At 34.6% G+C, this 72,089-nt stretch overlaps 2 protein-coding genes and 7 pseudogenes across 3 annotated transcripts; 7 read left to right on the forward strand and 2 right to left on the reverse strand.

Moving 5' to 3' along the window:
* The first annotated feature begins 18,162 nt into the window (after positions 1–18,162).
* Positions 18,163–19,319, forward strand: LOC149144128 (mitogen-activated protein kinase kinase 9 pseudogene; annotated as a pseudogene).
* Positions 19,320–19,625: 306 nt separating this feature from the next.
* Positions 19,626–20,312, forward strand: LOC149144129 (F-box/kelch-repeat protein At5g26960 pseudogene; annotated as a pseudogene).
* Positions 20,313–21,770: 1,458 nt separating this feature from the next.
* LOC149144130 (F-box/kelch-repeat protein At5g26960 pseudogene) lies at positions 21,771–22,358 on the forward strand (annotated as a pseudogene).
* A 12,424-nt stretch (positions 22,359–34,782) lies between these two features.
* Positions 34,783–35,898, reverse strand: LOC149144131 (uncharacterized). The gene is made up of 2 exons (XM_089449280.1): positions 35,367–35,898; positions 34,783–35,267 (listed from the first exon to the last, which is right to left on the reverse strand). Exons 1-2 carry the CDS (start codon positions 35,633–35,635, stop codon positions 34,931–34,933), a joined length of 606 nt encoding a protein of 201 aa, XP_089305406.1. The 5' UTR covers positions 35,636–35,898; the 3' UTR covers positions 34,783–34,930.
* Positions 35,899–40,165: 4,267 nt separating this feature from the next.
* LOC149144132 (uncharacterized) lies at positions 40,166–40,663 on the forward strand. The gene has a single exon (XM_089452041.1). The coding sequence runs from the start codon at positions 40,166–40,168 to the stop codon at positions 40,661–40,663; it is 498 nt and encodes a 165-aa protein (XP_089308167.1).
* Positions 40,664–40,672: 9 nt separating this feature from the next.
* Positions 40,673–41,322, forward strand: LOC149144133 (mitogen-activated protein kinase kinase 9 pseudogene; annotated as a pseudogene).
* A 288-nt stretch (positions 41,323–41,610) lies between these two features.
* LOC149144134 (F-box/kelch-repeat protein At5g26960 pseudogene) lies at positions 41,611–42,306 on the forward strand (annotated as a pseudogene).
* Positions 42,307–43,798: 1,492 nt separating this feature from the next.
* Positions 43,799–44,386, forward strand: LOC149144135 (F-box/kelch-repeat protein At5g26960 pseudogene; annotated as a pseudogene).
* Positions 44,387–68,013: 23,627 nt separating this feature from the next.
* LOC149144136 (uncharacterized) lies at positions 68,014–69,100 on the reverse strand (annotated as a pseudogene). Its single transcript, XR_016264700.1, has 2 exons — positions 68,802–69,100; positions 68,014–68,693 (listed from the first exon to the last, which is right to left on the reverse strand). The product of XR_016264700.1 is annotated as an uncharacterized LOC149144136 (transcript).
* Positions 69,101–72,089: the final 2,989 nt, after the last annotated feature.

Raw genomic sequence — 72,089 nt, forward strand, 5'->3', positions numbered from 1 at the left:
GTTTCTTTTGTTGATGGAAAAGTATTGGTTTGGGGAAATACTATAGCATTGATAAAGTTAGGGTTATTGGAGTTTTTGAAGGAAGCCTTTATAGAGTTATTACACCACCTCCTCAAGATTTGGTTCACATGGAATAAAATTCCATTGAACTATGGCATAGGAGATATGGTCATCTACATTATAAGGTCATACCTACTCTTAGTAAATTGGTTCATGACATCCCAAATATGAAGTTAGATCATGAAGGTTTGTGCAAGGGATTCTCTTTGGGAAAGCATACAAGAAATCCATTTCCAAATAGTGAAAATAGGTCTAAAGAGATACTAGACCTCATTCATTTTGATGTGTGTGGACCCATGCTTGAAAAATCACTTGGAGGTCATCTCTACTATGTAACATTCATTGATGACCATGCTAGAAAGACATGGCTCTACCTTCTAAAAACAAAAGAGGAAGTGTTTGAAAAGTTCAAGGAGTTTAGGTCCGAAGTGGAAACCCTAACTGAAAGAAAGATAAAAAAATCTAAGGTTCGACAATGGTGGGGAATAAATTTCTAAGGAATTGATTGCATATTGTAAGGAAGCATGAATTAAGAGAGATCTCATTGTTCCCTATTATACCGAACAAAATGGAGTGGCCGAAAGGAAGAATAAGTCAATTGAAGAAGGCATTTAAACAATGCTCCTTGATCAAGACCTACTAAACTTATTATGGGGAGAAGCAACAATGATAGCCGTGTACATTCAAGATAGAAGTCCTCATGGAAGTCTTAATAATACAACACCCGAAGAAGTATTCATAGGAAATAAGCCGAGTGTGGATCACCTCAGAATCTTTGTAAGTCTAGCATATATCCATGTTCCAAAAGAAAAGAAAAATAAGCTGGATTCTACAAGTGTCAAGGGAATATTCGTTGGATATTGTCTCTCTTCAAAAGCATATAGAATCTACATTGAGGAAGGGATACATATCGAAGTAAGCAGGGATGTCATATTTGATGAAAATCAAGCCTACAAGAAATCAAAGGATATTCCTATTGACTCTGATGACTAAGAAGTTCCAATATTTGAAGAAGAAGAAGGACCAAGTGAGCCTATTCTATCTATGGTTATCCCCACCACTAGGAAAAGGCTAAATTGGTTAAAATCGACATTAGAAGATGTTGAAGGACATGAATCTGTGAAAGGAACCTTCAGGGAAAGTAAAATACCAAAAATATACTTTGGTTATGCTTCATATATGATGAAGCTGATTAAAGTTGAACCATCTACATTCAAGGAAGTTGTTCATCAAGAAGTTTGGAAGAAAGCGATGTAGGAATAATATCAATCCATTATGAAGAATGGGGTTTGGGAAATCATTCCTAGGCCTAATGAAAAAATGGTTGTCACCTCCAAATGGATCTATAAGATCAAACATGTTGTCAATGGAAGTATAGACAAGTATAAAGCTAGATTCATTGCAAGGGGTTTCTCTCAAAAGGAAGGCATTGATTATGAACAAATATTTGCACCCACAGAAAGATACACTACCATTAGATCTCTTGTTTCATTGGTTGTTACAATGGGTTGGAATATTCATCAAATAGATGTGAAGACCTCATTTCTGAATGGGACAATTGATGAGGAAGTGTATATTGAAAATTTTGAAGGCTTTGAAGTTAATAGCAAGGACTTTCATGCTTGCAGACTTAAGAAGGACCTATATGGTTTGAAGCAAGCACCTAGGGCATGGTATGCAAGGATGGATGCATATATACATAGAATTGGGTTCGTAAAGAGTTCTACTAATCCAAATATATACATCAAGGTCGTAAATAATGAGCCCGTCATTATTCTACTACATGTGGATGATGTATTCATTACAAATGTGGAACAAAGAATTCAAGAATGCAAGAAGATGTTGGCAGCTGAATTTGAAATGAAAGATCTAGGACTGATGCACTATTACCTGGGTCTAGAAGTATGGCAGAAATGTGGGGAGATATACTTGGGGCAAGGAAAGTACATTATCAAGTTGTTGCAGAAATTCAGGATGATGAATTCCAAGCCAATGACTACTCCTATGATCACTAATCTCAAGAAGTTAAGGGGATCTAAATCTAGTCTCGTGGATCCTACCTCCTATCGTCAGTTGGTGGGCTCCCTAATGTATCTAGTAAATTATAGGCCATATATATGTTTTGCAGTAAACATTCTTACTCATTTTTAGTTGGAGCCTCTTCATGATCATTGGATAGCTGCCAAACACATATTAAGGTATCTTCATGGCACTATACGTCCTTGCCTAAAGTACGATAGTAAGGAAGTTAAGTTGATTGGTTATACATATTCTAGTTGGGATGGAAGTGAGACCGATGGGAGGAGCACTACTGGAGGATGTTTTAGTCTAGGAGTTTTTATGATTTCATGGATGAGTAGGAAGCAAGATCTTGTTGCTTTAAGTAGTGTTGAGGCAAAATATGTGGTTGCATGTGAAGTAGGAAAGGAGGTTGTTTGGTTAAGGAAGCTACTGATAGATTTGTTCGAGAAGTCTCTAGTTCCTATTGTGATTAATTGTGACAATCAAAGTTGTATCAAGATGTCTGGAGATCCTTTGTTTCATGTTAGAAAGAAGCATATCAACAATAAGTTCCACTTTATTAGGAACCTAGTGCAAGATGGGATCATGAAGTTGGAGTATGTCTTGACAGATGGATAGGTAGCAAACATACTAACAAAGGCTCTTCCTAACAAGAAGTTTGAGTATTTGAAAAGCATGCTTGGTTTGGTAAATATTGGTGATTATGTTGATGATAAGAGATTGGAAGATGTTTGTTGAGGCTTTGCAAGTGAAGCACTGCCTCGGAAGACATCGTGCCGACACTTTGTGTTGATGTATAGGTCCAAAAGTAGGGAGGGTGGCGTGGGCCGTAGAGCTCTAACCATGGATACACACCTAGGTCCCTCGATTGGTGGTTAGCAGGTAAGCCTGATGGTACCTAGAGAGGTTGAAAGCATGAGTCCACCTTATTCCCACTTGGATCAAGAATCCAGTCCATGGTATTGCGGTGCCTAAATTGTTGAGATACCAATGGATAGATTTCCTTGGTCAGGAATCTAGTCCATGGCATTGTGGTGCCTAAACTCTTCATTGTTCATATAGTTTGAGATCATACATTGTATATTTATATTATGAATATCTCCCTAGTTAAGAGGGAGTGTTGCAAAATGTAACTAGGTTCAATCTTCATTAATATATTTGAGTCATCATGTAATGTACTTGTCAAAATTATAAAGAAACGAATTTTTATTGTTGTATCAATGACTTATTAAAACATGGTTTTCATGCTTAGGTCATCATTATATTAGTCAAAGTCCCCATTGTTGGCTCCTAGGATTAATATTGAGTCTATAGAGTCATTGTACATTTAAAGAGACCCTTCTTGGGATTTTGAATCGCATAAAAAGGTTTAGTATTGAGTCAAATATAATTTATGTAACCTCCACACCAAGTCGGCTTAAGGACACCAATTTGACCTCACTTGGAGCCTATAAATAGAAGGAAGTTGAATTAATTTGCAGCATCTCATCTCAAGATATTTCGATATCTCTAAGGGAAGATGGAGAAGTACGAAGTAGGAAGAAGAGGCCTAAAGGAAGTGCAAGTTGGGTCAAGTTTAAGGAGAAGAACAAAATCGAAGTTTTGGAGCTACTCTCTCTCTGTTTCGTGCCCTAGTTTGGGAGATCGAACTCTTCTAAGTATTGTTGCTGCCAGCTGCTTCCTAATGTCGTAAATTGCTGCATAATCAAAGTTGTTGGGAAGGAAGTGTTGTTGCAAAGGGGTCAAAGTTCTGAAAATATGACTTGGTGTGGAGGGAAGGTTTGGTCTTGGTTGAAGAGTCTCAAAGAATACTATTGAAGGAAGATAATTTTGAATGGGTTTTCCCCTCGAGAGGGGTTTTTCATTGACATAGTGCCTACATCTTGTGTCTCTTGTTTTTTAATCTTCATACATAGTTAATATGGTAATTTCTTGATGAAATAAAGGATAATAAAGAAGTAACTGAAGCCAACATAACTCACAAGTAATTATCAAGAAAGAGGAATCAAACCCTAATCTATATAGTATTCATCTGAGAATCACCAAGAAAGCTTCAAGCCCTCTTAGTTAGCTACAATAACACTTGTCAACCCATGCATTCATTAACCATTCATTAGCTTATCAAAACATGACAAGAACCATCGATAGCATACATCATATAACCAACATATAACCAACAAATAGCCAACATAGAAACCATTTCAAATCAACCATAATATCACCATCATAATCACTACAAATATTCGTAGATCACAATAGGAAAATATCTCATATTAACATATGAAAATGCTAGCCAAGTCAGGGACTTCCACATACCACACGACCATAGATTGGACTGAACCAAATCTCTCTTTCATCCAATGACCCTCGTGCCATATTCCAAGCATGAATTTGGGATCTCATGGAATAAACCAAGATAAAAAAACAGGGCTTCTGGAGGCCAAACCACTACAAGCCTCAACCACAATGACTCCATCTCTATGGTCTAGAAATCACTAACATGAACCAGATCGGTCTCTACCCAAGCTATCCAGGCTCCTAGAACTAGTAACTCAACCCACAACCTTCTAAGGCTCCAGAGAATTTGTTCCAACGAAAGCTCGAGGAACTAGTAACTCAACCCAAACTGTTCCAGTGCTTCCAGAGAATTTGTTCCAACCCATAGCCATAGGGAACCTAAGCAACAATTAGAAAAAAGTGTGGGAAACATATAACGCCATGGATATCTAGGAAATGGAAAGGTAAGATTGAAATCGCTATAAATCTAGGAAAATCTAATGCCAATGACAGTAAACATAAACCATAAACCAATGCATGTACCATGCATTCGAATTGAGGCATGTTAAATCACACATGCACACTATTACCTGCAATCCATGGTTAATATTTTTCCTTACTTACAACTGTCCAAGCTTCCTCTTATGCTACCCTACTTTCCTTGTTTTATTGTCCAAGCACATATTCCCTCTCCTTAGTTGATCCTTATCAAAGAATGACCAGAAAAAGTTGTCAACTAATTCTTAGGTGCCTTTTTATCATTTATGCCTCTATTTTCTTCATTTTCCTTTATTTACATAAATAAAATGCCAATTATTTCATCTTTTCCTTTGCCAATTTCCATAGCCATAAATAAACCACAAGTGATTCCCACTATAATTTTTTCCCAACATTCAGCTTGGAATACATGTCCCATGACCTTGGTCTTGTTATATTTACATGGAAAATCAACCCAAGGCTATTACAAACCCCTACCCCTTAAGGAAACATCGTCCTCAGTATTTAATGATGCTTATGACCAGCAAAACATACTTCCTATGGAGCTTTGTAAGACAACTCGTTGCGGTATGTACAACATATCAATTGCTAAAAACATGACCACCATACTGCTTATGGAGGTTTATAACCTAGCTCGATGCAGTATTTACAATGACAAACACATATACTCACGCACATTTATTTCAACCAACAAATAATCATACAATCTATGGAGATTTATAAACACAACTTAATACAGTATTTACAATAGTATATACATATATACATATCCACACTTTCTTTAACCAACAAATAAAAGGATATGATGCTCGCATCAGCAACAAGGGAATCTAGAGGCTCACACCTCCACCCTCACAAGTAGGACTAGGATTCACCTCCTTCTCAAGAAGTATAGAATCCACTGTCAAAATCAAAGTTCGCATCCAATCTCTAGCGCTACAGTCCTCGAACTGCTTTTTCTCTTAGTTAACAGTTACCAGATCATTGTTCAAGGGCACACTCCCAATGTGTTTTTGATTCCAGCTGGCAATGCTAATGACCAAAAAAAAATTATTCCCCAATATTCCCTTCTTTTTTACATAGTCCCTCAGGAAATCTGGTCACCCCCTTCCATGTAGTCACACACCTTCCAAGTTCTGTTGTCATCGCCTTCTTGGGCGATCCATCCGTTGGCAATGTTTCTTCTCACCAGAAAGTCCAAAAACCAAGGCATATCCCTACCTAAAAATCATCATAGTGGTCATAGTATGCTCATGGAAATCAGTGGACACTATTGGATACCAATGTCCCACAATGGCCCTACTCCTAAAGTTCTTTACCAACATATTGTTGCATGTTCCAATTCCTTTTACTACTACTAATTCTCCAGAGTCAATCCCAACCACCCAAACCTAAGAATTTTCCATACTTTCCTATACCAAGCACATAATTTCCATTAGATTCAAAAGGAATTGAAATAAATTCAAATCATACCTCATTAGTAACTCGTCAATAAGGTACACTTGCAATTCTATTTACTTCCTATCACAACAAGTCAAACTAGATCTTTAATCAAATCATCATATATAAACATTGATCCGGATTTAAACAGGAACACAACAAATTACAAATACAACCATAAATACAAAGATGCAATAGAAATAACACTTCATTTCATTAATATCAAATACTGAAATATGCTTACAAACAGAATGGAAATAAGACTAGCTCAGGCGATGGTAGCTTATCTCTGAGAAGAGATGTCGCTGCTACATGCCTCAGAACTGTGTTACAATGAGGCACAAAGGCCTATTTATTATTGAGAAACAATGGAAAACCCTAAACATCCAAAAACCTAACCCTAGGAGATGAAGTGCCTAAATTGTGGGCCCCGTTTTGGTAAATTGGTACATCAACTTCCCCATTAGAAAGGGTGTGCGGAGAATTTGGGAAGAAATATGCGAAAGTAGCTTTGAAATATTAATATAATATAAAACTGCTACAATTTTTTCGTGTAGAGAAAGGGTGTGCAGGAAGTGTGGGAGAAAGGATGTGCAGAGAAATTGGGTGTGGGGGAGTGCGCATAAAGCTAATTTAGTATGCGGAGTCGAGGCATGGACCAAAACGACTAATTTTATGAGTGGTCATCTCGTTGATTGAGTGCTCTAACACTGTTATGCCTGAGATTTCTACTGCTCCATCCAATGATGCCAAAGCTTAGTTCAGAGGTGCAGAAAAAGATTTCATAGCACTAACACTAACATTGACACTATCATAGCTACTGCTAGTGCATTGTTCTCTTATTTCATTTTAAACTTTTAGAGATTTAGTTGTGCAGGAGAACAGATGCATAGAGTCTTGAATCTATGTGGAATGAAGGGTTGTGCGGAGGTAAGGAAGTGTGGTGAAGCACATCCACACTTGGAGAGGGATTGCACAATAATATGTGAGAACATGCAACTTATTGACTTTAATCAATTGCTTGTTTTGTTTGATGTATGCAAAGTGGTTGAATACAATAGATTCAAAGGAGATGGGCAAGTTATAGAGTGGCAAGGATTTTTAAATTTTCAAAAAACATGTAACACTTGTGAGCCAATATGCACAATTAATTAATGATAATAGCAAATTTGAAGGAGATGGGGCAAGTTGTGGAGTGAAAATAATTTCAAAGGAGGAAGTACTCGTGGAGAATTGTTCAGGAGACGTCGAGTCTGTAGCCTATTTCTGAATGAGAGTTTCGCAAGGCTATTGAAAAAATTACATTTACTATTACTTGTCAAGAGTGGAATTGTGGTGCTTTTATTCGCTATTTTAAGCAATATTAAGTGAAGTGTCCTTTTTGTGTGGAAGAACGATTGTGCAGAATAGGGAATAGAAACATTGTTCCTCAAAGTTTCACATGTCTGCATACATTTCTGTATACCTTCCTCTATGCAACCTTACATATCACAGAGTATATATATATATATATAACATAGAATTGTATAATGTAATAATAATCAAATGATAATAAATCGAGCAAAACCACACCTTTTAGCAAATTTACCATTCTCTTTAACTGTATATGTTCTACTTGTGTTCATTTTCTCGGGAGAAATTGTGTGTAGAGAAATTGTGTGCAGGGGAGTTTGTTAAAGGGAAAGGACTATATTGAGTCAATCTTTCTTCCTTTGTGCCCCACATAAGGCTAATTTAATATGTGAAGTCAAGAATCAACAAAAAATACTAATTTTGTGATATGCAGAGAAAGGAGAAAAGTTATGGGGGAAGTGCAGATGAAAGGGTGTGCAGAGAAATTGAGTGTGGGGGGAGTTTGTTAGGGATCAAAACTATATCGAGTCAATATTTTTTCCTTTTCATTGTGCATAAAGTTATTTTAGTATGCAAAGTCGAGGCATAGACAAAAAAGGCTACTGTTATAAGTGGTGATTTCGCCAATGAGTGCTTTGACACTGTTATGCCTGAGATTGCTACTGCTCTACCCAATGATGCCAAAGTTGATGAGGTTCTAGGTTCCTTATGTAAGCAAGGGGGGGTTGAATAAATGTGCAGAAATAGCTTTGAAAATATCAATTTAATATGAAATTGATACTATTTTGTTGTGCAGAAAAAGGGTGTGCAGAGAAATTGTGTGCATAGAAGGGATATGTGTGGATATAAGGGAGTGCGGAGAAGCACTTCGCACAATAAAAACTTTGACTCCACCTCCGCACTCCATATAATGAAAACATTCACTACCCATCCTGCACTTCCCGCACTTTCAGCACACCCTTTCTCCTTCCTCTGCATATCAGTCCCCCCCCCCCATACCTTAGTTTTTTAACCTCAAATACCAAGATTCATAATTACGATCGCAACAGATAATTCATTAAATACGGCATTATGCACAATTAAAACTTTGTATCTATGATAAAATCTATCTCTACATCTCCTAGTGTAATTGGATAAATGGACGAAGTTATGCGAAGATGGCTCCCATTATGGAGAATATGAAGGTGAAGATGAAAGATATGTGAAGGTGGCTTTCATTGTGTAGAATACAAATATGCGAACGTGTAAATACCAATATTTTGCGGAAATACGGGCATTCTCAAATAATGAGAAAATACGAGCCCCACAGAAAGAAGCATGGCCTTCATAAATTAATTAGTGGTAGAGGTAGGGACTATGCTATGTTTCATCTATTAATCTTGTTGGACTTGTTGCCTTTTCAAACATAATTAATTTGAAGGGTAACTAATTCCAAACAATATTTTTAAGTGTATCAATGTTGCTTGGATGAGATTTCCTACTCATATATATTGATTTACTCTTGTTGTTCCATTTCTTGTATCAAACATATGATCATTCAATCTTATATCATTCATGAATTCTATCAAATGGCTCTACCATGGTATAACAACTCCCATGCATCACTTGCTAATAGTACTTCATGCATAGTATTTTCAAATTAATGTGCTATGATTTCATGTGTGGATTTCTTATCATGAAAGTAATAAACTTTAGGTGTGATCTAATAACACTTCTTAATTGTAATAATTTTATTTTATTGTCTTGTGTACCATAAGGGACATAATTCAAACACTTATTAATTGCAATAATTTTATTATATTGTCTTGTGTACTATAAGTGACATAATTCTACTATAGGTAAGTATCTTTTGATTTAGGCTAGATCATACTACTAGTGATATAGCTGAATAACTTTCACATATTCTAACAATTTTAACACTTTCCATTATTTCCCTACACTACCATCATGTTCATAAAGAAAATCATCCCTACCTATGTTTAACTTATCAAATGTTATCCAATGAGGTCTAATCAAGAAAATATGAAGAAAAATATAAGACATTTTAGTTAGGAGTGAAAACGTAATGAAGCCACCATACTAAAAAAGCCTATCCTTAAGGGCACATGCTACAAATGCATATATAAATAAAATGACTAAGAAAAATCATCTAAAAATTCAAAAGGGTAATAAAATGGTGCCAAAGTGGTAAATTTAAGTAAACCTCCATCTCAAGCCTTACAAGACTTACAAAAAAAATGAAGATTCATAGCTCTGAAAGGCTAGTTGGACCAATGAAAAGACATTTTACATTATGAAACATGACTTTGAAGGTCAAAACATAAAGTTGTCCTTCCCTTTTCCATGAATTATTCATCATTTTACCTATCTATAACCAAGTGACCTAGGAAGTATTTTATATCTTAAGAATTGTAACATGCAACAAGGTTAAAGTTGTCCCACCACATAAATTACCAAATTTATAAAATTAACCTGTTTTAGAATGTTACTAGAAGAGAATTACTCAATGTGCATTAACTAATGACTTGTTTGGAGTTTGATGCATCATTATAGGTGGGCATCCCATGGGGGTTTCACTCAATGAACCTCTAACATATCATGTGCGTTCATGGCATATTAAACAATACCCTTAATTTGACTACATATTGGAAAATACCTCTAAAAGTCACATTATTTAACCCCCTACCAATATAAACCCAATACACCTTCCCAATTAAAAAAAACCCCTACTTTCACTAGATATTGTAGGTATCCATTTTTTATACCTGCCAATATAAAAACCCTTTACCCCTATATATCTCCCAATATATTATGTCATTTTTTCCTCAAAAAATATCCCCCAATATGAATGCACGTGATATGGGATTTGTGCATCATGCCTGGAGATCCATCATATTTCCTTGAGATTTGTGTACTTGCATTGAGATTTATGTATAGTATATTCCACTTTATATACTTACATTGAATGTGTATCACTTTTCTTGGGATCCAAGTTATTGCATTAATATGTGTAACAACACAATGGATGATGATGAGGATGCTACCTAGGAGTCAATGACCTCTGGTTTGATCGATTGCAGATTGTTCATATTAGAGTTTAAATTTTAAAATATATTCTTTTATAATGTCATGTTAGTGGTTGCAAGCACAAGTTGACTGCTTGGTCGAATGACTCACACATGGTTGATGGGGTTGTATAGAATAGATGAACTTTCATGGGAGGGGTGGGGCAACGTCCCCGAATCCACCTGCTAGCACTCCTGCCATGATTTGGGCTAGAAGGCATTTGAATGCCTTCACCTTGAAGACTATGATGTCATGAGGGTGGACCTCGGATTAGGTCGCTTACGAGGATTTACTGGGGAGCACACATTAAGGTAGATTCATTGATCCTCAAAACCATTAGTCTCACAATAGAGGGCACCATAGGAGATTAGAGTGGTCTCTGTCGACATGTTGAATTCTCCTCTTAGTCATAGATGCCTGAAGGGGAAATGACATGACACCCTTAGAACTTTGAAAGGAATTTATTGAAGGGAACGACTAACCTCGAACCCTTGGCATTAGAAAAAAGTTAGAAGGTAAATGATGGTTCATGCTCATGCAATCATAAGCGCTAAAACACACAATATAAGTAAGAGGGTATTGAGGAAATTAAATTAGAAGTTAAAGAGATTTGGGAAAGGGAGAATATGTATGGATATAAAATTTGAATCGAATAAGTAATCATACCATCCTCACAATTGGAATTTAACCTCCTAAGTATCTAAAATGACCTAATAGCAAGGGGAAATGGGGGCATAAAGTCAAAATAAAAACATTAATCCAATGACAATTCACTCTCTTTCATAAAATAGATTTATGCATGAAATTAGAGAATAATAATTTAAAATTTTGAGAAAATGAATTTCATGAGAAAACCTCCATGTGGCAAGATGCATGACAAAAAAATCTCCAACTACGATTTTAATCTGAGAAAAACTAAGGGGTAGTTGGGGGACAAAAATATAAGACCTACCTATTGACTTAAGTTAATGAATACAAAATGGGGAGTCTAAATTGGGGTTAAGGGACAATTGTGATTAAAAATAGGGAAACATGTGTGGGTGAGGGAAAATAGTCTTTTAATAAGGAATTAAGAACTAATTTCATGAGACCTTTGTTGAGAGGCTAACACATGGATAGATGAATAGTCAAAATCTTGGAACAAAGAAAATAATTATTGTTCTGAGGCTTCTGCGATTAGTCTTTTGTGTAGTGTTTTCTTCTTCTGGGATTATCACATCCATGATTATTTAAATCGACATTTCGAGCCATCCATTGTGGCTCATCATCCTGATGATAAGCCACAATGGATGGATTATGAGCCACAATGGATGGCTCAAAATGTCGATTTAAATAATCATCGATGTGATATTCCCGGAAGAAGAAAACACTACACAAAAGAAAATAATTGTTTTGAATGAAGTGCCAAGTGTCACTATTTGAATGGTTCTTATAGAGAAAAAAGGTATCAACGCCTTCGAAAATATTATAAACTTAGATACATATACTAAATGACCAAATTAGTAGATGTAAAAAATGTAAACATTTCATCTTAATGATTCATCTTGCGAACACAACAAAGAATATTTTACTATTAATGCATCTAGGCCATCCATTTAGAATTTGTCATTAAAAGGTTCATTATTGCGGCACCAACTTTCCAATAAGGATATGCCTATCAACATGGGAAGGAAAGTGTAAGAGGGGCTATTTATATCCCAAGGGGGACAATAGTCAACACCTTTGAATGGATCCTTCGAATGATGTCTAATGACCTATGGGAAGCATATGTGCTTACACAAGGATCTCAATTAGCTACTAGTTGCATATCAAAAAGATAATAGTGCTAAGTGACTCTAGCTTAATCAAATAGCATATGGTCTCCAATACCTCTCCTTTAGACATAAATTTGGCTTTCATTGTGAAAAAGGATTTGAAAATATTGTGACAAGTTTGAAGCTCTAGATTGGTTACATAATCTACATGAACATAATTCAATAGGCCTCAAATAAAAAATGGGGGAGCATATTCATCAATGGTCAAAGGTATGAACAATCAATTCCTTAATTCCAACTCAATTCACACACATTAGGATTGTCTTGACAAATAGCACAATGCATGACATAATCCTCCATGTAGCAAGGACAAGGAAGACAAAACCATCTTTCCCTTACATCATGCTCCAATTCTCATCCCATATCCCTAATGAATGCTATGTGATGGCTCTCATACTTGGATGTGGGATAATTCAACTCTCACGTAAGGTAGTAGGATATGTCACCCTCTACTTTCTAGTGGGAGCACCGTGACACCATTTAGGATAATTCCACTAGTTTATCTCCATCCTCCCTCACTCATTGCATCTTGTATGTTCCTCATTTTGTCAAGATAGGTGCGAATGAAATTTTAGATGTTCATCTCCCTTCAACATTTCCTAGAGGCACAAACTTCTTAATTCTAGCAATAGCTACCGAGATTTTTCTAGACATCATTCTATATGTGTTTAGGGATGCTTGAGGACTTTTTGTCTAGCATGTTTGTTTGCAAATACCTACCTTTGTCATACATAATCCTCCTCCATTGGTATTGAACTCATGGACTACCATGATCTTCATGAGACAATACCCTCCCTTTAATGAAATGAGGCTACCCTCAACAAATTTGAAATTTCTCTTCAATCCCATCTAGAAGCTTCCAATAAGCAAGATCACAATGTCAATTCAAAGTTGATCCCATAATGGGGATATTACTGTAACAAAAGAACCAGTCATGCATTTTGGAGTTAGTGGTATAGAAGTTAAATAAACATATAGGTACAACATCTGCATGACAGTAAAATGAGACACCTCCAATCACAGACTTAGTAGGGAAATCCTAGCCTTAGTTGCAACTATCTCTCGTTACTTAGGTTGGAAAGTAGCATCAAAATTCTCTTAGACCTTCTAGCGCCGCATTGAACATTGATGGAGACGTCACAATTATGGAAGCAACTATTTTCCTTGACTTAAACTCAAATATGTCATGTCTTTTTTAGTTTTTACAATCGTTATTAGTCTCCTCCATAGTTTAGAATTGTTTTTGTTTGACCAAATTAACAATTTTGTGCAAATTTGATAATTATTTTTTACTAAAAAAACTCAATAAACCTTTTAACTTTTCTCATCGATAACAATAACCATTTCGTATATCTCTTAATTTTAATCTTCTACTTCAACCTTTTAATCCATACAAATTTCTCTATATTAATTTTAAAAAAATACCTATCTATAAAAACATAATTTATTTATAAATATTTATTTAATTTCATTTTTCAAAAATAATATATATATATATTCTTTTCTTTATAATAAATAATTTTAATATCCTGAGTTTATTTTCCTCATAATAGAAATGTCGCTTGTCGTTGAGGAGCCTATGTTTAGGCCACTTAATGAATGAAAATATGATTCTTATTAGAAAAGGCGGTAGGGGTTATAAATACATCCCAAATATTGTGTTTCATTATGTTTAACTTCTTGATTTCCATTCAAGTGAAGGGCTCGTGCATATAAGGTAATTTGTTGAATTTATTTTATATATTTACAAAAAAAATATATATATATATATATATATTATATCTTCCTTTCTTCTCCTTCTCTATTGCAGACCGAACTTGACTTCAGTGAGTGTACAAATGATTCAAGCTCCTCTCCTTTATATAGCCTTTCTAAAGGGTCAAATTCCCTCCCTAAAGGCCGACTTGATTTGCTTCTTGGGGCGACTTCGTCTTGGGCTTATAAGTGGTTTTTTCTTAACAAAATAAATATTTTCCTTAATTACAAAGAGTCCAAATGGGACTATGACACATGACAATTAATATTGTTTATCTTAGAAAGACCTAGAAAACCTAAAAGCACAAAGAACATGCTTTTGACTCAAACTTGAGTATGAAACCCATACTCCAAAAATAAAATATAATTTCTCTTTCTTTCTTTATAAAGAATATACAATGACATGATTACAATTAGGTCATTATGAAGACCAATGGGGGCTTCACTCAATGAACCTATGACATAGCAGGTGCTTCGTGGCATACTAAACAATACCCTTAATTTGACTACATATTGGAAAATACCTCTAAAAATCATTTTATTTAACCCCCTACCAATACTAACCAAATACACCTTCCCAATTTAAAAAGGCCTTACTTTCGCTAGATATTGTAGGTATCCAATTTTTCATTAACATTTTTTATACCCTTTTAAATTTATATCTCCTTATTTTCATTAACAATGGTAAGTAGATTCTGCACTTAGAAAGAATAACCTAAATACTAGGTAGTTGAAAACTTGAAATTTTCAATAAAAATAGAGGCATATATAAGTTTGTTGATTTACAAATACATAAAAATTTGAATGGAAAATACATAGATCTAAACTCTCAATCGCATCTATATTCTATTGAATACTGAAAAAGATACACTACAACAGTTCAAAACAAAACCTCTATAACCAAAACAATGGTGCAACTTTCATCTCACTTATAGAATAAGAAGAGGAGAGAAAGAACAATGAATATTGACACATGCAGAATCTTATATGGTTGGACTTTGTCAAACTGTAGCCCTAGCCTGATCATCTAGTGCACCATAGATGCATGGTAAGAGTGCCAAGTTAGTGTTTCTCCTTCGAAATATGAACGGGAGTATGCATCCCTTCCTTGGATCTGTGTCCTCTACCTAAGATGGGAATTTCTTATGCATAAGTATTCTAATTGACTAGAGATTTGCACCCTTCTAGTAATAATAGATCATGCATGCTAAACGTAATAAAAGAAAAGCTTTGATAATAGAAAAACTCTATCCAAAACTAAAATTGCTAAATTGAAACAACATCTAAACCATAATTGACTGAAGGTGTGACATGCATGCACCCTCTTTCGAACAATAGTCTATTTCATTATCTCCTGTGGCATACATTTTCCCTCTACCAAGTAATAGTTTGTTGCACTGTCTCCTTCACTTTCATTCAACCTATTCATCAGTAATGTAAGGAAAGGGTGAAGGTATCACATATTTTGTCTTCTCTGCTACCCCATCATTAGGAGGATTACTAGCTGAGCAATAGGTAAAAGCTCTTAACACATGCATTAAACATATATCATAGAGGTATTAGTAATGTGATGCATGTTTGTTTTGGAGCAAGAGTAGAAGCGAGAAGCGGGAGTGGGGAACAACATTTTCAAAAGCTCCCGAGTCAGGAGCGGTTTTGAAAGCGAATTTTATATAATATATATTTATGTCGTAAGGCGTTTCCCTTTGAAATGAACTCTCCTCTGCTCTACTCTATCTTCTCTATGCACCATCAAATTAGGTGTTAGACGATTAAAAAGTTTCCCTCCGTTGATCTCATAACTGACTCCTTACCGTCAACTGACTCGCTCATTAATTTTTCAATTCAATGGTAGTCTATGTAAAAATCAGATAAAAAGACAGTGTTGGTATGGAATCTATAAATCAGTGGCAAAGACTAGGTCGATGCCTCTGAAAATGAAAGGTTACTTTCTAATTTCTGGCAGGATTTATGTTGCTGGAGGCTCTCTGAGAAGAGAGGTTACTGTGTAATTTCTGGAAAACTTTATGTTGTTGGAGGCTCTCTGAGGAGAGATGCTTGCAGGGAAGCCATTATTATGGAGACCCATAGCAAATATGCATAGAAATAGATATGGATTCCTGTGTGTTGCTGTGGATGGGATTTTTTATGTAATCGAAGGGCTTAAGTTTGGTAAAAGGAATGGTTTCTCATAAAAATCTTATCTCACAAACTGTCTTTAATAAAATCCTGATATTTTGGCATTTCTTATTACTACATTTGTGAAAGTAGATGAAATGAGTTTGTTTTTCATGCACATCAGCAGAGCATATAAATATATGAAAGAGGTTCAATAGTTGTTCAACATAGTAAAATCCCAATTAATCCCTTGTTCTATTGACCTGGGTGCACTGCCTATTGAGCAGATAGCATAAATAAAGGGTTTTGCATCCGCAATTATAGATATTGGTTTTGTCATTAAACACTTTTGCTTGTGTATAACTATTGTAATTGATTCTTCAAGAATTGGGGTAAACAATATATACCTCACAACAATACATTAAATGTTGTATAGGTGAGGATATATGCTTCCTATTTAACATATTATTCCTTTATTATGAAGTTCACAGTCTTGGAACTTCATTCGATTCTTGAAATAAACGATCCACTTCTCTCTTTTTGTATATATGAGATTACTGGTAATTTCTCCATAGGTTATCAAATGGATTCGAGGGATTTGCATGAGATTGTTGGCAATTTATGTACAAGTTATCAAATGGATTATTTGCAAGAGACTCAAGGAATGTTGCAAAGTCATAAAGAACACATATGTTGCAATAGGGCTTTTGTTCCCAATCTTGATGCAACAAAAACTGAAACTGACAGTCAAATTATAGCTCAAGTAGTAGAAATTAAAGTTGCAATAGGGCTTCTGTTCCCAATCTTGATGCAACAAAAACTGAAACTGACAGTCAAATTATAGCTCAAGTAGCAGAAATTAAAGAATCTGTGTTGGCAGTACAACAATAGTTGGATGAGGCACGAGCCAAATGGAGGCAGCTTTGGAATTTAGAAATTAATCTTCGCAGAGTTGATCAGGAAATGGCCTCGGATCCAAGAACCTAAGCAAATTTTTCCAGAGCAGGGTTAAAAGAGAAAGAAGAGTAAGAATCTGTACATTAGTTCAATAAATAAATAAAATCTGTGACTTAGGAAGATGAATTAGTTAGTACAATTTTGGAGGATGTTGCTAGTCATTATACACAAGGTTGATTTAAAGGTATCTATCAAGATATTGTACATAGCATTTTATATGTATTTTTATGTTTTACTAGAACTATATTGTGATATAATCTCCGCTTTAGCATTTAGCTACAACATCTTCTAACATAGTTACTCAATTATATATATATGAATATGAGATTGGTGGAAAATTTGGTCACTGGACATAATATATGAATTGAAATGGAATTATATCTCAATATACAGAAGCTTCTGCAATTTGTAATTACAAATGTTACTCTGTCTTCTAATTTGAATTTGTCATAGATTTTAGCTTCTGATAATGCATACTTCAATCTATCTATTGGACAACAAACAAAATTTTTCTTTCAAATAATTTCCTAAAATTTACAGGTCAAATTGTCTCAGTGTTAAATCTCATGTATTGCTATAAACTTGAAAACGGTTCCATGATAAGTACCTCAAAAACTTCCATATATAAAATGATTAACCTGAAAAATATTGTGAAGTTTTCTCTTCCAACTGATGAAACTTTCAGTGTACCCAAGTACTCGAGTTCAAAATATCTAAGGTTTATACCTCCAACTTAATTTGAGATTTACATCGTGGAGAATAAGTTACGTTCAATCTTGCTAAATGATCACAATATCCATCCATGGCTTTCCCTCATAATCCCAATGGCAAGGCTATCAGCATCGATCTTGGAACCACTTACAGTTGTGTGGGTGTTTGGGATGGTTATCATGACAGAGTGGATATCATTCCCAATGATCAGGGCAATCGGATTACTCCTTCCATGGTTGCCTTCACAGAAAATGAACGCCTCATCGGAGAGCCTGCCAAGAATCAAGTCGCTTTCAACCCTGCGAACACTGTTTTTGATGCCAAGAGGTTGATTGGCAGGCGTTTCTCTGATTCCTCTGTCCAAGCTGATAAGAGCCTTTGGCCCTTTTCTATTGTTTGCGAATCCAATGATAAGCCCTTGATCCAAGTAACTTTTAAGGGAGAAGAGAAAACCTTTGTGGCTGAGGAAATCTCTTCAATGGTAATGAAAGAAATCGCCCAAGCATACCTGGGTTGTCAAGTGAATAAAGTTGTCATTACCGTTCCTGCTTATTATAACAATTCACAGAGGCAAGCCACTAAGTACCGAAAGCAAATAATGAGGGAAATGGAGATACTCCAAACGGATAATTCTCCACAAATCGTGTATTGTTATGGCATATTTGATCGAGAAGGAGAGATATCTTTTGCGTTGGAGTACATGGACGGTGGTACCCTTGCGCAGGTTCTTCAAGCCCATAATAATATTCGAGAACATTATTTGGCTGATGTTACCAGGCAAGTGCTCAAGGGCTTGCATTACCTGCACCAGAACAAAATTGTTCACCGTGATATAAAGCCCTCCAATTTGCTGATCAACAAGAGAAGAGAAGTCAAAATTGCCGATTTTGGTGTCAGCACTGTGTTGGCTCACACTTTGGCCCAGTGCAATTCCTTCGTGGGCACTTGTGCTTATATGAGTTCTGAAAGGTTTGATCCTTATGGGTACAGTGGAAAGTATGATGGATGCTCTGCAGATATATGGAGTTTTGGATTATCTTTGCTAGAATGTGCACTTGGAAGGTTCCCTTATTTGTCTCCGGGACAGACGCCTGATTGGCCTACATTAATGGTGGCCATCTGTTTGGGTGACCCTCCATCACGCCACTTGATGTATCACCAGAGTTTTAGAGTTTTATCAGATATTGCCTTCAAAAGGATGCGTTACTTCACCATACTACACATCGGCTTCTTTCGCATCCTTTTTGAAGAAGTACGGACAAAAATCTTGTGACCTGTCTCCCCTCATGCAGTCTTTATACCTGTAGAATTTTGAATTCCTTTCTGTGTTTTGAATATTGTACAGGTACTTTAGGGCATTCATTGAATTGTAATGAATTCACACTCTCTTGGTCTCTAGAACTCTATTTTGTAAATTATTTTGCAATGCAACTGTAGTATTCTTTAGAGCACTTTTTCATCATGTTCATTTTGTTTTTCTAGTGGTAAATTCAAATGTATTCCTTGGAAATCCAATCATTTTCCCTTTCAAGTACTCCAATTATGCCTATGAAAATGAAAGGTTACTGTGTAGTTTTTGGCAGGATTTATATCGTTGGAGGTTCTATGAGGAGAGATTCTTGCAGGGAAGCCATTGTTCATGTAAAGGAATGTGTTCCTTACCTTGATTTATGGAGACCCATTGCAAATATGCCTAGAAAGAGATATGGTTGTCTGGGTGTTGTTGTGGATGGGATTTTTTATGTAATCGGAGGGCTTAAGTTTGGTAAGAAGAATGGTTTCTCATTATAGCCTTATGATTATGTGAGCTCTATGGATTCCTATGAATCCAAGACTAATACTTGGCTCAAGACCAAGGGCCTGCCAATGGGGGGTTGTGTGATTGCTTGTGCAATGATGGGATCATATATTTATATGTTGTCAAGTCATGTAGTTGAATTGTCTTTCTGGGGATATGATACCAGGAATGATTTATGGAGTCGGATTAAGCCTCCTCCTATTCCATCACCTTTAAGGATGGAGAATGTGCTAAAATTCTCTTTTGTTACAATGGGTACATGTGTTTATGTTTTACAAGTTGGAGGTTGCAATGACGATTTGCTTATGAGAAGCGGGAGGTGTGCTAGAGGCTTGGAAGAAGGGCTGGTGTTGATCTATGATACTAAGTTGCATGAATGGGATAGAGGACCTGATTTTCCTCTTGTTAAGAATGGTGTTGTCTGTGCTACGGTGGAGTGTTAGTTCATTCCATAAATCAGGGTTCATATTAACCATGGCACCTAATGCTTTCTCTTCAATGCCAAGCTAAATATGTTGATTTCTTGTATATTACCAGTTTGGAACTGTAATAGGATTCTCAGACATGAGCTCTATGAAGGATTCCCATTCCCTTCTCTGGGTTTATTATGGATAATCTGAGTAATTTTCTCAATGAATCTGTAAGGAAATCTCTTCTGTGGCCTTTCAATCTGATTTCACAAGGTTGGTTTTGTTTTTTCTTAGAACTAGTTCATAGGATAAGGACTTCCATCAAGCCTAAATGTTTCCACTATATTTTCATGGAATTTTGATTGATAAGCCTCCATGGTCGTGGATCTGATACACTTTCCATCGTTGCTTCTTCCATTGCATTGTATTTTTGTTCTTACAATTGCAACTTTTTATTAGTTGATGTATGCAGAGGATGGATTGGCTTGCATTCTTGTTCTTGAGTGTCCAATAATAGATAAGATTTATTTCAAAGGCAAATTTGTTTGGACCATGGAATCGCCATTTGTATGTCTGTCCTTCATTATCTAGGCATAAATGGCATTTGTTTAAATTTACACCATGAATTCACAATTGTTGTCACTACTCAACTCAATTAGTTCACAGTCTTTAATATCTGCTCTTATTTTTTCAAACTTTGTAACTCTCAGGATGTTATATTCAAGTTGTTTTGATGGCTTAGTTGTTGCTATAGGGCAGCCATGCAAACAATTCAAGTGCAAATGATTTTCCTGATCATCAAAGGAATTTAATACATGTCCTACAAATTGTGTTCAACCATTCAATGATTTTCTTACTAACTTGATAAATATTGAATCATCAAAAAGAAAAATCTTGTTTGATAAAATGTCCTTAATAAAATCCTGATATTTTGGCATTTCTTATTACTACATTCGTGAAAGTAGATGAAATGAGTTTGATTTTCATGCACATCAACAGAGCATATAAATATATGAAAGAGGTTAAGTAGTTGTTCAACATAGTAAAATCCAAATTAATGCCTTGTTCTATTGACCCGGGTGCACTTCCTATTGAGCAGACAGCACAGATAAAGGGTTTTGCATCAACAGTTACAACTTTTGGTTTTGTCATTAAACACTTTTTCTAGGCAGGGACTAATATATAGTTGTTTGCTTAATGTATTAAGTTATGATATGTTAGTTTTCTTTTGTTCTTCCAAGAAGCTCTGTGTATCATTGCAGTTAACTTTCCTAGATATAATGAAACTCTGGTGTCTTTTCTTAGAAATAGTTGTAATATTTTTTTGGACTTACTAAGTGGTAACATGAAACATTATGTTGTCAATAATCCAATGTAGCCAGATGGAGTTCAGTCAAGCAGAGAAGTACACTTATAGCCTTAATCGATGTGAAAATCAGATAAAACGACAGTATTGGTATGAATCTATAAATAAATTCCAAAGAACGGGCGATGCCTCTAAAAACGAAAGGTTATTGTGTAATTTTTGGCAAGATTTACGTTATTGGAGGCTCTCTAAGGAGAGATAATTGCAGGGAATCCATTTTTCATGTAGAGGAATATGTTCCTGACCTCGATTTATGGAGACTGATTGCAAATATGCCTAGAAAGAGATACAGCTTCCTGGGTGCTGTCGTGGATGGGATTTTTTATGTAATCGAAGGGCTTAAGTTTGGTAAAAAGAATGGTTTCTCATTACAACCTTATGCTTATGCGGGCTATATGGATTCCTATGACCCCAAGACTAATACTTGGCTCAAGACCAAGGCCCTGCCAATGGGGGGTTGTCTAATTGCTTGTGCATTGATGGGATCATATATTTATATGTTGTCGAGTCATGCAGTTGAATTTTCTTTCTGGAGATATGATACCAAGAATGATTCATGGAGTCAGATTAAGCCTCCTCTTATTCCATCTCCTTTAAGGATGGAAAATGTGCTAAAATTATCATGTGTTACAATGGGTACATGGATGACAGCTGGAAGAGGTACACTCCACTGTGAAATGCTAGCAAGCAAAGTGGTCGACATTGGATTGTAACTTTGGGTAAATATTTCATCAAAAGACAAAATGTAAGTAACCTTGTTTCTAACAAGATTATTTATTTAAGATTCTCTATTTTTAATTCAGTTATAGACTTACAAGGCATTAGATAATTTATTTAAGATTCTCTATTTTTAATTCAGTTATAAACTTACAAGGCATTAGTTTTCTGTATAGGATTGAACCTGCATATCAAGAATTGGAAGGTAAAGACATACCAAAGGTTGAGAAATATTGTGTTAGAGCAGTTGTCGGAAGGTAAAGACATACCAAAGGTTAGAAAGATGGTGTTAGAGCAGTTGTCATAGCTAGAGAATATTTTGGCATTAATTCCCCTGTACACACCCGAACTCCAACAATGTTCTTCGATTTCACAACGAAGCCAGAAGTTGTTCTTCATCAACTTGTTCTAGAGGGTTGGAATGCATTTGTCCATGTTTCAGAAGGCAGGGAGATTTTTGGAGATCTTATAATAAAACACCCTCCAATCATAGTCGAAGGTGGACCCTCTTTACCCTTCCTTTTGATGTGGCATGCTTTTTGTTCTCAACCACCTAATTATTTCAAGTTACTTATTGGGAGAGGGGCTTGATTGAGTATTCCAGGAAGGGACTAGAGCCAGGGAGAAGGCTATTCGTAGTTAACAATTAGGTGTTGAATTAGGTGCCATGAATATGGTTTAGTTAACAATTTTGTGATACACAGAGGTGGTCTACAAATTCATGGGAGACTAGGTTCTTTTGGGTACCATTATATAGGATGAACATACAGAGTTTATCTTTGAAGTGTCAATGATGGATAAATAGCATAGCATGAGGGAGAATAATGAGTTATGAGCAATAGTGAGGGATCTGGAGCTGTAGGATTGGAAATAGAGAGGACTTCAGGCTCATGGTAAGGCACAAAATACCAAGGTGGATCGAGAGAAGTAAACTGCTGCTCATCGGTGAATAAGGATTTAGAGGTAGTTTGGCATTGTAACACCTTACAATCGGTAGTAGTTTGTAAGGGATTTGGAAGAGAGTGGTCTCTCAACTCTGTTTCTCTAGGGCTTTCCCTTTCTTTTGTGTGTTCCATCTGGACTACTTGTTGCAGGGCATTTCTTGAGGATTTCATGGTGAAGGGTCTCTTGTCCTGGTTTCTATCCTCTGTTGAGGATGCACAAGGTGTCTGTAGCCTTCTCCTTATTTCTCTTGAACCGTGGCTCTCATTCTGGAATTGTCTTTTTCAACATGGTTTGGTTGGTAGAGTTTGGGGCTCTGAGCATAGACATGGAAAATAGAGAGGTATTGGAATTCAATAGGACTCTAAGGAGACACAAGGAATATATTCCGTCTAACAGGACTTCATTGTTATCTTTGTCTCTCAACATGCATCTATAGTGAGTTTTCGGACAGTCTAAATTCACAGAAGAAGTTGAGCAAGGACAAGCAAAGGCAAATCCAATCACCTTAAGAGCAAGTGGTAAAAGAATGTGATCTTTTGATCAAGTGAGATGACTCAATATTGAAAAAGAGGCAATCTGTATCAAATATTTGATACATCTTTTTGATCAAATATTTTCTATTGGAACTTGAAAAAGAATCTTTGAATACTGAGAGGCAATCTGTGTTGGAAAGGTTATAGAATCTATAAATTTAGCATAATGTAAGTGATTTCTCTTTATCTTCTAGCTTTGAATGTCTTTTTGTTTTCTAATTTTTATACCACGATTCTTATCAAGTCTATGCCTTACGGCATTTCCTTTGGAACATCTGGTGCAAATGCTAGTTTTATATATTTTGATGCATATATGTCATCAAAAGCATGTAGAATGATGAATTAGTGAAAAAAAACATAAAAACATGGATTAAACCATATAACATCATTCATATAGTAGTTATAATATTCATCAACCATAGGTCCACAAATTACAAGTTCTCATTTATATTCGACATGTAAGGGTGCACATAACCAAAATAACATCGAATGCAATCCATATCTAAACTTCAAATACATCAGCAAATAGGCTCTGGATGGCCTCTAGCATACAAAAAATCATGCTACAACAAAAACCTACATATCATCAAAATCATTTCCTATCATGGGATCTATGTCATTAATATCACCTTTTAAGCATTAACATAAGATAGAAAAAATGTAGCATGTTAGGTCAAGATTTTGTTTGAGTGATGGGTACATTTTTAGTAGGGCGATGATAGAGGAGTTTGACAACCAATGTCACTAACATCAAGGTACATGGAGGGTTTGGTTCTCTTGATTAAATACGAGTTCCATACCCTAGTATGTGACAAAATCCAATGGAAACATTGCAATCCCCTAATCTTGAAATCATGAAAAACTGAAAACTCTGCTGGATTTTGAATGAGATCCAAAATTCTACTTTCTCCATATTAAATGTAATGAGGTCAAAACCACTCTCAAACATCCTAGGTCATTTCATGGCAATGTTAAATTTTGAAGTAAAAAGATGAAAATAAAACATAAAGGAGAATGTCACTTTTACTTTAAGAATTTAACATTACCATAAATTGCATATCAATAAGTTAGGGCCATAGGCTTGAACATTAGGCTACTCTGGAGCTAATATTACCATAGTGTTTTCTTTCTCCCTCCCACTCTCGATACTCCCACAATACTCCCGAACCTCTATTTCTCCATCCCGCTTGTTTTTTGCCTCTACATGGCCAATGTATTATATAAACAATACCCTATAATACACATATTGCTATACAACATATATAAACCCTTTACCCCTTATTATATGCTCAGTACATTATTTCATTTTTTCCTCATTTTTTATGTCCCAATATGAACACACGTGGTATGATATTTTTTTGTTAGTGAAGTCCCCCGTGTGAAGACTGAACCTAGTTACAATTTTCAACATAACTTTCTCGGAAAACAATCCATTTTGCCCAATTTTCCCTGTAGCCTGTCTATTTTGCTTTGTAACAAATCAGTATTTTGGCTAAGAAGTTGCATATGAACCTGATTCTACGTGGCCACCATTTCTCCTTGTCATTTGAGCAAAGATATAATGTGCTCCATGGTCACAGAGATGTAATCTAGCTGGTGGGTAATCTCCCCATTCTCCTTGGAGGTCGAGATCTGTGTTTCGCCCGCCATGCTCTCTCGTGCACCTCGAGCAACTTTATCACCTATAAAATCTTGTTTCTAGTCACATACCTTGGCGTTTAGGATAATGGACTTTCTTATCTTATATAGACTTCCTCCTCGCCAACCCATTCCCGTCAATTAGCATGGCCACTCATGACCTTTAATTCGATGTCGTGCATTATTCATTGTACTAGCGAGACGTTCCCTTCTTGATTCATCCCCGTGACAGTTCTTAACCAATGCCATTAAAGCTTTGTTGCTCAAGTGTGCTTGCCTCACCATGCAGATGGAGAAGTTATACTACAAATTCCACTTGCCTTTACTATAATTGATGCCAATCCACCATCTATCCCAAGTTTCATGTACAACAGTAAACCTTAACCAAGTGTTTAGGAGGGCCCTAGCCATGGCATTAAAGTAATGTTGTCAGTCTTCAATATATTTATTTTGGGGGATCGTCAGTCAAGGACGAGGTCTGACATGAGGCCATTGAGCCTCCCACTTAAAAATTTGTCCTCTAATTACACTAATTCAAATTGGTGTACCATTTGTATGGACCTTAATTTTTACTCTCATGGTAAAGGTTCAAAGATGACATTGCTATCATCCTTTGCCAACATCCTTTGTTCCAGTGCAACTCCTTTATTCACCAACACACTTGCCATGGGATTTAAATGCCTCTTGACATGATGAAACTCTACTGAATCAAATTTCCTAATTTTCATTGTTATCCTTTGTAAAATTGTAAGTTGAGCATTGATGGAGTTCGTTGAGTTTAACCACTTGTCAGATGATGATCATGGAATCCCCAAATACCATCAATAACTTAATTTTCCTCGACATGACCAACTCTAGTCGTGACCACCATGCTAAATATTCTACTTGATTATTTGTAACACTCTTGAAGCATATTGAATATCTATTTTTTCATGGGATAATCCCTCCCACTCCTACCTCTCCAACTATATATATTATTAAACTTTAATATATATATTAAATTTTATATAAATATAAAAAATATTATTAAAAATTAACATAAATTTATGTTATTTTTAAATTTACTGAGTATTAAAAATATATATATATAATTTGATTCTCCTCGATAGTTTATGGACTCATAAACCGAAAAATAAAATGAATCGATATAAATTAATTAAGCCAATTATGTAATAGTCAAATGAAATTACGTCTCAGTAAATGCGCTGCATTTGCGTGGAAATAAAGTACAAAATTAAATGTCCCGGTTAGCGCGGCGCAGAAGCATACCAACTATAAAAAAAAAATTAAAAACGATACGTCGAGGAAAAAAGGCTTTCTTCCGCCGATGGATCGAAACCCATCAGATTGAGAAATTTACAATAAATAAAAGGAAGCTCATGTTGAGTATTGTGTAGCGTTCAGCAGGCGCTGTTCGGTATGGATCTCAAAATTAGTGTATTGTCTGCTGCCCATGAGTCGTCCTTATTTGTTTAGGAGGCGACAACGGTAGCTTGTAGGATTTCGTGGGAATTAAATGGCCATTTTTCTTGCCCAACTTTGGTCCATAACAAGACTTGAAGGGTGTTTTCATGGATTCGGCCATTAACAAGCCACATATTTGTTGTCATCCAGAAGAGGCGATGAAAGTTGATGTCTCAAAGAAATCTATATAAATTTAACCATAAATCAAATGAAAATTGATTGGATTCCACAGTGATTCATTGACTCATACCAAACCAAAATGCTAATCGTGACAAAGAGTGAATATGCTTAAATGTTGTTGACTCTGATGACGTGGGGGCAACATGGTTCTAAAGATGAGGCTTGGTCGGCAAATGACTTATAAATGGTGATCTAAATGAGAGGATCAACATGTTCAATGTTTGATCCTCATGGAAACCCTTATCTAATCCAATTACAAATGAAATTGTTACTGAAACAATTGTGACCCACATCAAAGTTCCCTTTTTGTGAAGTGCCGAGTCATCCTTATCCAAAAGAATATTTGAATTATAATCTCTAAAGGTTCTCCACCCAATCGAGATTTAAACACCTTTAATGTCTATATCTTGTGAGGTGCCGAGTCATCCTTATCCAAAAGAATATTTGAATTATAGTCTCTAGATTTAAACACCTTTAATGTGTATATCGAGAAGGGATGAGTATTCTTTGTTTTCATCGCTATATTGCTTTCGGATGCGAAACCAAGCATATCTCATGCAAAAGTAATGATGTGGGCAATTTTGTCATTGGCAATTTTGTCATTGAGGTACTTTTCAAAATGATTGATCCACAAAATTGATTGTGGCTCTTTAATATGCAATAATTTATTTTTTCCTTACAATGATTAATTTTTACATGTAATTTAAAATTTATAATAAGATATACTATCAAAACCATTTCCCAATTTAGAATTAACTATTTTTCAATTTAAAATTATCGTTACATATTTTGTTCTACAAAATCATATATATATAATTTTTAATCCGTCCACAAATCAAAATTTGTGATTATTTTTTTAATTTTTTATAAAATAGTTTTTAACATGGTAATTTTAAGTAGGGGTGGTAGGAGTAGGAGGGGTGATTTTTTGTCCCCATGGAAAAATTAGAACACAATATGCTTGGGATTGGGAGGAACAACCAACAATCAAGCAGAATTTCTCACTCTTTGCAAATGTTTAAATCTAGCCATTGAAAAGAAGACTCAGATAGTTATGATATTTGGTGATTCAGTCATAGTAATCCGGCGAGTACGGGAGGCCAAACATAAACATAAATGCAATAATTCTCCCATGGTGCATCATATCCTTCTTCAACTTCAGTAGTTTGAACAAGTTCAACTCTACCATGTAATTTAAACTCATTTGCAAATGATTTAGCAAATAAGGGAGCTAAATTGAATAAAGGGATCATAGAGCTAAATAATGAATTTAAAATAAAATCCCCATTTCCATGATGTTTCAAAATAGCAAAGAGAGAATTTTAAATTGCATTTAAGGAAAATTAAAAGTGAGGGAAGCTGACAATTACAAGGAGCAATTAACTAGTTGGAAAATTAATGTCTCAAATGTAATGGTTTATAAGGTTTGGCAGTCATCATCTACTGATAGGCCCTGATCGTCTCCCCTGATGTACTCATGTCAAGCTAGCATTCACACCTGATCGGTGGAGTCTTCCTTCTGCTACCTTGTGTTTTCTTGGACTTGCGTTGGGTTTCGATTTATTAGTTAGTTGAGACAGTTGCATTCATTTCACCTCATGCTAGAGCTTTTATCCCTGCTTATATATAGCAATTTTTTCTTTCAACAAGGATTTCGAAGTTGTATTAACATGAAAATTCCAGCCCTGCATTCAACAGAGAAGGAAGAAATACAGAAGCGATGATGGCATTCTTTGTCCCGACATCATGCCCTCTCATGAATACATTCAATGGCGTAGTATAGATATTATTCTTCAAGCCCTAAACTTCGCAGAGTATGGTTTCATAAACGTAGTGGTTATCAAAGCCAACATTCGCAACCTGGTGTTGATGTTGTGCAATTTCAACATGGAGAATGCGAGCTCCTCTTCCTGTGGCACTGCACCTGTCGACGTAAATGAAATTTTGAACAAGGTCCTTGAGGCTATGGAAAGCATGCAGCTCGCCTTCAAGCAACGTTAAGAGGCTGAAGAAAAGGTTCACAAATCCCTTCAATTGTTAACTGACTCCAAGCTCAAGTTGATGCAAATTAAAATTGATCATTTGCAGAGTGAATTTAGGATCGAGATGGCAGCCATTCACTGCAAAATGGTAGATATGGAGGACTTGTTTGTCACAGGACTATAGCTAGCTTCTTCAGAGGTTGAATATGGCGAAGATATAGCTTGAAAAAGAGGGAGGATGGTTCAATCTCTATAGCAACAAAAGTGATTTATGAGCTCCAATCCTAAAGATGTGCTTGGTTTGATGGCTAGTTTTTGGATAGTTTTTTCTAAGTTTAAGTTTATGATGTTATGCAAGTTCTCTCTGTATCTACGCATCTACTATAGATTCTATAGTATGCATCAATTTAGAATTATAGGAAAAAATTGCCATAACCATAGCCTACATCTATACTGGACATCTGAGAGCAGAATTATGGTGGAAATGAATAAATCATGTAAGGATTCTGGCCCAAAATCCATATTTTATTTTTAATAAAAATCTTCTAACCATCCATTTGAAAAAAAAAATCCATCTTAATTTTAAATATCCCATTTTATGTAATAATGTGTTTTCTTGTTTTACCATCTCTCTACAAGTCAATGAAGGTTCCATTAATACCAAAGCATTTTATTCAATATGGGTGGCCTAAAGGGATCATTTGCCTTTCTACACTTGAATTGTATGATTTACGTAGCTTTTTCGTCACCTTGGAATTGAGACATTAACGCAAGTGCTCGGTATGTGTCCCTTTCAGTAATAGACCCTCGAAGGTTATAGTTTTTTCTTTTACCAAAACCACAAGCTTGGATTTACTTTTTAGGGCTTTGTTGAAGAACATTTTTCTTTGGCCATGACTTTTGTTAAGATTATATTTTTAGTTAGAATTAGCTCGCGTTGCTTAGGTTGGACACTAGCAACAAAAATCTCTCAAACCACCTAGTACCAAGCTAAGACATCACCAATATAGGAATAATTAGTTCCTTGACTTAAACTCTCTCATGTATGGTTTAGTTTTTACAAATTGTGCCAGTGTATTCTCTAATAATATTTTTAAAAATTGTTTATTTTTGGATAACTCTCCAACAAAATTCTCTCAAACCACCTAGTACCAAGCTGACACATCACTTTGTATTCCTTTGACCTAAACTCAAGTATATTATGTCTAATTGCATTTTCATAATTTATACCTGTTTTTAATTATTTTTTTTAAGTTAATTTTTTTATATAAATGTGATAATTTGTTTTTAAAAAAATCAATAAACCTTCCAAATTTTCTCGTCAAAATTGATAACCATTTTCTATATCTTTCAATTATAAACTTGAACTCAACCTTTTAATCACACAAATTTCCCGGTATTTATTTAAAATTACCTATCAATACAACTCTTTATAAATATAAATTTGTAAATATTTTATATCAAATCTTTGAAAACTCTGCCAACCCGTCATCTTTCCTTAAATTTATTTATTTAACATCACAGTAATTGACATAATAACTTAATCATCTTTCCTTAAATTTATTTATTTAACATCACAGTAATTGACATAATAACTTAAATATAATAATAGAATTGTCGTTAAACAGTCCATATTTAAGGCTCTCAATGAAAATATGGTTCGAATTATCTAAAAAGCAGACAACCCATTACAGGGGTTATAAATATATCCCAAATATTGTGTTTCATGATGTTCATTTTTTTTTATTTCCATTCCACTCAAGGACTCGTGTATGTGTTCTTTATCAAGAGTGCATGTTTCCTTTATTAGCCAATTCGTTCGATTAATTTTATGTATTTAAAAAATATTTTAAACAACAATAAATTCTAATTTTGATAAAAGGCATTCAAAACATCTATTAATTAAATTATACACTTAACTTTAAGCAAAAATAAATTTTATAGTATTAACTAAATAAATTGAAGTAAAATACAAATTTAGTTTTTACGCTATTTAAAGAATCATGAACTCAGAAGATATTTAATAATTGTATATTTTTTCCACACGTGGTGTAGAGTAAATAGTGATGGGGTGTATTGTTAAATAATTCTATGATGTGAAGGTCATTAATTTGAAATTTTGTGGGTAAAAATCTAACCATGTTAAGGGCTGGTGTAGTCTAGACCAGGTGCGATCCCTAGATGATTTTGATGGCTTAGATGCCTTTGGGCCGTGGTTTCTCAAGCCATGGGTCAATCCTGAAGTAATCTCTTGAGAACTTAGACAACTTGACAAAAAAAAAATCATATATTCCAATGTCATGATGCAAGTTAATTCGACATCTACTATATAACATATTATGGAAAAGATGTTGTAGTGGTTAGTTGGATAAAGTTTTAGATCAAAATAATGATAATAATAAAATATAATTTTTACTCAATTATTAAAGTAGTAAAAATAATAAATAGATTCAATTCCGTTTTTCACCAAGTTTATCACAAAAAAACTCACACAGAAAAATATCTTCATACCAGTTTTCATCATTTTCTGGCTCAGTAATTCGGAGTTCTCAGCACTCTTGCCACCCGTGCTCTGAGGATTTCAGATGAGAATCACTTGGGAGAAGAAAAATCTCATCTTCTGAAGGTTTTTGAAAATAATGGCTATAGCAAGCATCAAGGCCTCAAAACTTTCCAAAGAGCCTATAAAGATTCCAAGGTTAAACCTGCTCGTGATGATCTTTTCTCCAATGTATAGCATTCATTTATCCAGGGGACCATGGATAGGATTGCTCATATTTTTAAAAAGAGTAAGGTTTCTGCCACCTTCAAACCCCTTAATACCATTAGAAATTATCTTAGATCCCTTAAAGACCCTGTGAACCATAAAGATATGAAAGGGATTTACTCTATCGCATGTTCTTGTGGGATTCCCTACATTGGGGAAATTGGTCGCTCTATTAACCAGAGAATCCAAGAACATGCAACATACATTAAGTATAATCGTTTACGATCCTCATCTTTGGCTGAACATGCGGAGAAATCTAAGCAGCATGTCTGCATTGAGGATTCTCGGGTCATCGCAAGGGTTGATCATTTCCATCATAGGAAGCTAAGAGAAGCTATTAAGATTGATAAACATGCAATCAACCTCAATAGAGATGATGGTTGGAAATTAAGTAGGAGTTGGGTACCTACCCTCTCTTCTTGATTACCCTTTTTTTATTATATCAATATTAATTTTATTATTTTTAATTTAATTTAATTTAAGAAATAATAATAATAATAATATTTATTTAATTATTATTTCAATTGTTCTAACATCGAATTTCTAATGGCTAACTCTTAACAACTATTTCATAATAGCTATTTTTTAATTTTTAATTAAATATTAATTTTATTTTTTCAATTTTATTTTTAAATAATATTAATTTTATTTTTCTAATAACTAATTCTTAATGGCTAATTTCCAACAACTAACTTTGGCCCTTGATGCATCTTTGTTATTTAAACTTATGGGTAGATTGATCTTTTCACCTTTGTCCTAAGGATGAAACACATTAGATGGTTTGTAACGTCGACCAAATCTCAATGATGTGATTAATCCACAAGACAACTTCATTATCACATTCAATTCAATTTATTATATTGTATTTTTATTTTATTAACTAGCACAAATTTATTTTAACTCTAGATCAACAAATCTCTTAATATGCAAACCTCTTTTTGAGTGCAAAATAAAAAGTAATAAAGATCTGGTATTGTGTCAATGCCATAAGTGATTTGAGTCTCTCTTCCAAGTAATTTATCAATGATTTTCTTGACCTTGGGATTGTTTTGCTATATCCTTAATTGTGTAGGATCATGCATCAATAACTTCCCTTATCTCTCCAATATCCCTTTGAATCTCTTCGAACTCGATTTCATGGTCTTCCATTGCATCCACCATCCATTGCCAAGTTTTTCTTGATAACTTGGACCTTTTCTACCAATGTAGCCTCATCTTGGGTCATCGAGCCACCTCTTGTGTTCACCATTTTGACCTACTAATAATAGCCCCCATATGTGGCCTCGCTAACACTCACACAAGTTCTACCCAATTATCCCCTATACCAGAAACTAATAGCCAATCCCCCTCTGCCTTCCTGGAAAACAATCATAGAAAATTCCCTTCCCACTTCTGCAATAAAGATAAGCAACTTCACCTGCAACCACTTCCATTGAATTCAACTTTGGCTTCTACCTGAGCGTGGTAAACTGCAAACCAAATTCTTCATATCTTCGTAGATTCCTTGGAATTCTTGCTATGATTTTCTTTGGTATGCGCTTTAATACCACCTGTCATGACCCCAAGGGCTAGATATGGTTACAAGGTGCTTTTGGGTGCACCGTGACCTCTCGAGTGTGTGACACCTTCGTGTTTTGCGATTGCTTAGATTGACAAATTATTATTCCACCAAAACTACACCTCACATAAATTATAACCTATTTTAAAATTATATTATTTAATTTTAATAATAAAAAAACTCAACATTTATTAATTATATTATACAATAATTTTTTATATTATACAATAATTTTTAACCAAATAAAATACGCTTTGTGATATTAATTTGTAAGATTTTAAGAAGTTAAATTTGAACTTTCTTAAGATTTTAAGAAGTTAAATTTGAACTTAGTTCTCACATTGCTTAAGTAATTCTCATCTCAAATGATATCTTACTAGGAATTGATGGAAGTTAATTATGGTGAGAAGTTCTTTACAACTTTATAACAAAATGGTATAGTGGCTCATTTTTATTATGAGAAAATGTTATAGTAACTCATTAAATATAAAAAATACATAAATTCAATCGAATTTATTATATTGTATTTTGTTTGTATTAATAAAATTATAATATATATATATATATATATATATATATATATAATTCATATTCAAAATATATAATTAATAAACATAATAAAGTTAATAATAAAAATGTGATATGTATATAAAAATTTATAAAATGTTGAATATTTATGAAGTAGGTGAATAATTATATTTTGATCAAATTAAAAGTAAAAATATTTTTATATAGAGATGTGAAATTTATATAAATATAAATAATATTGTTAGAATTAGTATACATATATTTTAATTATAGATCTATTAAGTGTGGTTAGGAATTAAATTTTTGGAATTGAAAACTTTTTTCAAATTATGCATTTAAAAGACAATTACATATTAAAAGATTTGATTCTTCTTCGTTAATAAATTCGAAAGTTAAGAAAAAGATAAATATTACATGATAATAATAATAACAATTAAGTAAAGAATTAAATGTCAAAGGACAATAGTTCCAGTGGTATCCAGGGGATTTAATTCTCCCTACTATTGTTTGAATTGTGTGATAAAATTTTGAATAAATTGAAAATCTTAAAAATTTGAATATCTTAATATTGAAGTGAATAATGATGTTTCAATAAATATTCTGTGTTTACATTAAAATAAAATATAAATTAAATTTATGGGAAGTGAAATTTACTTCAAATCATTCAAAAGTTTGTTGGAATGATCAATTTGATCTACCAATTATTGATTTTTAACAATATCTAAACAATTGATTTTTAACGATATCTAAACGGAACTACCAATTATTGATTTTTAACAATATCTAACTGATTATTAATTTTAAACAACAACGAACTCCTAAACATAGAATAGTTAAACCAAACTTTTTAAGAGGGAAAAAAGAAGAAGGGGCCATTCGATCGAAACCCGTGAGGGTTTGAGAAGCTTATCGAGGCCCATGTTGAGTATTATGTACAGTGTTCAGCAGGCGCTATTCGGCATGGATATGAAAATTAGTGTATTGTATCCTGCCCATGAGTCCTCCTTATTTGTTTAGGAGGCGATGGCGGTAGCTTGTGGGATTTCGCGGGAATTAAATGGCCATTTTTCTTGCCCAATTTTGATCCATAAGGAGATTTGCAGGGTGTTTTCATGGATTCGGCTGAGCCTGCCAAGAGTATTGATGATCGAAAAGTCGGATTATTATATGATGATTTTCTCGTCGATTCCCAGCTGTGGGAACTCCTGAGCTTCTTCTTCTCCGGCTTGGCCAGCTCTTCCACGCATTTCACATCTCCCAGAGATGTAAATGACTGCGACTTGCCGGTGAAAAAAATCGATAAACCCCTCCTGGAAATTATTCAAACATACACACAAAATTAATCCCTGCAACCCTCAGTGAAGACACAGCAATTTTATAAATGAATACACGGTTGCCATTAGACTTACTTGCGACAAGGGAGGCTACCACTGAGAGACTTCATATGGAAGAGAGGGCCGCCATTGCCATGGGGTATCGGTGGAGGCGAGGAACCCCATGAAGAATTGCCGCTGTCCGTCATGTCGTCCGAGGAAGCGGAAGAGGCCGTGGAATCGGGTGAAGAAATAGAAAAAGAAGAAGACGAAGATAAATCACATGTCGATATAAAGCGCTCTTCTGCCATGGCTGCTCGTAAGCAAAATAGGGCTCCGAAATCTTGAATTTCTGTCACGGACATTTCTTTCTGCAGCAACTGACATTCTCCTCCCGCCAGCGGTAGCCTTGCGCATTTTGTAGCTGGCAGCTGATAAGGACATCTCTGCGTGTGCCATAGAAATCACGCCACGTGGAATGTTCACTCGAGAGATCTTTCCTTGCCGCGGACCATAACCCTTATCAAGAAGAGGAGAAAGGTTCTTCTGAGCGGTTTTAGCGGTTTTTTTAACCGTGTATTTGTTATTACTCAAGTTTTTTCCAAAGTTGTAAGAAAGGGAAGGATGTCGAGGTAACCAAAGACCAATTTTTGAGATACAAAATCTAGCCAATCTATATCCAAAGAGAGCTCTCTCTTTATGATTTAGCTTTGTTTTTTGAGGTATTAGGCTAGTTATGAAGTTCAAGGGTTTTGTTTGAGTTTGGGTGGTGAGATTTCAATAGAACCGAGAGGTAAATCAGAATAGTTTAGTCCATTGGGCATTATGGAGCCCATGTTTAGGCCACTTAATGAATGAAAAATATGATTCTTATTAGCAAAGGCAGTAGGGGTTATAAATACATCCCAAATATTGTGTTTCATTATGTTTAACTTCTTGATTCCCATTCAAGTGAAGGGCTCGTGCATATAAGGTAATTGGTTGAATTTATTTTATATATTTACAAATAGAAAAATTATTTTATATCTTCCTTTCTTGTCCTTCTTAGTTCTTCTTGTCCTTCTCTATTGCAAACTGAACTTGATTTGAGCGAATGTACAAATGAGTCAAGCTCCTCTCCTTTATATAGCCTTTCTTGAGGGTCAAATTCCCTCCCTAAAGGCCGACTTGATTTGCTTCTTGGGGCAACTTTGTCTTGGGCTTATAAGTGGTTTTTTCTTGACAAAATAAATAATTCCTTAATTACAAAGAGTCCAAATGGGACTATGACACATGACAATTAATATTATTTATCCTAGAAAGACTTAGAAAACCTAAAAGCACAAAGAATATGCTTTTGACTCAAACTTGAGTATGAAACCCATACTCCAAAAATAAGATATAATTTCTATTTATTTCTTTATAAAGAATATACAATGACATGATTACAATTAGGTCATTATGAAGAACAACGGGGGCTTTACTCAATGAACCTATGACATAGCAGGTGCTTCGTGGCATACTAAGCAATACCCTTAATTTGACTACATATTGGAAAATACCTCTAAAAATCACTTTATTTAACCCCCTACCAATACGAACCAAATAAACCTTCCCAATTTTAAAAGGCCTTACTTTCACTAGATATTGTAGGTATCCATTTTTTCATTAACATTTTATATACCCTTTTATATTTATATCTCCTTATTTTCATTAACAATGGTAAGTAGATTCTGCACTTAGAAAGAATAACCTAAATACTAGGTAGCTGAAAACTTGAAATTTTCAATAAAAAGAGAGGCAGATATAAGTTTGTTGATTTACAAATACATAATGTGGAAAATTTGAATGGAAAATACATAGATCTAAACTCTCAATCACAACTATCTTCTATTGAATACTGAAAAAGATACACTACAACAGTTGAAAACAAAACCTCTATAACCAACACAATGGTGCACCTTTCATCTCACTTATAGAATAAGAAGAGGAGAGAAAGAAAAATGGATATGGACACATGCAAAATCTTATATGGTTGGAATTTGTGAAACTGTAGCCCTAGCCTAATCACCTAGTGCATCATAGATGCATGGTAAGAGTGCCAAGTAAGTGTTTCTCCTTCAAAAGATGAACGGGAGCATGCATCCCTTCCTTGGATCTGTGTCCTCTACCTAAGATGGGAATTTCTCATGCATAAGTATTCTAATTGACTAGAGATTTGCCCCCTTCTAGTAATAATAGATCATGCATGCTAAACGTAATAAAAGAAAAGCTTTGATAATAGAAAAACTCTATCGAAAAATTGCTAAATTTGAAACAACATCTCAACCATAATTAACTGAAGGTGTGAAATGCATGCACCCTCTTCCAAACAATAGTCTATTTCACTGTCTCCTGTGGCATACATGTGCCCTCTACCAAGCAATAGTTTGTTGCACTGTCTCCTTCACTTTCATTCAACCTATTCATCAGTAATGTAAGGAAAGGGTGAAGGTGCCATATATTTTGTCTTCTCTGCTGCCCCATCATTAGGAGGATTACTAGCCGAGCAATAGGTAAAAATTCTTAACATATGCATTAAACATATATCATAGAAGTATTAGTAATGCGATGCATGTTTGTTTTGGAGCAAGAGTAGAAGCGAGAAGCAGGAGTGGGGAGCGCATTTTCAAAAGCTCCTGAGTCAGGAGCGATTTTGGAAGCGAACTTTATATAATATATATTTACGTCGTAAGGTGTTTCCCTTTGAAATGAACTGTCCTCTGGTCTGCTCTGCCTTCGCTATGCACCATCAGATTATGTGTTAGACGATTAAAAAGTTTCCCTCCATTGATCTCATAACTAATTCCTTACCCTCAATTAAATCGCTCATTAATTTTTCAGTTCAATGGTAGTCTATGTGAAAATCAGATAAAAAGACAATGTTGGTATGGAATCTATAAATCAGTGCTAAAGACCGAGTTGATGCCTTTGAAAATGAAAGGTTACTATGTAATTTCTGGCAGGATTTATGTTGCTGGAGGCTCTCTGAGGAGAGAGGTTACTGTGTAATTTCTGGCAAAGTTTATGTTGTTGGAGGCTCTCTAAGGAGAGATGCTTGCAGGGAAGTCATTGTTCATGCAGAGGAATATGTTCCTAACCTTGATTTATGGAGACCCATAGCAAATATGCATAGAAATAGATATGGATTCCTGTGTGCTGTTGTGGACGGGATTTTTTATGTAATCGAAGGGCTTAAGTTTGGTAAAAAGAATGGTTTCTCATAAAAATATTTTCTGACAAACTATCTTTAATAAAATCCTGATATTTTGGCATTTCGTATTACTACATTCGTGAAAGTAGATGAAATGAGTTTGTTTTTCATGCACATTAGCAAAGCATATAAATATATGAAAGAGGTTCAATAGTTGTTCAACATAGTAAAATCCCAATTAATCCCTTGTTTTATTGACCTGGGTGCACTACCTATTGAGTAGATAGCACAGGTAAAGGGTTTTGCTTCAGCAATTATAGATTTTGGTTTTGTCATTAAACACTTTTGCCTATGTATAACGATTGCAATTGATTCTTCAAGAACTGGGGTAAATAATATATACCTCACAACAGTACATTAAATGTTGTATAGGTGAGGATATATGCTCCCTATTTAACATATTCTTCCTTTATTATGAAGTTCACGACTCTTGGAACTTCGTTCGATTCTTGAAATAAACGATCCACTTCTCTCTTTTTGTATATATGAAATTATTGGTAATTTCTCCATAGATTATCAAATGGATTTGAGGGATTTACATGAGATTGCTAGAGATTTATGTACATGTTATCAAATGGATTATTTGCAAGAGACTCAAGGAATGTTGCAAAGTCATAAAGAACTCATATGTTGCAATAGGGCTTTTGCTCCCAATATTGATGCAACAAAAACTGAAACTGATAGTCAAATTATAGCTAAAGTAGTAGAAATTAAAGTTGCAATAGGGTTTATGTTCCCAATCTTGATGCAACAAAAACTAAAACTAACAGTCAAATTATAGCTCAAGTAGCAGAAATTAAAGAATCTATGTTGGCAGTACAACAATAGTTGGATGAGGCACAAGCCCAATGGAGGCAGCTTTGGAATTCAGAAATTAATCTTCGCAGAGTTGATCAGGCAATGGCCTCAGATCCAAGAACCTAAGCGAATTTGTCTAGAGCAGGGTTAAAAGAGAAAGAAGAGTAAGAATTTGTACATCAATTCAATAAATTAATAAAATATGTGAGTTAGGAAGATGAACTAGTTAGTACAGTTTTGGAGGATGTTGCTAGTCCTTATACACAAGGCTGATTTAAAGGTATCTATCAAGATATTGTACACAGTATTGTATATGTATTTTTATGTTTTACTAGAACTATATTGTGATATAATCTTTGCTTTATCATTTAGCAGCACATCTTCTAACATAGTTACTCAATTATATATATATGAATATGAGATCGGTGGAAAATTTGGTCACTAGACATAATATATGAATTGAAATGGAATTATATCTCAATATACATAAGCTTCTGCAATTTGTAATTACAAATGTTACTCTGTCTTCTGATTTGAATTTTTCACATATTTTAGCTTCTGATAATGCATACTTCAATCTATCTATTGGAAAACAAACAAAATTTTTATTTCAAATAATTTTATAAAATTTACAGGTCAAATTGTCTCAGTGTTAAATCTCAAAAACTTCCTCAAAAACTTTCATCTATAAAACGATTAACCTGAAAAATATTGTGAAGTTTTCTCTTCCAACTGATGAAACTTTCATTGTACCCAAGTACTCAAGTTCAAAGTATCTAACGTTTATACCTCCAACTTAATTTGAAATTTACATCATGGAGAATAAGTTACCTTCAATCTTGATAAATGATCACAATATCCGTCCATGGATTTCCCTCATAACCCCAATGGCAGGGCTATCAGAATCGATCTTGGAACCACTTACAGTTGTGTGGGTGTTTCGGATGGTTATCATGACAGAGTGGATATCATTCCCAATGATCAGGGCGATCGGATTACTCCTTCCATGGTTGCATTCACAGAAAATGAACGCATCATCGGAGAGCTTGCCGAGAATCAAGTCGCTTTAAACCTTTCGAACATTGTTTTTGATGCCAAGAGGTTGATTGATAGGCGTTTCTTTGATTCCTATGTCCAAGCTGATAAGATCCTTTGGCCCTTTTCTATTGTTTGTGAATCCAATGATAAGCTCTTGATCCAAGTAACTTTTAAGGGAGAAGAGAAAACATTTGTGGCTGAGGAAATATCTTCAATGGTAATGAAAGAAATCGCCCAAGCATACATGGGTTTTCAAGTGAATAAAGTTGTCGTTATCGTTCCCGCTTATTATAACAATTCACAGTGGCAAGCCACTAAGTACTGAAAGTAAATAATGAGGGAAATGGAGATACTCCAAAGGGAGAATTCTCCACAAATCGTGTATTGTTATGGCATATTTGATCGAGAAGGAGAGATCTATTTTGTGTTGGAGTACATGGATGGTGGTACCCTTGCGCATGTTCTTCAAGCCCATAAGAATATATGAGAACACTATTTGGCTGATGTTACCAGGTAGGTGCTCAAGGGCTTGCATTACTTGCACCAAAACAAAATTGTTCACCATGATATAAAGCACTCCAATTTGTTGATCAACAAGAGAAGAGAAGTCAAGATTGTCGATTTCGGTGTCAGCACTGTGTTGGCTCACACTTTGGCCCAGTGCAATTCCTTCGTGGGCACTTGTGCTTATATGAGTCCTGAAAGGTTTGATCCTGATGGGTACGGTGGAAAGTATGATGGATGCTCTGCAGATATATGGAGTTTGGGATTATCTTTGCTGGAATGTGCACTTGGAAGGTTCCCTTGTTTGTCTCCGGGGTAGACGCCTGATTGGCCTACATTAATGGTGGCCATATGTTTGGGCGACCCTCCATCGTGCCACCTGATGCATCACCAGAGTTTCAGAGTTTTGTCAGATATTGCCTCCAAAAGGATGCGTTACTTCTCCATACTGCACATCGGCTTATTTCGCATCCTTTTTGAAGAAGTATGAACAACAATCTTGTGACCTATCTCCCATCATGCAATCTTTACACCTGTAGAATTTTGAATTCCTTTCTGTATTTTGAATATTGTACTTTAGGGCATTCATTGACTTGTAATGAATGTACACTCTCTTGGTCTCTAGAACTCTATTTTGTAAATCATTTTGCAATGCAACTGTAGTATTCTTTAGAGTACTTTGTCATCATGTTCGTTTTGTTTTTCTAGTGGTAAATTCAAATGTATTCCTTGGAAATCCAGTCATTTTCCCTTTCAAGTACTTCAATTATGCCTATGAAAACGAAAGGCTACTATGTAGTTTCTGGTAGGATTTATATTGTTGGAGGCTCTATGAGGAGAGATTCTTGCAGGGAAGCCATTGTTCATGCAAAGGAATATGTTCCTTACCTTGATTTATGGAGACCCATTGCAAATATGCTTAGAAAGAGATATGGTTGTTTGGGTGCTGTTGTGGATTGGATTTTTTATGTAATCATAGGGCTTAAGTTTGGGAATAAGAATGGTTTCTCATTATAGCCTTATGCTTATGTGGGCTCTATGGATTCCTATGACCCCAAGACTAATACTTGGCTCAAGACCAAGGCCCTACCAATGGGGGGTTGTGTGATTTCTTGTGCAGTGATGGGATCATATATTTATATGTTGTCAAGTCATGCAGTTGAATTGACTTTTTGGGGATATGATACTAGGAATGATTTATGGAGTCAGATTAAGCCTCCTATTCTATCTCCTTCAAGGATGGAGAATGTGCTAAAATTCTCGTTTGTTACAATGGGTACCTGTGTTTATGTTTTACAAGTTGGAGGTTGCAATGATGATTTGCTTACGAGAAGCGGGAGGTGTGCTAGAGGCCTGGAAGAAGGGTTGGTGTTGATCTATGATACTAAGTTGCATGAATGGGATAGAGGACCTAATTTTCCTCTTGTTAAGAATGGTGTTTTCTGTGCTACGGTGAAGTGTTAGTTCATTCCATAAATCATGGTTCATATTAACCATGGCACCTAATGCTTTCTCTTCAATGTCAAGCTGAATGTTGATTTCTTCTATATTATCAGTCAGAAACTATAACAGGATTCTCAAACATGAGCTCTATGAAGGATTCTCATTCCCTTCTCCAGGTTTCTTATGCATAATATGAGTGATTTTCTCAATGAATCTATAATGAAATCTCTTCTGTGGCCTTTCGATCTGATTTCACAAGGTTGGTTTTGTTTTTTCTTTGAACCAATTCATAGGATAAGGACTTCCATCAAGCCTAAATGTTGTCACTGTATTTTCATGGAATTTTCATTGATAAGCCTCCATGGCCATGGATCTGATACACTTTCCATCATTGCTTCTTCCATTGCATTGTATTTTTGTTCTTACAATTGTAACTTTTTATTAGTTGATGTATGCAGAGGATGGATTGGCTTGCATTCTTGTTCTTTAGTGTCCAATAATATATAAGATTTGTTTCAAAGACCAATTTGTTTGGACTATGGAATCGCCATTTGTATGTCTGTCCTTCATTATCTAAGCATAAATGGCATTTTTTTACTTTACACCATGAATTCACAATTGTTGTCACTACTCAACTCATTTAGTTCACAGTCTTTAATATATTCTCTTATTTTTTCAAACTTTGTAACTCTCAAGATGTTATATTCAAGTTGTTTTGATGGCTTAGTTGTTGTTATAGGGCAGCCATGCAAACAGTTCAAGTGCAAATGATTTCCCTGATCATCAAAGGAATTTAATACATGTCCTACAAATTTTGTTCACCCATTCAATGATTTTCTTACTAACTTGATAAATATTGAATCATCGAAAAGAAAAATCTTGTCTGATAAACTGTCCTTAATAAAATCCTGAGATTTTGGCATTTCTTATTACTACATTCGTGAAAGTAGATGAAATGAGTTTGTTTTTCATGCACATTAGCAGAGCATATAAATATATGAAAGAGGTTCAGTAGTTGTTCAGCATAGTAAAATCCCAATTAATCCCTTGTTCTATTGACCTGGGTGCACTGCCTATTGAGCAGATAACACAGATAAATGGTTTTGCATCAGTAGTTACAACTTTTGGTTTTGTCATTAAACACTTTTTCTAGGCATGGACCAATATACAGTTGTTTGCTTAATGTATTGAGTTATGATATGTTAATTTTTTTTTGTTCTTCCAAGAAGCTCTACGTATCACTGCATTTAACTTTCCTAGATATAATGAAACTCTGGTGTCTTTCTTAGAAATAGTTGTAATAGATTTTCAGACTTACCAAGTGGTAACATGGAACATTATGTTGTCAAATTCAGCAAGTGGTAACATGAAACATTATGTCGTCAATAATCCAATGCAACCAGACGGAGTTCAATCAAGTAGAGAAGTACACTTATAGCCTTAATCAATGTGAAAATCATATAAAACGATAGTATTGGTATAGAATCTATAAATAAATTCCAAAGACCAGGCGATGCCTTTGAAAACGAAAGGTTACTGTGTAATTTCTAGCAGGATTTATGTTGTTGGAGGCTCTCTGAGGAGAGATGCTTGTAGGGAAGCCATTTTTCATGCAGAGGAATATGTTCCTGACCTTGATTTATGGAGACCAATTGCAAATATGCCTAGAAAGAGATATGGTTGCCTGGGTGCTACCGTGGATGGGATTTTTTATGTAATCGAAGGGCTTAAGTTTGGTACAAAGAATGGTTTCTCATTACAACCTTATGCTTATGTGGACTATATGGATTCCTATGACCCCAAGACTAATACTTGGCTCAAGACCAAGGCCCTGCCAATGGGGGGTTGTGTGATTGCTTGTGCAGTGATGGGGTCATATATTTATATGTTGTCAAGTCATGCAGTTGAATTTTATTTCTGGAGATATGATACCAGGAATGATTCATGGAGTCAGATTAAGCCTCCTCTTATTCCATCGCCTTTAAGGATGGACAATGTGCTAAAATTCTCGTGTGTTACAATGGGTACATGGATGACAGCTGGAAGAGGTATAGTCCACTGTGAAATGGTAGTGAGCAAAGGGGTCAAGATTGGCTTGTAACTTTGGGTAAATATTTCATCAAAAGACAAAATGTAAGTAATTTTGTTTCTAACAAGATAATTTATTTAAGATTCTCTATTTCTAATTTAGTTATAGACTTGCAAGGCATTGGTTTTATGTATAGGATTGAACCTGCATATCAAGAATTGGAAGGGAAAGACATACCAAAGGTTGAGAAAGATTGTGTTAGAGTAGTTGTCAGAAGGTAAAGACATACCAAAGGTTGAGAAAGATGGTGTTAGAGCAGTTTTCATAGCCAGAGAAGATTTTGGCATTAATTCCCCTGTATACACCCGAACTCCAACAATGTTCTTTGATTTCACAATAAAGCCAAGAGTTGTTCTTCATCAACCTGTTCTAGAGGGTTGGAATGCATTTGTCCATGTTTCAGAAGGTGAGGAGATTTTTGGAGATCTTATAATAAAACACCCCCAATCATAGTCAGAGGTGGACCATATTTACCCTCCCTTTTGATGCGGCATGATTTTTGTTCTCAACCACCTATTTATTTCAAGTTACTTATTGGAGAGGGGCTTGATTGAGTATTCGAGGAAGGGACTAGAGCCAGGGAGAAGTCTATTTGCAGTTAAAAATTAGGTGTTGAATTAGGTTCCATGAATATGGTTTAATTTACAATTTTGTGATACACAGAGGTGGTCTACAAATTCATGGGAGACTAGGTTCTTTTGGGTACCATTATAAACGATGAACATAGAGAGCTAATCTTTGAACTGTCAATGATGGATAAATAGTAGAGCATGAGGGAGAATAATGAGTTATGAGCAATAGTGATGGATCTGGAGCTGTAGGATTGCAAATAGAGAGGACTTCAGGCTCATGGTAAGGCGCAAAATACCAAGGTGGATTGAGAGAAGTAAACTGCTGCTCATTGGTAAATAAGGATTTAGAGGTAGTTTGGCATTGTAACACCTTACAATCGATAGTAGTTTGTAAGGGATTTGGAAGTGAGTGGTCTCTCAACTCTGTTTCTCCAAGGCTTTCCCTTTCTTGTGTGTGTTCCATCTGGACTACTTGTTGCATGGAATTTCTTGAGGATTTCGTGGTGAAGGGTCTCTTGCCCTGGTTTCTATCCTCTGTTGAGGATGCACAAGGTGTCTCTAGCCTTCTCCTTATTTCTCTTTAACTGTGGATCTCATTCTGGAATTGTCTTTTTCAACATGGTTTGGTTGGTAGAGTTTGGGGCTCTAAGCATAGACATGGAAAATAGAGAGGTATTGGAATTCAACAGGACTCTAAGGAGACACAAGGAATATATTTCGCCTAACAGGACTTCATTGTTATCTTTGTCTCTCAACGTGTATCTATAGTGAGTTTTCTGACAGTCTAAATGCCCAAAAGAAGTTGAGCAAGGACAAGCAAATGCAAATCCAATCACCTTAAGAGCAAGTGGTAAAAGAGTGTGAGCTTTTGATCAAGTGAGACAATTCAATATTGAAAAAGAGGCAATCTGTATCAAATATTTGATACATCTTTTTGATCAAATATTTTGTTTGGAACTTGAAGAAGAATCTTTGAATACTGAGAGGTAATCTGTGTTGGAAAGGTTATAGAATCTATAAATTTAGCATAATGTAAGTGATTTCTCTTTATCTTCTAGCTTTGAATACCTTTTTGTTTTCTAATTTTTATACCACGATTCTTATCAAATCTATGCCTTATGACATTTCCTTTGGAACATCTGGTGCAAATGCTAGTTTTATATATTTTGATGCATATATGTCATCAAAAGCATGTAGAATGATGAATTAGTGATAAAAAAACATAAAAACATGGATTAAACCATATAACATCATTCATATATTAGTTATAATATTCATCAACCATAGGTCCACAAATTACAAGTTCTCATTTATATTCGGCATGTAAGGGTGCACATAACCAAAATAACATCGAATGCAATCCATATCTAAACTTCAAATACATCAACAAATAGGCTCTAAATGGCCTCTAGCATACAAAAAATCATGCTACAACAAAAACCTACATATCATCAAAATCATTTCCTATCCTGGGATCTGTGTCATTAATATCACCTTTTAAGAATTAACATAAGATAGAAAAAATGTAGCATGTTAGGTCAAGATTTTGTTTGAGTGATGGGTACATTTTTAGTAGGGCCATGATAGAGGAGTTCGACAACCAATGTCACTAAGATCAAGGTACATGGAGGGCTTGGTTCTCTTGATTAAATATGAGTTCCATACCCTAGTACATGACAAAATCCAATGGAAACATTGCAATCCCCTAATCTTGAAATCATGAAAAAATGAGAACTCTGTTGGATTTTGAGTGAGATCTAAAATTCTACTTTCTCCATATTAAATGTAATGAGGTCAAAACCACTCTCAAACATCCTTGGTCATTTCATGGCAATGTTAAATTTTTAAGTAAAATGATGAAAATAAAAGATAAAGGAGACTGTCACTTTTACTTTACAAATTTAACATTACCATAAATTGCATATCAATAAGTTAGGGCCATAGGCTTGAACATTAGGCTACTCTGGAGCTAATATTTCCATAGTGTTTAATTTCTCCCTCCCACTCTCGATACTCCCACAATACTCCTGAACCTCTATTTTCTCCATCTAGCTTGTTTTTTGCCTCTACGTGGCTAATGTATTGTATAAACAATACCCTATAATACACATATTGCTATACAACATATATAAACCCTTTACCCCTTATTATATGCTCAATACATTATTTCATTTTTTCCTCATTTTTTATGTCCCAATATGAATGCACGTGGTATGATATTCTTTTGTTAGTGAAGCCCCTCGTGTGAAGACTGAATCTAGTTACAATTTTCAACATAACTTTCTCGGAAAACTATCCATTCTGCCCAATTTTTCCTGTAGGCTGTCTATTTTGCTTTGTAACAAATCAGTCTTTTGGCTAAGAAGTTGCATATGAACCTGATCTACGTGGCCACCATTTCTCCTTATCATTTGAGCAAAGATATAATGTGCTCCATGGTCACAGAGATGTAATCTAACTAGCAGGTAATCTCCTCATTCTCCTTGGAGGTCGAGATCTGTGTTTCGCATGCCATGCTCTCTCCTGCACCTCGAGCAACTTTATCACCTATAAAATCTTGTTTCTAGTCACATACCTTGGCATTTAGGATAATGGACTTTCTTATCTTATATAGACTTCCTCCTCGCCAACCCATTCCTGTCAATTAGCATGGCCACTCATGACCTTTAATTCGATGTCGTGCATTATTCATTGAACTAGCGAGACGTTCCCTTCTTGATTCATCCCCGTGACAGTTCTTAACCAATGCCATTAAAGCTTTGTTGCTCAAGTGTGCTTGCCTCACCATGCAGATGGAGAAGTTATACTACAGATCCCACTTGCCTTTACTATAGTTGATGCCAATCCACCATCTGTCCCAAGTTTCATGTACAAGAGTAAACCTTGACCAAGTGTTTAGGAGGGCCCTAGCCCTGACATTAAAGTAATGTTGTCAGTCTTCAATATATTTATTTTGGGGGATCGTCAGTCAAGGACAAGGTCTGACATGAGGCCATTGAGCCTCCCACTTAAAAATTTGTCCACTAATTACACTAATTCAAATTGGTGTACCATTTGTATGGACTTTAATTTTTACTCTCATGGTAAAGGTTTAAATATGGCATTGCTATCATCCTTTGCCAACATCCTTTGTTCCAATGCAACTCCTTTATTGACCAACACACTTGCCATGGGATTTAAATGCCTCTTGACATGATGAAACTCTACTAAATCAAATTTCCTAATTTTCAGTGTTATCCTTTGTAAGATTATATTGATGGAGTTCTTTGAGTTTAACCACTTGTCAGATGATGATCATAGAATCCCCAAATACCATCAATAATTGAATTTTCCTCGAAATACCACCATGCTAAATATTCTACTTGGTTATTTATAACACTCCCTAAGCATATTGAATCTCTATTTTTTCATAGAGATAACCCCTCCGATTCTTATTTCACCAACTATATATATATATATATTTAAAATTTAATAAATTAAAAATAAAAAAATACATATTAAATTTTATATAAATATAAAAAATATTATTAAAAATTAACATAGATTTATCTTATTTTTATTTTTAAATTCACTGAAGATTAAATTTATTTTTTAATATGTATATATATAATTTGATTCTTCTCGATGGTTCATGGACTCATAAACCCAAAATTAAAATGAATCAATATAAATGAATTAAGCCAATTATTAGTCGAATGAAATTACGCCTCAGTAAATGCACTGCATTTGCGTGGAAATAAAGCACAAAATTAAATGTCCCGGTTAGCGCGGCGCACGAGCGTACCAACAATTAAAAAAATTTAAAAACGATACGTCGAGGAAAAAAAAGGCTTTCTTCCGCCCATGGATCGAAACCCATCAGATTTGAGAAGTTTACAATAAATAAAAGGAAGCTCATGTTGAGTATTATGTACAGTGTTCAGCACGTGCTGTTCGGTATGGATATCAAAATTAGTGTATTGTCTGCTGCCCATGAGTCATCCTTACTTGTTTAGGAAAATTAAATGGCCATTTTTCTTGCCCAACTTTGATCCATAACCAGACATGGAGCGTGTTTTCATGGATTTGGTCATTAAAAAGCCACATTTTTGTTGCGATACAGAAGGGGTGAAATTTTCTTAAATTTTGGTGTTTAGAATCAATTTGCAAAAAATCTTACTCGTATTCTAAGCAGTTTTAGAATTCACACATGGCTAATTTCTTAGAATTTTTTTGGGAAGATTTGATGAGAGTTGATGTCTCAAAGAAATCTATATAAATTTAACTATAAATCAAATGAAAAGTCGATTCCACATTGATTCATTGATCTGTACCAAACCAAAATGCTAATCGTGACAGCGAGTGAGTACGCTTAAATGTTGTTGACTCTGTTGACGTGGGGGCAACATGGTTCTAAAGATGAGGCTTGGTCAGCAAATGACTTATAAATGGTGATCTAAATGAGAGGATCATGTTCAATGTTCGATCCTCGTGGAAACCCTTATCTAATCCAATTAGAAATGAAATTGGCACTGAAACAATTGTGACCCACACTCAAACATCAAATTGGCACTGAAACAATTGTGACCCACACTCAAACTCATAGTTCCCTTTTTGTGAAGTGCCCAGTTATCCTTATCCAAAAGAATATTTGAATTATAGTCTCTAAAGGTTGTCCACCCAATCGAGATTTAAACACCTTTAATGTGTATATCGAGAAGGGATGAGTATTCTTTGTTTTCATCGCTATATTGCTTTCGAATGTGAAACCAATCATATCTCATGCAAAAGTAATGATGTGGGCAATTTTGTCATTGAGTTACTTTTCAAAATGATTGATCCACAAAATTGATTGTGGCTATTTAATAGGCTTTATGAAGCAATATAAATGATAATAATTTTTTTCTTTCTTACAATTATTAATTTTTACATATCATTTAAAATTTATAACAAGGGGTTGTGCAGCAGTTAGTCTCTGCTTTAAGCAGGATGAACAACCTCGATATTTATGTAGAGTTATTGATGGTGCAACACTAGGTTGGGTTGGGAGGTGAGTTGTTGCTATGTAGAGGTGAGTTAGGAGGGTGCATGCATGCCTCAAGCATGGTTGCTCTAGTCTTCAGTTTGGTCTTTAGTTCAGTTCAGTTCAGTTTTAGGTTGCATGCATGATCTATTCTTGGACAAGGCACAGATCCCTAGGCAACTTAGGGCACATTGCAAGAGAGGTTCTATTCTAGCTGGAGGGGTGCAAATCCCAAGGATGCATGCGCTTGTTTATCTCTAGTTTAATCGAAAATCGATAATCTTGAAAGGGTAGTCCGCCCGCCTGAGATAGGAAGAGCAGTGAAAACGACATTTCAATAATGTAGGAACCAGTCATACGATGGTCGGTCAGATGAGCAACCCCCGAAACATGGATGGTCAGATGAGCAATCCTTTCCTGTTGTCGAAGCTTAACAAGGGTAAAACTTGCCCCCCTCTGGCGGATTAGAGGAGCCAAGCCACGTAGCAAAGTTGAGTAGCCAAGTATTAAAGCTTAATATCTAGGGATCAAAGCCTATAAGCAAATCCAAGTAGCCCGACCAAAGCGAGCCCAGGAGCCCATCCCATCCTAGGTAACCTTCCTGAAAGGGTATAGTTCATAAACCTTGAAATAAAGGAATGCACGTGTATGGGTTGCCCACGATGAGTACCAAGGCTAGAGGGTAGAGTGGCCAAGTAGATACCAAGCCAAGCAATAGCGTTTTGTGTAGGATTTGCATGGGCTACACGTGCCCCCTGCCTCACCACGAGAGGTGTAATGAGAACAAGTGTCTTGAAGAAACTAAGTTGCCAAACACACAATTTTTCCAGAGAGGATGGACTAGGAATAGGTGACCGTGCCTCCTCCCTCACCACAAGAGGTATAACGAGAGAAAGGGTGCAGCATACAAAAACAAAACAAAGGCGGCATTAGCAGGAAGGAAGTTCCTATCAACATATTCTTATGCAATTATAGCAATGAATAAGTACTTTTGGAGATACGACTCCAAATGGAGTTGATTGCCTGCCTTTCATACATACTGGAGTAGATGGGTCTCCTCAATGCACAAAAAGAAAGACTCTACTTGACTGACTATGGGCATATGCCCCACTGAAGCTCTTGTTCGGTGTTGCAAGGTTCGTCCACTCTGTTATAGAGGCATCAACGCCCAAACGAATTGGTAATTATTTGGGATCAGAAATAAATAAGAATAATAGGGGGCGCCTTGAAATAAGAAGAATGGCTCTTTAATAATAGGCACCATATATGATGTGAAATGAGTAGGTAGCAGCATTGAAAACAATGGAAAACCAGCCAAGTTCTGGGCCAGAAAAGAAAAGGAAATAGATCCAGAGGAAGCTAGAGTAGCAAAAAGTAAAGTAACCTAAGTGTTCCTTGTTTAACACCTCTGTTTGATGGATCAATGAGTATGGGAGGCCAAACATCAACATAAATGCAATAACTCTCCCATGGTGCATCATATCCTTCTTCAACTTCAATAGTTTGAACAAGTTCAACTCTACCATGTATTAAGGAATTTAAACTCATTGGCAGATGATTTAGCAAATAAGGGAGCTAAATTGAATAAAGGGATCATAGATCTGAATAATGAATGTAAAATAAAATCCCCATTTCCATGATGTTTCAAAATAGCAAAGAGAGAATTTTAAATTGCATTTATGAAAAATTAAAAATGAGGGAAGCTAACAATTACAAGGAGCAATTAACTAGTTGGAAAATTAATGTCTCAAATGTAATGGTTTATAATGTTTGGCGGCCATCGTCTACTAATAGGCCCTGATCGTCTCCCTTGATGTACTCATGTCAAGCAAGCATTCACACTTGACCGGTGGAGTATTCCTTCTGCTACCTTGCGTTCTTGTTGACTTGTGTTGCGTTTCAATTTATTAGTTAGCTGAGACAGTTGCATTCATCTCACCTCATGCTAGAACTTTTATCCCTCCTTATATATAGCAATTTGTTCTTTCAACAAGGATTTCAAAGTTGTATTAGCATGAAAATTCCAGCCCTGCATTCAATAGAGAAGGAAGAAATGCAGAGCCATGATGGAATTCTCTGTCCCGACATCATGCCCTCTCATGAATACATTCAATGGCGTAGTATAGATATTATTCTTCAAGCCCTAAACTTTGCAGAGTATGGTTTCATAAACGTAGTGGTTATCAAAGCCAACATCCACGACTTGGTGTTGATGTTGTGCAATTTCGACATAGAGAATGCAAGCTTCTCTTCCTGTGGCACTGCCTCTATTGACGTAAATGAAATTTTGAACAAGGTCCTTGAGGATATGTAAAGCATGCAGCTTACCTTTAAGCATTGTCAAGAGGCTAAAGAAAAGGCTCACAAATCCCTTTAGTTGTTAACTGACTCCAAGCTCGAGTTGATGCAAAGTAAAATTGATCATTTGTAGAGTGAATTTAGGACCGAGATGGCAGCCATTCACTGCGAAATGATAGATATGGAGGACTTGTTTGTCGCAGGACTATAGCTAGCTTCTTCAGAGGTTGAATATGGCGAAGATATAGCTTGAAAAAGAGGGAAGATGGTTCAATCTCTAGAGAAACAAAAGTGATTTATGAGCTTCAATCCTAAAGATGTGCTTGGTTTGACAGCTAGTTTTTGGATAGTTTTCTCTAAGTTTAAGTTTATGATGTTATGCAAGTTCTCTCTGTATCTACGCATCTACTATAGATTCTATAGTAGGCATCAATTTAAAATTATAGGAAAAAATTACCATAACCATAACCTACATCTATATTGGACATTTGAGAGCATAATTATGGTGGAAATGAATGAATTATGTAAGGATTCTGGCCCAAAATCCATATTTTATTTTTGATAAAAATATTCTAACCATCCATTTGAAAAAATAATCCATCTTAATTTTAAATATCCCATTTTATGTAATAATGTGTTTTCTTTTTTTACCATCTCTCTACAAGTCAATGAAGGTTCCATTAATACGAAAGCATTTTATTCAATATGGGTGGCCTAAAGGGATCATTTGCCTTTCTACACTTGAATTGTATGATTTACGTAGCTTTTTCGTCACTTTGGAATTGAGACATTAATTCAAGTGCTCGGTATGTGTCCCTTCTATTAATAGACCCTCGAAGGTTCTAGTAATTTCTTTGACCAAAACCACAAGCTTGGATTTACTTTTTAGGGATTTGTTGAAGAACATTTTTCTTTGGCCATGACTTTTGTTAAGAGTATAATTTTAGTTAAAATTAGCTCTCGTTGCTTAGGTTGGACACTAGCAACAAAATTATTTCAAACCACTTAGTACCAAGCTGAGACATCACCAACATAGGAATAATTATTTCCTTATATGGTTTAGTTTTTACAAATTGTGCGAGTCTATTCTCTAATAATATTTTTTAAAATTGTTTATGTTTAGATAACTCTTCGACAAAATTCTCTCAAACCACTTAGTACCAAGTTGGCACATAACTTTGTATTCCCTTAACTTTGACTTAAACTCAAGTATATTATGTCTACTTTCGTTTTCATAATTTATACCCATTTTTAAAATTGTTTTTTAAAATTAATTTTTTTATATAAATGTGATAATTCGTTTAAAAAAATAAATAAATAAAAATCAACCTTGCAAATTTTCTGGTCGAAATTGATAACCATTCCTATCTTTCCACTATAAACTTGACCTCAACTTTTAATCAACAAAACTTTCCCAATATTTATTTAAAAAATTACCTATCAATACAACTCTTTATAAATATTTTATATCAAGTCTTTGAAAACTCTGCAAACCCGTCATCTTTCCTTAAATTTATTTATTTTTTTAACATCACAGTAATTTACATAATAACTTAAATATAATAATAGAATTGTCGTTAAAGAGTCCATATTTAAGGCTCTCAATGAAAATATGGTTCCTATTATCTAAAGCAGACAACCCATTCCACGGTTATAAATATATCCCAAATATTGTGTTTCATGATGTTCAATTTTTTTTATTTCCATCCAACTCAAAGACTCGTGTATGTGTCCTTTATCAACAGTGCATGTTTCCTTTATCAGCCGATTCGTTCGATTACTTTTATGTATTTAAAAAATATTTTAAACACCAACAAATTCTAATTTTGATAAAAAGCATTCAAAACACATATTAATTAAATTATACACTTAACTTTAACCAAAAATAAATTTAAATATAAATTATAATATTAGCTAAATAAATTGAAGTAAAATACAAATTTAGTTTCTACGTGAATCATGAACTCAAATGATATTTAATAACTGTATATTTCTTTCACGGGGCATAGAGTAAATAGTGATGGAGTGTATTTTTAAATCATTCTATGATGTGAAGGTCATTAATTCAAAATTTTGTGGGTAAAAATCTAGTCATGTTAAGGGTTGGTTTAGCCTAGACCGGGTGCGATCCCTAAGTGATTTGGACGGATTATATGCCCTTGGGCCGTGGTTTCTCAACCCATGGGTCAATTCTGAAGTAATCTCTTGAAAACTTAGACAACTTGACAAAAAAATATCATATATTCCAATGTTGTGATGCAAATTAATTCGACATCTACTATATAACTTGTAGTTGTTAGTTAGATAAAGTTTTAGATCAAAATAATGATAATAATAAAATATAAATTTTACTCAATTATTAAAGTAGTAAAAATAATAAATAGATTCAATTTCGTTTCTCACCAAGTTTATCGCAAAAAAACTCACACGGAAAAGTATCTTCATGCCAGTTTTCATCATTTTCTGGCTCATAAATTTGGAGTTCTTAGCACTCTTGCCGCCCGTGCTCTGAGGATTTTAGATGAGAATCACTTGGGAGAAGAAAAATATCATCTTTTGAAGGTTTTTGAAAATAGTGGCTACAACAAGCATCAAGACCTCAAAACTTTCCAAAGAGCCTGTAAAGATTCCAAGGTTAAACCTGCTCGTGATGATCTTTTCTCCAATGTGTAGCTTTCATTTATCCAGGGGACCACAGATAGGATTGCTCATATTCTTAAAAAGAAGAAAGTTTCTGCCACTTTTAAACCCCTTAATACTATTAGAAATTATCTTAAATCCCTTAAAGACCTTGTGAACCCTAAAGATATGAAAAGGATCTACTCTATCACATGTTCTTGTGGGATTTCCTACATTGGGGAAACTGGTCACTCTATTAGCTAAAGAATCCAAGAACATGCAACATACATTAAGCACAATTGTTCCCGATCCTCATCATTGGCTGAACATGCAGAGAAATCTAAGCACCATGTCTGCATTGAGGATTCTTAGGTCATTGCAAGGGTTAATCATTTCCATCATAGGAAGCTAAGAGAAGCTATTAAGATTGATAAACATGCAATCAACCTCAATAGGGATAATGGTTGGAAATTAAGTAGGAGTTGGATTCCTGCCCTCTTTTCTTGATTACCCTTTTTTTATTATTAAATATTATGATTTAATAATCAATATTCATATATATTCTATGATTAAATATTAATTTTAATTTAATCTAATCTAATTTAATTTAAGAAATAATAATAATATTTAATTAATTATTATTTCAATTGTTCTAACATCTAATTTCTAATGGCTAACTCCTAACAACTATTTCATAATAGCTAATTTTTATTTTTTAATTAAATATTAATTTAATTTAATTTTTAAATAATATTAATTTTATTCTTTTAATAACTAATTCTTAATGGCTAATTTCCAATGGCTAACTTTGGACCCTCATGCATCTCTTCTATTTAAACTTATGGGTAGATTGATCTTTTTACCTTTGTCCTGAGGATGAATCACATTAGATGGTTCGTAACGTCAACCAAATCTCAATGATGTGATTAATCCGCAGGACAACTTCATTATCACATTCAGTTCAATTTATTATATTGTAATTTTATTTTATTAACTGGCACAAATTTATTTTAACTCTAGATCAACAAATCTCTTAATATGCAAACCTCTTTTTGAGTGCAAAATAAAAAGTAATAAAGATTTGGTATCGTGTCAATGCCATAAGTGATCTCACTCTCTCTTCCAAGTAACTTATCAATGATTTTCTTAACCTTGGGATTGTTTTGCTATATCCTTAATTGTGTAGGATCATGGATCAATAACTTCCCTTATCTCTCCAATATCCCTTTGAATCTCTTCGAACTCAATTTAATGGTCTTCCATTGCATCCACCATCCTTTGCCAAGTTTTTCTTGATAAATTGGACCTTTTCTACCAATGTAGCCTCATTTTGGGTCACCGAGCCATGTCTTGTGTTCAACATTTTGATCTACTAATAATAGCCTCCATATGTGGCCTCACTAACACTCACACAAGTTTTACCCAATTATCCCCTATACCAGAAACCAATAGCCAATCCCCCTTTGCCTTCCTGGAAAACAATCATAGAAAATCGCCTTCCCACTTCTGTAATAAAGATAGGCAACTTCACCTATGACCACTTCCATTGAATTCAACTTCGGCTTCTACTTGAGCGTGGTAAACTGTGAACCAACTTCTTCATATCTCCTTAGATCCCTTCTTGGACTTCTTGCTCTAATTTACTTTGGTATGCACTTTAATACCACTTGTCATGACCCCAGGGGCTAGATATGGTTACAAGGTGATTTTGGGTGCACCGTGACCCCTCGAGTGTGTGACACCTTTGTGTTTTGCCACTGCCTAAAGTGGAAAACCATTATTCCATCCAGACTACACCTCACGTAAATTATAACCTGTTTTAAAATTATATTATTTAATTTTGATAATTAAAAAACTCAACATTTATTAATTATACTATATAATTATTTTTAACCAAATAAAATATGCATTGTGATATTAATTTGTAGGATTTTAAGAAGTTAATTTTGAACTTAGTTGCCACATTGTTTAAGTAATTCTCATCTCAAATGATATCTCATTAGGAATTGATGCAAGTTAATTATGGTGAGAAGTGCTTTACAACTTTATAACAAAATGGTAGTGGCTCATCCTTGTTATGAGAAAATGTTATAGTAACTCATTAAATATAAAAAAATACATAAATTCAATCCAATTTATTATATTGTATTTTGTTTTTATTAATAAAATTATAATAAGTATTAAGGGGTTTTTGCAGTACATTATATTAGATATCTTGCATTATATTAGATATATTATAATACGTTAATGACTTAATGCAGTTGAATCCCAAAAATGATATCTAAAATTATAATACTTATATATATATATATATATATATATATATATAAATATAAATAAAAATAATACTAATAATTATATTCAAAACATATAATTAATAAACATAATAAAGTTAATAATAAAAATGTGATATGTATATAAAAATTTATAAAATGTTGAATATATACTAAATATGTGAATAATTATATTTTGATCAAATTAAAAGTAAGAATATTTTTATATAAAGCCGTGAAATTTATATAAATATAAATAATATTGTTAGAACTAGTATAGATATAGTAGGTGTGGATAGGAATTAAATTTTTGGAATTGAAAAATGTTCTTCAAGTTATACATTTAAAAGAAAATTACATATTAAAAGATTTGATTTTTCTTGGTTAATAAATTCTAAAGTTAAGAAAAAGATAAATTAAATAAAGTCTTTCGGTAGAAATCACATGAGAGAATTTTTTTTGGCCGATGCGTTTTGAACCAACAAGTGTGGTTCATCATCAGGACCAATGAAGAGGCAGACCATGGCAAAGGCTTAAATAGAGAGCAATGTAGAGGCACACCATGGCAAAAGCTTAAATAGAGAGCAATGTAGGGACATAATTTCAAGTAACGACTATATTTAAACAATTTTGTTTAAATTATAATATTAATATATTAAAAACAAATATTATTAAGTAACGGCTATATTAAATGGCTAGTTTTTGAAAATATTTAAATAATGATATTATTTCATTAAATTATTAAAAATATTAATAGGTAATAGCTACATTAAACTATTAGTTTTTGAAAAATAATATTTAAATAATGATATTAGTTTATTAATTTATTAAAATATTAATATGTAACGGCTATATTAAACGGTTAGTTTTTGAAAAAATATTTAAATAATGATATTATTTCATTAATTTATTAAAAACATTAATAGGTAATGGCTATATTAAACAACTAGTTTTTGAAAAATAATATTTAAATTAAATTAATTTATTAAAACCAAAGATTACTAGTTCATGAAAAAATAATATTTAAATAAATTTATTAAAATCAATTATTATTAGTTTTTGAAAAATATTAGTTAAATTGTGATATTAGTTTATTAATTTATTAAAAAAATATTAATAAGTCACTGCTATATTAAATAGCTAGTTTTTAAAATAAATAAATAAATTAAAGTCAAACTTTAAAGGAGGGGAGTAAAAAATTATAAAAACGAGTAAAGACAAGATCATTTGATAAATAAAATAACTAATGGAAATAAAATAAAAATAATTAATGGAAAAATAAATAAAATAAAACAAAAATATACACAAGTTAATATATATATATATATATAAAATAAAAATAAATAAATAAATAGATAGAAATAAATAAATAGAAACACAAACATATATATATATATATCCAAAGAAAAATAATCAATAAATAAAAGGGGTAAACAATAAAATATGAGGCTCAGATCCTTTAAACAAATAACAAAAAATACGAAAAAGAGTTAAGAACGAATAGGGTGATAAAATATATAAAAACAAGGATCAAGAAAATAAACTCTAATGAAGAATAAATCAACAACAAATACTATAAAAAGGTTGCCAATACCTACGTAGGTTGGGCATTTTCTCAATTTCTAGGGCCTCCCTCAATTTTCGATGATGAAAATGACCAACCTTAGCAATGACTTGGGCCTTCTCAATGCAGATGTGATGCTTAGATTTATCTACATGCTTCGCCAAAGTAGAGGAGCGGGCCTTGCCATGCTTGATGTTAGTTGCGTACTCACGAATCCTTTGATTAATCGAGCGACTAGTCTCACCAATGTAGGGAGTCCCACAAGAGCATGGGATAACATAAACACCCTTCATATTCTTGGGGTCCATTGGGTATTTTACATATCTAAGAGAGCTCTGTATGGTATTTAAAGGCCAAAAGGTTGAAGCCACCTTATGCTTCCTTAGGATCCTTGTAATCTTGTCAGTGGTCCCTTGGATAAAAGGAAGATGAACACCAAAAAATCGATCCTTAATATCTTTTTTAGTACTAGGACCTTTTTTAGCTCTAAGGAAAGCCTTAGTACATTGGTGTCTACTATACCCATTATTAAAAAAAACACTTTAGGAGATGTTCTTTCTCTTCCTTGAGATGGTTCTCATCAGAAACTCTTAAAGCTCTAGTTGCTAAGGTGTTGAGAACACCAAGCTTTGAGCTGGGAAATGATGAAAATTAACATGAAGATATTGTTCCGTATGAGTTTTCTTACAATATACCTGACGACAAAAAGAGCCATTATCATTCCTTGAGAGGAGGACATCAAGGAATGGGAAGACTACCATTACATTCAAATTCCATGGTGAACTTTATAGAACTAGATTGATTGTTTAATATTTTTAATAAATTAATGAAATAATATCATTATTTAAATATTTTTTCAAAAACTAGTTGTTTAATATAGCCGTTACATATCAATATTTTAATAAATTAATAAACTAATATCATTATTTAAATATTATTTTTCAAAAACTAACCATTTAATATAGTCGTTACCTATTAATATTTTTAATAAATTAATGAAATAATATCATTATTTAAATATTTTTCAAACACTACCATTTAATACCGCCATTACTTAATAATATTTGTTTTTAATATATTAATAAATCAGGGACCAGGTTCACAGTGGGGTACAGGGACCTTGTGAGCGACGAGAATTAAAGAAAACAGCTGAGCGAGAATGTAGGTAACCGTCACACAAAGCCCAGCACTCCAGAGTAGAGTAAAGACCGGTTTAATCTGTATGAGGAAGTGGATGCTTCTGGGAAAAATAGATGGTCGGTCGGTGGCTGATACCCGTCATTATTGCCTGCCTTTTTCAAGAAGTGATGTCTTAATTCTCTTTGCATGGAGGAATGGATGACTATAATAACCGGGTGAAGCATTGATTGAGAAAACCGAGCGGCGTCATCTATTCATGGAAGGCGGTTCTCTTCCGCAGCTTATGCATTCTTAAGCTCCAGTAGTAATGGCGCATTCTGTTTTCGGAGAAAGATGTGGTATGGTACCTTCTGTCAGTTTGGTAGCTACCCAGTTATGCGGTCCCTGTTTTGCGGTGCACAGCTGTTCTGATGCACGATCAACTGTTCTGCGGTTTCCGTGCTTCCATGACCGGGAGCCTTCTTGGATCAAACTACCGGCAGCCTTCTTGGATCAATCTCACAGAGTATAGCACTGTTCAAACTGACAGAGGAGCCTGGTTTGACAATCTCACGAGCGGGTAACGGAGCTGGAAATCGAGTCGGAGCTGTTGTTTAGAAAACATCTGCACAACATCATTTCTTCCAGGTCAGGTCATCGTCTCTCTCAGTCCTCTTTAATTTTGAAGCTCTCTCAGTCCTGTTTAATTTTCACTTACCATTTTATGAACAGTGCATGATGTCTTCAAATCCTCCAGAGTTTCTGAGAAAAACCCATCAATTTTCTCCTCCGGTTGATCCTCCATTGACTCTCAGTCCTGTTTAATTTTCACTTACCATTTTATGAACAGTGCATGATGTCTTCAAATCCTCCAGAGTTTCTGAGAAAAACCCATCAATTTTCTCCTCCGGTTGATCCTCCGTTGACCGTGAGTAAAGGCCTGTAAGCCTATTACTTCCATTAAACACCAGGGAGAGGTTTTGTCGGGATCGTTTCCTACTAAGGTCTGCAGCCGCAATTCAAAGTTCTTATCCCATCGCGTTTCGTATTACAAAGGATAGGGTTATATCAGGCTGAGATCCTCGTTCACGATCTCAGTGCGCAAAGCAAACCATCGATCGAGCCACGCCTTGAGCTAGACTAATCATCATCCAGAGCCTCTGGACTAATCAATTATTATTTCATCCTGTTTCCATATAATCTTGTTATGCATGAGATTAATGGTTTGACTGTGGGAGTCACTTCTGGAGGTGGACAGAGCCTGATGAATCAAATCTTTTCTTAAGATTTTGCCCGTGGGGGACTTGGGAATTGAATTGACAAATGCTACTCGACGTATCTTCTTGTATGGTGAAACCTGCACTCAACCATAGCAGATATTTTCTCTTGGAAATTAACATCTTCAACAAAAGAAAACAAAGTTTAGGTTGAGACAGAGTAAGGAAACATATAGAAACTCAAGTGCTCCATTTACATGTTTTGCAACAAAATTTTTGACGTCCTCTTCGCAGAAATTGCTATTTGACTTCTTCACAACAAATGCCATCGATATTTGACCTGCTTCATGATCAGGATACCTACCACACACTACATAACTAAGTTTCACATAGATTTGCTTGCTATTACATTTAGTTTCATATGATTTTATACTCGTTTGGAATCGTTAATTCATTTTGAATATTCAAACAAAATCGTCAAACATATTCATTGTCACTTACAATGTTTCCTTTTTGGATGGCAACAGGTATGAATACATGCTACCTACGAAGGTTGTATGAGTGTTGCGAAGAAATTCAGCAACAAGAACTTACGCTACAAGATATGCAGACAAGGATCCTGCCACAACAATCAATGCCACTTTACCGTTTGCGCCCAACCATTAAGTTGTTAAAGAAAATAAGGAAAATACTTAAGATAACAATTCACATTCATGAAAGGGATGCACACAGGAAAATGTGCCATCAATTGCAGGAACAACTCGCACAATATGGCACCACAATAAACACTCACTGGTGTTGCCGATGCCATGGCCCATCATGCATATATGATTAGCTGCTCATTCTCAATCACATCTCTACATAATAGAATGATTTTATTGTACATATGTTTAGAAGCCAACAAATACTTTCATTGTATATATGTTTAGTTATATCTTTCCAAACACATCTCCATGTCTAGAGTGACTTGTCCCTGTCGACTTCAGGGTCTTTAGATTATTATGGATGTTGAGCATTTTAGCTCTGGACCAAACTCTGTTGTTTTGTTCTCGTTTTGTTAAGATCTATTTATGCAAATCATGGAATTACAGTGTTTAAATTTCTCTTCATAGTTTACAGTGATTATATTCTCCACAGAGTTTTGTATGACTGTGAATGTAATCAGTAAATAGGTTGGGCGTTTTCTTTTCCTTGTAGTATACATATATGCATTTTGGTATTTTATGGCTAAACACTTGGTTTGAAATAGTTCTGCAACCATATCTTGCATGTTCGGCATGTAAATAATTCCATTTCTGAAATCACAAAGGAATCTTGTCTGTGCAACGAATATGCATACAGTTTTTAGACTACAATGACATTTCTTCCTCTCTGTGGTGTCATGTTGGTGACTGGAAAAATTGAAGGCCTCTGACATACCATTACTGTTGTTGACCAAGTTAGGTTCACAGGTGAAAATAGTAATTGATTAAACAAGATGTCAGTCATGCAACTACCATGATGTTCTATTGAATGTGGAAGAAGGAGCATTTTCAAAAGGGAAATGATCCTCATGATAAAACCTGGACCACTATGTTTGACAAATTTTGAGCTTCGCTGTTTAGTCTTTCAGTGAACGCAATTGATTAAGAAGCTTGCTTGACTGAAAAGCGTGACATATATTGGACCCGGCCCTGAATAAGGGGTCCTGTGTCTCAAAATCGAGTTCCAAACTCTTTTTCCTTGTGTCTTCAAAAACAGTAGTGGCATCTGCCTGTTTTCCATGACGACAAAGGTTACTGATCAGAAAATTGTAAGTATCAATACGTGGCACCAACCTATTCTTTAAGATAGCATCCAATATCTCAATCTCTCTGCTGAAGTCAACTATTTATCAAGTGGGTGTCAAAAGATTCATGGCCACATCCTAGCATGGGATTAACAGAGGTTTTAATGGGATTAAAACCTCCATTAACTGTTGCAAAACTGAACTCTTATATATTTTGTTGCACCTATAATAAAATTCACAGCAATGACAAAGCCTAAACTGCATGCAATGGCTTCTGTAATTGAAGTTGCTACCTGTAATCAACGATCCCACATGCATTACTCTTCCTTTCCTCTATATGTTACTGAAATGGCATCCTTGGCCTTGTTCATGTCCCAACAGATGTGGTTTATAGAGGTCTTATCTTCATCCATCATTCACAATATTTGACCAATGGCTTTGAAACATTATTATACCTTCACTAGCCTCCCTGCATTAAAAATCATTTAAATGATACAAAAAAGTGGAAGGGATGTTGTTGTCATATCATCTAACAGTTGTATGGAGAATGGTCATATGATACAAAAAAGTAGAAGGGATGTTGTTGTCATATCATCTAACAGTTGTATGGAGAATGGTCAATGCTGAAACTTTGTAAGGTGACTCTATTTTTCTTTAAATATGGATACAAAATAATGAAGGGATATTGTTGCTACATCGTCCACGAGAGGTGTGGAGAAGGTTGTTAATGCTGAAACTTTGTAGGGTGACTCTGTTATTTAGTCTAAATAGGAATACAAAATAAAGGATACTTTTTTGAAAGATGAATACTGTAGAAAATTGTCTGAAAAATCTACACTCTAACAACTGTTCCCACAAAAATCTTAATTCTGTTAGCTCATATATAATTCAGCAGTATGTCTGCAATCCAAATTAATAGACTTATCTCTTGCAATCCAGGATTAAAAGCACTCACAGATAAGGTAATTAACAATGTCGATGGCATGAATGTGGTACCATATAGTTGAGGGGTTTTGAAAAATCTTAGAAGGGAGAGCCAGGTCAGAAAGCGCTTCATTTCCAAAATCTCTCAACTCCGCTGACAATGACAAAGGTTAAAAGCTCTCATATAAATCTTAGCAAAATATAGAAGTTGCAACCAGTTCATAAATTTGACCTGCACTCTACTCATCAAATATACAGGTTACAATCAGTATATATATACAAGTTATAATGGGTATGTAAATTTAACTTCCAGTCCTATCTATCAAGCAATTTTTTATAATGATAATGTTTTCTTCTTAAAATTGCCATTTATATTACATTTAATTTTTTTTTTATAATGGTAATACTTTCTTATTAAAACTGTCATTTATATTACATTTTATATTTATTTTTTATCATGATTTGAATATTATCTTTGTTTTTGTTAATTTTTATTACAATTTAGTTCAACACTGCATACTTACGACCCCAATGGTCATTGGCCTATGCAGGTCTCGAACCTTCCACATCATCATGACCAAAAAATCTCTCATAAGACCAAACTACTTACAAACTTTTGCATCTGATCAAAGCTTTTAACCAGAAAATCAGGTTACTGATTTGATCAGCATTAACGTTTACATCTTAAAATTGTTCGAACTTAACAGTTAAATGTTGAATAAAGAAAAACTGCATACTTACAACCCCAATGATTATTGGCCTATGCACTGCAATGTCCATCTTCACAAAAGCACATACAACAAATCATAGCTGTAGGTTATGATATCTTTAATGAATTTACTAGGGTTCTTGCAATGTGTGGTAATGTGGAGATTCAACTAAATAAAAATGTAACAGTAGCACATCAAGAAGGATTGCTGACGAAAAATTCCCTTCAGAAAAAAGGTAATAAAGAATATTATCAAATATCATCTGCAGCTGGAATTTAGTCCCCAATGCATCGTATTATGTAGATGTCAGGAAAGAAAAGTGAGTGGATTGATGCTCCCGTGAACCATGCTAGAGACTAGCCAATTGCTCTTTGTTCCATGGAAAACAAGGTTCAGGTGCCAAAGAACCAGAGCAGGGGAAGCAATGGTTAAATGACAATCCTTATCTGATAAAGTTTGAAATAAAAAATTCCTTCAATTAAGTAGGACCTGGAACATGCAAAGGAAGCAATTTTTAGGCATGGAATACGTGGCCTAGTGAATGATCCATACAATGAGTTAGATCACCAACATCCTTCTAAACAAATGTAAATTAAGCATGAAAGAGAGATGCTTACAAAGGTGAGGTGCCTTGCCTAATACCATGATTACCATGTCTGGTTTGTTGCTCACCAAAAACAGTTACAAGACTAGCATGGTGATGCTCCCAGTCTCCATGATATTAATGGCAATTCACATTTTATCAATACGCGTACCAAAGGAATTATAGTTCATGGAACTCGGGATCCTGTGGCTGGCTCGTTTGACGTAGTGCAGAATAAGCCAACATAATTACCTTTCATATCAAAGGGCTTGAATTCAAATAGCCACATTTACTCTGACCAACATCAATTGAAGGCTCGCATTCGAGGTATTTATTTGGAAATTGAAAGCATTTTCAATTTTCCAAAAGAAGTTATCAAGCATATTCAGTTATTGAAAGATATTGTGATCTTGAGGCTATGGTATTACGTGGGAACGTGGAGATAACTGAGTCAGACTTTGAATTTTTCTTTCTACATGTTTCTTGCATGCTTTGAGCAGAAAGGCCATATAGGGAGCTTCCAAACACTTCAACATGAAAACTTAGTTACTTGTAGTCCTCAACTTTTGACTATTGTTGTGTCTCTTCAATGGCAAGATCCTGTAAATATATTGCTTGCACATCATAGGAAAACTACCTCAGTTTCAATTGATGGCACAATCAAGCCTTGGAACCCGACAACAAGCACAAGAAGTGTACTTTGCAACCCTGTTCTGACATATTCTGGGCATAGATATGAAAGGAGCCTTGTGGGGCTTTCTGTTGCTATTGGTTCAGAGTCAAATGAGGTATTTGTCTATCATAAATCTATTCCAATACCAGTGGCATCGTACAAGTTTAACCATGTAGACCCAGTTAATGGTAAAGAGGTTTATGTTGTCGATGGATAGTTGGCTTCCTCTGTATGCTGGAAAGGGCAGATCCAAACCTGGGTTGCATCATCAATGTTAACATTTGGAGGCCTCTATTACCCTTGATGTGCACAATGGATTGGATGTAAAGTGAAAGGAAGACTTCTTGCAACTCATGCGATTTCCAAGACATATGCATATTGTTGCATAAAGAATAGGCCCAACATTACAGAGTATCAGGACTTAGTACCATTTTTGTCAAATGACCCAACCTTCCTTGGACAATGATAGATTGGGGTTCTCCAAAATAATATGTTTCTACAACCCGGAGACTTAGTCTATATATATTTAACAAGTCAATTTGGCCATTCCAACAATTTTTGACTTAATGTCGAGTTGGAAAATATACCCAAGACAGGGCAAAAACTTAGAACCTTTAGACTTGCTTGAAACGTGGGATATTCGAATCCTGGTGGGTATCTTAAACACTCCCTGCTTTACCATCCAACCAGGTCTCCATTGACACAGACCATGTTTTGTTAATTGAACGTGCCAGAGTTTTGAAACTAATTGACAAGCGTGTCCTCAAGTTGTCTAAGCAGATTCGATAAAACTAATTGTTTTAAATTCGAAATTGTTAATGTTGGATGGGTATTAGCATATGCAGATCAAATTAAACTTACTATATTAATATCTTGATGCTTGATATTCTAGGACTGCGGTATTCTAACATATTATTTTAGTACTTAGAAGTGCATTTCAAGAAGATATAGCGAAGAGCAATTACTTACGTGTATTTTTTTCAGTACACGTCTGCCTTGCAATTTTGAGATGCAAGACTGCAAATTCACATTTTTGGAGTTGATTGGGTTTATCTTTTATGTTTTTGTTATGTTTTTTTTGGGATTTTGGAATCAACTGAGTGGGCTTTTTGTCCCTTATTTCGCTCTCTTTAAATAGACTTCTATGAACCCTTTCTCATCCAATTGCACAAGACTATTTTTTGGTTCATCTATAGACGAGGCGAAGTTTCCTTTTCAAAATGAGTTTCAAATTTTAATAATTTTAATTTTTATAATTAAATAAATTATTTTTATTAAATGAATTTTATTAAAAATAATAACAATAATGTTTAGGAAAAGCATCTTACAATTAGTTAATGTTTTAGTTGTAATGTCAACCACCAATGTAAGTGATTTGTTTTAATATTTGCAAATCACAAATTCCGCCGCTTTTCAATTACCATGTAAAACACTGTAATTTACTTTTTATTTAAATATCAATAGTTTGGTTTTGGTTTTGTTCTTTTAATATCAAATCTGCTGGTACACGATGGTCATCGTGGTTAGTGCCTTTGTCACTAGTGAGCTTTATATATGCTTGCCTATCTATAGAGGTTTCTTCCTTTTAATAATCTTATCGGCCTCTCTTTGTACCTTTTGAGACAATTGCTAGTATTATAATTTAAACAAATTACTTGAAATTATGTCTCTATATTGCTCTCTATTTAAGCATTTGCCATGGTTTGTCTCTTCATCTGGGCTTGATGATGAACCACACTTGTTGGTTTGAAACACCAAAAAAAATTTCTCACGTGATTTCTACTAAAAGATTTTTTTTAATTCATTATGGATCACAAAAACTTGAATATAGAAAAAAAGATAAATGTTACATGATAATAATAATAGTTAAATAAAGAATTAAATGACAATTCTACTGAAAGACTTTGTTTAATTCATTATGGATCACAAAAGCTTGAATACAAAAAAAATGATACTAATAATAATTAAATTAAATGACAATAGTTTCAGTATCCAGGATTTAATTCTCCTTACTATTATGTGTATTGTGTGATAAAATTTTGAAAAGCTTAAAAATTTAAATATCTTAATATTAAAGTGAATAATGATGTATCCATAAATATTCTGTATTTACATTAAAATAAAATATAAAATTAAATGTGCCTTGTGTGGGGAAGTGAAATTTACTTAAAATCATTCAAAAATTTATTGGAATGATCAATTAGATCTATCAATTATTGATTTTTAACAATATCTAAACCATTGATTTTTAACCATATCTAAACGCAAGTACCAATTATTGATTTTTAAAAATATTTAAACGCTAGGAATCACAGGATTCACTGATTTGATCTAACTGATTATTAATTTTAAACAACGACAAACTCCTAAACATAGAATAGTTAAACCAGACTTTTTAAGAGGGAAAAAAAGAAGGGGCCATTCTTCCGTCCAGGAATCGAAACCCGTCAGGGTTTGAGAAGCTTATCGAGGCCCACGTTGAGTATTATGTACAGTGTTCAGGAATCGAAACCCGTCAGAGTTTGAGAAGCTTATCGAGGCCCACGTTGAGTATTATGTACAGTGTTCAGGAATCGAAACCCGTCAGGGTTTGGGAAGCTTATCGAGGCCCACGTTGAGTATTATGTACAGTGTTCAGCACGCGCTATTCGGCATGGATCTGAAAATTAGCGTATTGTATGCTGCCCATGAGTCCTTATTTGTTTAGGAGGCGATGGCGGTAGCTTGTGGGATTTCGTGGGTAAACGGCCATTTTTCTTGCCCAATTTTGATCCATAAGGAGATTTGCAGGGTGTTTTCATGGATTCGGCTGAGCCTGCCAAGAGTATTGATGATCGGAAAGTCTGATTATTATATGATGATTTTCTCGTCGATTCCCAGCTGTGGGAACTCCTGAGCTTCTTCTTCTCCGGCTTGGCCAGCTCTTCCACGCATTTCACATCTCCCAGAGATGTAAATGACTGCGACTTGCCGGTGAAATAATTGGACAGACCCCTCCTGCAAATTATGCAAACATACACACAAAATTAATCCCTGCAACCCTCAGGGTTTGAAATGAAGACACAGCAATTTTATAAATGAATACACGGTTGCCATTAGACTTACTTGCGACAAGGGAGGCTATCACTGAGAGACTTCATATGGAAGAGAGGGCCGCCATTGCCATGGGGTATCGGTGGAGGCGAGGAACCCCATGAAGAATTGCCGCTGTCCGTCATGTCGTCCGAGGAAGCGGAAGAGGCCGTGGAATCGGGTGAAGAAATAGAAAAAGAAGAAGACGAAGATAAATCACATGTCGATATAAAGCGCTCTTCTGCCATGGCTGCTCGTAAGCAAAATAGGGCTCCGAAATCTTGAATTTCTGTTTCCTAAATTCTTTCTGCAACAACTGACATTCTACTCCCACCAGCGGTTGCCTTGCGCTTTTTGTAGCTGGCAGCTGATAAGGACATCTCTGTGTGTGCCATAGAAATTACGCCACGTGGAACCTTCACTCGAGAGATCTTTCCTTACGCCGACCATAACCCTTATCAAGAAGAGGAGAGAGGTTCTTCTGAGCGGTTTTAGCGTTCCCACCTGGCGGTTTTGACAGGTTTTTGTTGCAACGATTTGATGACGTGGAACCTTCACTCCAGAGATCTTTCCTAATTAGAAGAGGCGAAACTTTCTTTTAAACGGTTTTAGCGTTCACACGTGGTTGGCTTGTAAGGTTTGTTTGGAACCATTTGATAAAAGTTGATGTGTCAAAAAGATCTATATAAATTTAAGCAAGAATCAAATGAAAAGTCGATTCCACGCTGATTCACTGACCCGTACAAAACCAAAAAGCTAATCTTGACAATGACTGAATATGCTTAAATGACGTTGACTCTAATGACGTGTGGGCAGCATAGTTCTAAAGATGAGGCTCGGTCAGCAAATGACTGATAAATGGTGATATAAATGAGAAGAGCATGTTCAATGTTCGATCCTCATGGAAACCCTTATCTAATCAAATAATTGTGACCCACACTCAAACTCAACGTTCCCTTTTTGTGAAGTGCCAAGTCATCCTTATCCAAAAGAATAATTGAATTATAGTCTCTAAAGGTTGTCCACCCAATCGACTTATTATTTGAAATTTATGATAGTCTAGACATGTAATCATAACCGGTTCCCAAATTTATAATTATCGTTATTTTGTTGGGTAAACGTCATTTCACTTTTTTTATCAACATCTAGATATGTACAATTTCTGATAATTTTTTTTTCTTTTCTTCCCGTCTCTTCCTACGTCGATGATACCAAATTATTTTATTCCATACGGGCGGGGTAACGCATCGTTTCCCATTCTATACATTCTCCTTTGACCTTGGGTTTTGCAAATGTTATACTTTTAAGTATAGTTTAACATGTCATCTAGTAGGTTTATTATTTTATTTTTGTTAAAGAATATTATACTTTGACCTTGGGTTTTGCAAATATTATATTTTAAAGTATAGTTTAACATGTCATCTAGTAGGTTTATTATTTTATCTTTGTTAAAGAATATTATACTTTGACCTTGGCTTAAAATATAGTTGAGGCCTATACACAAGGTTTTTATTTTTGTTAAAGAATATTATACTTTGACCTTGGCTTAAAATATAGTTGAGGCCGATACACAAGGTTGTTCTTGTAATTTAGTTATTGGACTTGTTGCCTTTTCAAGCGTAATTAATTTGAAGGGTAACTATTTCCAAACCATCTTTTTAAGAGTGTATCAATGTTGGTTTAGGCCTCAACAATGTTTTTTTAATTTTTTTAATCTAGTTAGTTATTAGACTAGTTTTTTCCGGCGTAATTAATTTGAATGGTAATTACTTCTAGATTATATTTTCAAGGGTGCATCAATGTTGTTTGGATGAGTTTTCTTATTTATATACGTCAATTTACACTTGTTATTCCATTTCTTTCATCGAACATATGATCATCCCATCTTATATCATTCATATTACACTTGTTCTTCTATTTCTTTCATCGAACATATGATCATCCAATCTTATATCATTCATAAATTTTATCAAATAGCTCTAACAGGGTATATCAACTCCTATGCAAAATTTGTTAATAGTTATTCATATATAATGTTTTAAAATTAATATACTATGACTTTGTGTGGATTTCTTATCCTGAAAGTAATAAACTTCAAGTATGATTTAATACTACTTTTTTAATTGTATTAGTTTTATTATTTTGTCTCATATACTATAACGAACATAATTGTATTATAGATAAGATCTTTCGATTTAGGCGAGATCATATTACTAGTGATTTAGGTGAGTAAGTTTCACATATTCTAATCATTTTAACATTTTTCATTATTTCCCTACACTATCATCTTGATTATTTTATTTATTTTATTTTTATCTTTACTTATGTTTAACTTATTAAATGTCATCCAGCAAGGTTTAATCAAGCAAATATGAAGAAAAATATAAGATAAGTTTAGTTAGAGGTGAAAAGAATGTAATGAAGAGATAATGAAGCCACCACATCCAAAAGGCTTAGCCTTAAGGGCATAGCCAATATCAAAGAAAAATGCAAAAGATAATAAAATGGTGCCAAATTGGTAAATTTAAGTAAAGCTCCATCTCAAAGCCTTACACATACAAAAAAAAATGAAGATCCATAGCTTTAAAAGGCTAGTTGGACCAATAAGAAGACAATTTACATTATGAAATATGTCCTTGAGAGTCAAAACGTAAGGTTTTCCTTCCCTTTTCCTTGAATTATTCATCATTTTACCTATCTCTAACCAAGTGACCTTAGAAGTATTTTATGTCTTAGGAATTGGCACATGCAATAGGGCTGAAGTTGTCCCGCCACATAAATTAGGAAATTTGTAAAATTAACATATTTTAGGATTTTGCTAGAAGATAATTACTTAATGTGCATTAACTAATGACTTGTTTGGAGCTTGATGCATCATTACAGGCGGGAATCCTCGCATTGGGATTTGTGCATCATACCTTGAGATCTATAATATTTCATTGGGATTTGTGTACTTGCATTGAGATTTATGCACCTATATTAAAATTTATATACCTACATTGAATTTGCATCACTTTATACGTGGGATCCAAGTTATTGCATTAGGGTTTATAATAACACAATGGATGATGATGATGATGCTACATCATTATTAAGTTGTCCACATAATTCATACATTTGTCAGCATATGGAGCATGCATCAACCACTTACAAGAATATTCTCACACGTGTAGGTAGTTATATGCGGTTATGAGGTGATTTTCGCATATATTTTGAGAGAGGTTACCTTCATAGGTAGTTATCTTTTGACAAAGTGCCAAAAAATATGTTAAACCAACATCATTGGATGTGAAATGACCACATTATTTTTGAAATGGCTTC

This window comes from Pinus tabuliformis, chromosome X (assembly GCF_031772625.1).
Source record: "Pinus tabuliformis cultivar Carrire ecotype Pingquan chromosome X, CPIR1, whole genome shotgun sequence".
NCBI classification, from domain to species: domain Eukaryota; kingdom Viridiplantae; phylum Streptophyta; class Pinopsida; order Pinales; family Pinaceae; genus Pinus; species Pinus tabuliformis.

Bases quoted from the DNA above. Each gene is read 5' to 3' on its own strand.
- LOC149144131 (XM_089449280.1), bottom strand. From the start codon at position 35,635: ATGTCCGTGACAGAAATTCAAGATTTCGGAGCCCTATTTTGCTTACGA. The intron at 35,268-35,366 runs GTAAGTCTAATG...AATAATTTCCAG, and splicing joins GGTAGCCTCCCTTGTCGCAA to GAGGGGTTTATCGATTTTTT.
- LOC149144132 (XM_089452041.1), top strand. From the start codon at position 40,166: ATGGATTTCCCTCATAACCCCAATGGCAGGGCTATCAGAATCGATCTT.